The sequence below is a fragment of the Aquarana catesbeiana genome, linkage group LG07 (assembly GCF_042186555.1).
Source record: "Aquarana catesbeiana isolate 2022-GZ linkage group LG07, ASM4218655v1, whole genome shotgun sequence".
Taxonomy (NCBI): domain Eukaryota; kingdom Metazoa; phylum Chordata; class Amphibia; order Anura; family Ranidae; genus Aquarana; species Aquarana catesbeiana.
Window position 1 is genome coordinate 336,194,354 of NC_133330.1, and position 57,772 is coordinate 336,252,125.

A 57,772-nucleotide genomic window follows, 5' to 3' on the forward strand; every position below is an offset into this window, starting at 1 on the left:
TGTCATTTCTTCAGTGTTGTCACATGAAAAGATAGAAGAAAATATTTACAAAAATGTGACTGAGGGGTGTACTTACTTATGTGAGATACTATATATACACTCACCGGCCACTTTATTAGGTACACCTTGCTAGTACCGGTTTTGGCTCCCTTTTGCCTTCATTCTTCGTGACATAGATTGAGCAAGGTTTTGGAAACATTCCTCAGAGATTTTGGTCCAGTTGCTGCAGATTTGTCGGCTGCACATCCATGATGTCAATCTCCCGTTCCACCACATCCCAAAGGTGCTCTATTGGATGAGATGTGTTGAGTGTGGAGGCCATTGGAGGACAGGGACCTCATTGTCCAGTGGTGAGATGATCGGAGCTTTGTGACATGGTGAATTATCCTGCTGGAAGGAGACATCAGAAGATGGGGACACTGTAGTCATAAAGGGATGGACATGGTCAGCAACAATACTCAGGTAGGACGTGGTGTATAAACCATGATCAATTGGTACTAAGGGGTCCAAAGTGTGCCAAGAAAATATCCCCCTCACCATTACACCCCCACCACCAGCCTGAACCGGTGATACCCCATCCCCCACACCATTACACCCCCACCACCAGCCTGAACCGGTGATACCCCATCCCCCACAATTCCACCCCCACCACCAGCCTGAACCGGTGATACAAGGCGGGATGGATCCATGCGCCAAATTCTGACCCCACCATCTGAATGTCGGAGCTGAAATCCAGACTCATCAGACCAGGCAACGTTTTTCCAATATTCTATTGTACAATTCTGATGTTCTGTGCAAATTGTAGCCTCAGTTTCCTGTTCTTAGCTGGCAGGAGTGGCACCCGGTGTGGTCTTCTGCTGCTGTAGCCCATCTGCTTCAAGGTTGGATGTGTTGTGCGTTCAGCGATGATATTCTGCATACCTTGGGTGTAACGAGTGGTTATTTGAGTTACTGTTGTCTTTCTATCATCTGGAACCAGTCTGTCCATTCTCCTCTGACATCAACAAGGCGTTTCCCTCCATGCAACTGCCGCTTACTGGGTATTTTCTCTTTTTCCCACCATTCTCTGTAAACCCCGAGAGATGGTTGTGTGTGAAACTCCCAGAAATACTCAGAGCAGCCCGTCTGCCACCAACAACCATGGCACCTTCAAAGTCACTTCAATCCCCTTTCTTCCCCATTTGAACTTCAGCAAGTTGTCTTCACCACATCTAGATGCCTAAATGCATTGAGTTGCTGCCATGTAATTGGCTGATTAGCAATTTGTGTTGCCAAACAATTGAACAGGTGTACCTAATAAAGTTGCCTTTGAGTGTATATACACAGAATATTACTTTAACTGCTTGCTGCCCGCCCACCGCCTCTTGTTCTGGGATGATGACATATGACGTCACCACAGAATGGCCGCTCTCGCGCAGCGTGGCGATTGCGGCCGCGCCATGTTACTAGGAAACGGCGCAACCCCGATCTCTGTAATCACAGCCGGTCACATGTAAACAGGGAAATGCCGGTGTTTGGCTCTCATCGCCTCACACTGACAGTGTCAGAGTCAGCGGCATCTCCTCCCAGGGGACATGGAGACATGTAATAAGGGCACGGATCATCAGTGCCCAAATTACTATAAAACGCCACCAGTGCCAACAATGAGTGCCCACCAGTGCCAGCAATCAGTGCCCATTAGTGATGCCAGTCAGTGCATGCTATCAGTGCTGCCCATTATTGCTGCCCATCAATGCCCATAAGTGCCGCCTATCAGTGCCCATCAGTGCCACATATCAGCCACCTCATCAGTGCCGCCTCATCACCGCACATCAGTGAAGGAGAAAAATGACTTATTTACAAAATTTACTGACAGAAACCAAGAAAAACTTCTTTTTTTTTTTTTTTCTTTAGTAAAAAATAAAAAAACCCAGCAGTGATTAAATGCCACGAAAAGAAATCTCTATTTGTGTGAAGAAAATGATAAAAAATTCACATGTGTACAGTGTTACATGACCGCGCAATTGTCATTCAAAGTGTGACAGCGCTGAAAGGTGAAAATTGGCCTGGGCAGGAAGGGGGTTGAAAGTGCCCGGTAGGCAAGTGGTTAACACACTTATTAACACATTAACTCACACGGACAGATCTATGTGCTTTGCTAATTCACATTCCCTTTAAATATGTGTTCACGTGTGAAGTCCAATTTCTGGCAGGCCTGGAGCTCCCCTTTAACATTTCCCCATAGCGGTTATACATATCTCAGTCTGTGCCCCCCCCAGTGGGGAATGCCGGGATTACGTCATTTCATTTGCACACATTAGGCTCCGGGCTCTTGGCACGGCTCCGTAGTCTCTGCATTGTTCTCATGTATGACGGCCTACAATATGTCATTGTGTGCTGTATATACAGTGTATTGTCCATACTGACCCCCGACACATGGAAACCTCATTCCGGGGCCCAGATAGTCATCAGATCATGGGAGCCGCGATTCCGTCATTTTCTTAAGGTGGTCAATAATTCATCGACATTGTGCTTTGTGCGCCTTAAAGAAGAACTCTGGATCTGACTTTTCTAGTAAAGTGTATCTAAACCAGAGAACAAAAGCCGCCATGTATTGTGGCTTACCAGTCCTTAGAAGGGGTGGCTACATTCGTTTTCTTCCTTTCTTTTTTTTCAGCCTTCTCTCCTAGTAATGCCTGTAACACACTTTGAACGCCCACCCCTCTCCTCAATTTCATGTAATTGGAGGAGGTGTTTCGTAGTCTATAGGTTTAAACTGTGTAAGACTGAAAATCAGTGGCGGCTGGTGCTCAAAATTTTTGGGGGGGCGCAAACAAAGTGAAAAATTCTGAAAAAAAAAACATCAATCGCAGCCACCGTGCCCAGCAATTGCCACCACTGTGAACATCAATTGCCGCCACTGTACCATCAAACGCAGCCACTGTGCCATATAAAATGCTCCCACTGTACCATATAAAATGCTGCCACTGTGCCATATAAAATGCTCCCACTGTGCCATATAAAATGCCCCCACTGTGCCATATAAAATGCTCCCACTGTGCCATATAAAATGCTCCCACTGTGCCATCAAATGCTGCCACTGTGCCATATAAAATGCCCCCACTGTGCCATATAAAATGCTCCCACTGTGCCATATAAAATGCTCCCACTGTGCCATCAAATGCTGCCACTGTGCCATATAAAATGCTCCCACTGTGCCATATAAAATGCTGCCACTGTGCCATCAAATGCTGCCACTGTGCCATATAAAATGCCCCCACTGTGCCATATAAAATGCTCCCACTGTGCCATATAAAATGCTCCCACTGTGCCATCAAATGCTGCCACTGTGCCATATAAAATGCCCCCACTGTGCCATATAAAATGCTCCCACTGTGCCATATAAAATGCCCCCACTGTGCCATATAAAATGCTCCCACTGTGCCATATAAAATGCTCCCACTGTGCCATATAAAATGCTCCCACTGTGCCATATAAAATGCTCCCACTGTGCCATATAAAATGCTCCCACTGTGCCATATAAAATGCTCCCACTGTGCCATCAAATGCTGCCACTGTGCCATATAAAATGCTCCCACTATGCCATATAAAATGCTCCCACTGTGCCATCAAATGCTGCCACTGTGCCATCAAATGCTGCCACTGTGCCATATAAAATGCCCCCACTGTGCCATATAAAATGCCCCCACTGTGCCATATAAAATGCTCCCACTGTGCCATATAAAATGCCCCCACTGTGCCATATAAAATGCTCCCACTGTGCCATATAAAATGCTCCCACTGTGCCATCAAATGCTGCCACTGTGCCATATAAAATGCTCCCACTGTGCCATATAAAATGCTCCCACTGTGCCATCAAATGCTGCCACTGTGCCATATAAAATGCTCCCACTGTGCCATATAAAATGCTCCCACTGTGCCATATAAAATGCTCCCACTATGCCATCAAATGCTGCCACTGTGCCCCATCAAATAAAGCTACTGTACCCATCTTATGCAGCCACTTTTTTTTTAAAGGGGCCTTTTTAAAAAAAAAAATGTTTGTTACTTGGGGGGATTCTCCGGCACCCGTGCGCCCCCTATGGACGGGCCGCCACTGCTGAAAATTCTGTTAACCCTTTCCTGCCCATCCTGGCATCCCTTTAACCACTTGGCATCCGGGCCAATTCTGGCATTTCTCTCCTACATGTAAAAATCATAATTGTTTTGCTAAAAGTTATATATATTTTTTTTAACAAAGACCCCCTAGAGCACAGGTGTCAAACTGGCGGCCATCTAGCTGTTGCGAAACTACAAGTCCCATGAGGCATTGCAAGGCTGACAGTTACAAGCATGACTCCCTCAGGTGGAGGCATGATGGGACTTGTAGTTCCACAACAGCTGGAGGGCCGCCAGTTTGACTTAGAGAATAAAATGGCGGTCATTGCAATTTTTTTATGTCACACGGTAATTGCGCAGCAAGTTTTTTGGGAAGAAATACACTTGAATTAATTTCAACGCAAAGAAATAAAAAACGCCACAGATAGCCGACCATTTTTTGTAAAATATAAAAAATAAAAATTGCAGGGAAACAAAATCCATCAGGTCCCTGCTGACAGAACGGTGCTCTGCCTTGTTTACATACGCAGGGCTCCGTTCTGTGTCTCTCCTCGCCAATCAGCGGGTGCCGGCGGACATCCATTGGCCAGCACCAGCTTGTCGGCTTCCGCTGTGTCTAAATCACAGCACAGCCACGGCGCCGGCGGCGTACACGCCCCCTACTCAGAAGTGCTGGGGTCACATACTAGATACGTGATCCAGAGCAGGAGAGCCGCCTTTCTGCTGTACATCTAAGTGATGCGGTTGGCAAGCAGTTAATGTTGCTTAGACATGTGCACTGCCCAAAAATTTGTTCGTTTTCGTTTCATTTGTTTATTTTTTTTTCTTTCGTTTTTCGGGTCATTCATGATCGCAATTCGTAAATTCATAAATTCGTACATTCATATATTCGTAAATTCATACATTTGTAAATTAGAAAATTTGGAAATTTGTAAATTCAAAATTTGAAAATCCAAAAACCCGAAAATTCGAAAATCTAAAATAGTAACTAACTATTAAATTATAGGTATTGTAATTTCCTTTCAAATTTGACTTAGTGAACGTAACAAATACGAATTTATCCGAAGTTACGAATTATCTGAAATAACGAATGCCGCATCTAAACAAATGAAACAGAACAAATTAATAATAATAAATAATAATAATAAAAAGTTTTTATTATTATTATTGTTGTTTATTATTATTAATTCATTACATTCCATTCGTTTGGATACGGCATTCGTTATTTCAGATAATTCGTAACTTCGGATAAATTTGTATTTGTTACGTTCACTAACAGTCAAATTTGAAAGGAAATTACAATACCTATAATTTAATAGTTAGTAATAGTTAATAATAAGTTATTATTAGTTAATTATTATTTCAGATTTCCGAATTTACAAACTTACAAATTTACTAATGTACGAATTTACAAATTTTCGAATATTCAGAAAAATTTGTTAAGCGGGTTTTCGTTAATTCGGATATTTCCAAATTAACGAATTTGTTGAAATTCGTTAAAAAACGAATTTGTAACGAAACGAATTGCACATGTCTAATGTTGCTGCATTTACTACATTTTTGGAAACGTTGGACTAAACTTTTTAGGCTTAAGTTTGAATGTGGCCCCTTTCATGTTAATTGGATTTTACTTGCGATGAAATCACTGAGACAACATGACACAACTGGTCTGCCTACTTTCCATAAATCAATTATAGCAATTATGTGTCAGTAGCGGTGTTCAGTGCTAGTAATAGAGAAACACCAGGCCGGGGAGTCTCCTATACACAGACATTCATATACTGTATATACACACAAATAAGATACTGTACATTATATTACCAAAAGTATTGGGACGCCTGCCTTTACACGCACATGAACTTTAATGGCATCCCAGTCTTAGTCTGGAGGGTTCAATATTGAGTTGGCTCCGCCCTTTGCAGCTATAACAGCTTCAACTCTTCTGGGAAGGCCGTCCACAAGGTTTAGGAGGGTGTCTATGGGAATTAAAACAATATACTGAAGCGCTGAAATGGATCATTTGAATGTGACTAAAACCAATGCTGAGACTTCAAAACTATAAAAATGTTCAAGTTACAAAAACTTGTGTGGAAGAAAACCAAAAAATTAAAGATGCAAAACTTGAAAAGTGTTCAGACACCTGTAGTGAATAGTTAAGTGAAGAATATATTGCGCTAAAATTAACCTTCCACTCAATATTAACTCCCGTGTGGGTGCTTAATAAATCAATTCCTCATTGGTGATGGTGAAAATTTAAAAATTACGATGTATAAATTAAATAAGTGAATAAAATTATGGTATGGTCAATAAAATATATATAACCACTTAATCATAATCATATGCTCCACCAATATATACTCCACAGGTTCCCACCTGTAAATATGAATGGCTACTACATGTAACGTCCAATAAATAGTCTATTCAAAGAAACTTCTCTTATAATATTGTTAAAGCTTCATGCGATGTTGTGATGGCCGTTCTTAATTGCAGGAGATTACATGCTGTAATTATATTGGCTGCTGAGTATAAAGAAATCCAATATGTGCCTGTAATAGGTCTGTTCAAAAGGTTCCCTTATACTGCTATCTAAGGTTTAAAGACGTTTGGATGACCGTTCTTTTTTTCCGGGAATTACATGCAATAAATCAGAAAAAGAAAAACATCATTGCGCAATGAACGGAATACGGAGTACTCAAGATAAGAAATCTTCACTGGATACACTCACATGAGCCTGGATGGTTAGTGCATAAATAGAAATAATCGGCTGCTTGGGGCGTGGTGAGTCCTCACACCGCTGCTATCGAGCTGTTGAACAGCCTCGATGCTGTACGTCACTGACTCCTCCTACTCGTTGCGTCATCCACCACGTGACTCTTTCACCTGTCACCTTGAAAAAGTCACGTGGCGGGTGACGCAACGCGTACACAGGATCGGATTTTCCGACGGGAAATGTTCGGTGGGAGCTTGTTGTCGGAAATTCCGACCCGTGTGTAGGCTCCATCGGAGATTTTTCGTCGGAATTTCGGACAAACAAAATTTGAGATCTGGATCTCAAATTTTCCGACAAACAAAATCCGCTGTTGGAAATTCCGATCGTGTGTACACAATTCCGATGCACAAAATTCCACGCATGCTCAGAATCAAGCAGAAGAGCCGCACTGGCTATTGGACTTCATTTTTCTCAGCTCGTCGTACGTCTTGTACATCACCGTGTTCTGGACGTTTGGAATTTATGATAAGATTTGTGTGACCGTGTGTATGCAGGACAAGTTTGAGCCAACATCCTTCGAGAAAAAAAACGTGGATTTTGTTGTCGGAATGTGCGATCGTGTGTTTGCGGCATAATTCATCCCAAAGTTGTCCTATTGGGTTGAGGTGCAGGTCAGTCAAGTTCCTCCACCCCAAACTCGCTCATCCATGTCTTTATGGACCTTTCTTTGTGCACTGGTCCCAATCATTTGGTGGAGGGGGGATTATGGAGTGGGGTTGTTTTTCAGGGGTTGGGTTTGGCCCCTTAGTTCCAGTGAAGGGAACTCTTAAGGCGTCAGCATACCAAGACATTTTGGACAATTTCATGCTCCCAACTTTGTGGGGACAGTTTTGGGATGACCCCTTCCTGTTCCAACATGACTGCGCACCAGTACACAAAGCAAGGTCCATAAAGACATGGAGGAGCGAGTTTGGGGTGGAGGAACTTGCCACCTAGTAAGAAGTGATTTCGCTCATCTCTATAAATACAGCCAATGAGGTTATTACATTCTTCTCAGGCACCTGCTTCCATGTCAGCTGAGGATGTCAATAAAAGTATGGGTGTGGACCAATAAACACTAATCGTCCTTTGTTACATGATAATTATATGGAAATGAAGTGAGTGACTGTGATTCCTAATGTGTGAATCTCTGTGCGCAACAGGATTGGCCGGTATGAGCTGTAAATAAACCACAGTTAAATCTGACCTCCATCCATCCACAGTTGTAGCGGCTCCTCTTCTGGACTGAAATGGCTTCCTTTGATTTCACTGCACACTGCGAGCTTCTCACAATGTGCATTAGAAGCTGCAGCAAGTCACATAGAGCCCCACCTCATTTCCTGGCTGGAGGACTTCCACCATCATTGGATTTCAGTTCTTTTTCTGCCGAATAAACAATAAATTGAAAGGTTAATGTGTTTCCCGTCCGAACTGTCTGCACTAGGCATATGTATATGTAAAAAAACTAACAAAAAAATGCATTCATTTATGTCCATTGAGCGATTTATCGGTCATTATATGATGGCACTATCGTTTGCGCTCACGGCCGAATGTTCGTTTTTCGAAAATAGGTTTGGCCGATTTTTCGTATAGTGTATAGCCAGCATTAGGCAGTGGCTTCTGGTGAATTCTTTTTTTGGGGGGGGGGCGGCAAACAACCCCCCCCAGTTGGTTGGTCGGCGGCACGCCTCCCCCCCTGCACTTACCCCATCCAGGTTGCGGAAGGCGGGCAGGTTGTGGGCTCCTATGGGCGGCGGCTCCTGTGTCTTTTCCTGCTATTCGACATCACGGCCGCTTCCATCATGCGGCTCCTCCTAGGCGTCCAATGGGGTCACCTGTCCTTTCAGCCAATCGGGTGATGGGTCTCAAAACCGGGAGGAGGATCAGTGTGGCGATAGCGAAATATTAATTTGCTATTGTCACACAACTGGGTGGGATCGGGGTGCTCTGAGCCACGAGCCCACCCTTTTTTTGAAGCCTATTAGAGCCTCTGGCCACATGCTTAAGAAACCTCCCCGCATGTAGATCAGGGGGCCGGATACGTGGATGGGGGGGGGGAGCAGCGCCTGTGCGCCCCTAATGGACAGGCCGCCGCTGGTCTTAGGCCGCATTCACACCTGAGTGTCGAGTTTGGGAGCTTTTTTTTTTTTTTTTTTTTAGCATTTTGTTTGTGTGTTTTTGAGTGTTTTTGCATGTTTTTGTACAGCTTTTTTAAAGTGTTTTTGAGCTTTGGCTTTTTTTAATTAGCCAATAGAGTTTCATCATTTGTTGCAATGTTTTCCATATTTTTTCATCTGTTTTTATCTATTAATTATTTTTTTATTTTTGTTAGGGGTTATTTGTTATTATTATTTTTTACTTATGATTATTTATTAATTATTTAACCACTTAACCTCCAGAAGATTTACCCTACTTCATGGCCAGGCCATTTTTTGTGATATGGCACTGCGTTACTTTAACTGACAATTGTGAGGCCGTGTGATACTGTACGCAAATAAAACGTATGTCCTTTTTTCCCCACAAACAGAGCTTTCTTTTGTTGGTATTTGATTACCTCTGCGGTTTTGAAAAAAAGAAACAACAATATTTTTTACTCTCTGCTATAAAACATAGTCAGTAAAAAAAATCTAATTTCTTCATACATTTAGGTCAATATGTATTCTGCTAAATATTTTTGTAAAAAAAATCCCAATATGCGTAAACTGATTGGTTTGCGCAAAAGTTATATCATCTACCATCTATAGAGGATGCATAGTAGCACCTAAGAGATACTGTATATCAGAGCTTATAAGAGGATACATTGTATTTGGAGGAGAATAAATGTTATTGTTGTGTGTGCATAGAAATAGAGATCAGATATACAATATGATTGTATAGAAAAGGGAAGGGGGCATTCTCAGCACTGTAATGGTATATTGTATATGACCCTATAGAATATACTGTACAAAGAAACACAGATCAGATCTTCTACTGTATATAACTGCACAGGGGGGGCATTCTCTGCACTGTACAGGTATCATATAAAAGGAGTATATAGTGTACATATAGAAGTACAGGGGGGGGGGGGCATTCTCAGTACTGTACAGATATATTATAAAGGAGTATATAGTGTATACATAGATGTATAGATGAGGGAGGGGGCATTCTCTATACTGTACAGGTATCATATAAAAGGAGTATATAGTGTATATATATAGAAGTACAGAGGGGGGGGGGGGCATTCTCAGTACTGTACAGGTATATTATAAAGGAGTATATAGTGTATATATAGAAGTACAGAGGAGGAGGGAGGGGGCCATTCTCAGTACTGTACATGTATATTATAAAGGAGTATATAATTTATATATAGAAGTACAGAGGAGGGAGGGGGGCATTCTCTGCACTGTACAGGTATCATATAAAAGGAGTATATAGTGTATATATAGAAGTACAGAGGGGGGGGGGCATTCTCAGTACTGTACAGGTATATTATAAAGGAGTACAGTAAAACCTTGGATTGTGAGCATAATTTGTTCCAGAAACATGCTTGTAATACAAAGCACTTGTATATCAAAGCAAATTTCCCCATAAGAAACAATGGAAACTCAAATGATTCGTTCCACAACCATTTATTCATAAGTCCTTCAGTTTATAGTCCATATAAAAAGATTATAGCGATGTGATCGGTTGTGTAACCATAAAATGTCCATCCACAAATGGAAGCCTCCACAAGGGGATTAGAAGCAAAATCCATCAGGAGCTCCAGAGTACAAAAGAGAAGAGAGGCGCCTCTAAGTGTAGCAATATGTTGCTAAATGTTGTACCTTCATTAAATGTAACCGTATTGCCACACTTAGAGGCGCCTCTCTTCTCTTTTATACCCAGTTGTGAAATGACACTACTTGTATATCAAGTCAAAATTGATAAAAAAAATTTTGCTTGTCTTGCAAAACACTCTCAAACCAAGTTACTCTCAAACCAAGGTTTTACTGTATATAGTTTATACATAGTAGTACAGAGGGAGGGGGCCATTCTCTGCACTGTACAGGCATATTATAAAGGAGTATATAGTGTATATATAGAAGTACAGAGGAGGAGGGAGGGGCCATTCTCTGCACTGTACATGTATATTATAAAGGAGTATATAGTGTATATATAGAAGTACAGAGGAGGGAGGGGCCATTCTCTGCACTGTACAGGTATATTATAAAGGAGTATATAGTGTATATATAGAAGTACAGAGGAGGGAGGGGCCATTCTCTGCACTGTACATGTATATTATAAAGGAGTATATAGTGTACATATAGAAGTACAGAGGAGGAGGGAGGGGCCATTCTCTGCACTGTACAGGTATATTATAAAGGAGTATATAGTGTACATATAGAAGTACAGAGGAGGAGGGAGGGGCCATTCTCTGCACTGTACATGTATATTATAAAGGAGTATATAGTTTATATATAGAAGTACAGAGGAGGGAGGGGGCCATTCTCTGCACTGTACATGTATATTATAAAGGAGTATATAGTGTACATATAGAAGTACAGAGGAGGAGGGAGGGGCCATTCTCTGCACTGTACAGGTATATTATAAAGGAGTATATAGTGTACATATAGAAGTACAGAGGAGGAGGGAGGGGCCATTCTCTGCACTGTACATGTATATTATAAAGGAGTATATAGTTTATATATAGAAGTACAGAGGAGGGAGGGGGCCATTCTCTGCACTGTACAGGTATATTATAAAGGAGTATATAGTGTACATATAGAAGTACAGAGGAGGAGGGAGGGGCCATTCTCTGCACTGTGCAGGTTACAGATCAGCAGGTGCGCAGACAGATCACCTTGCATGGAATGTTCCGGCCCTTCTCTTGTCATCGCAGGCATCAGCCAATCAGTGCAAGCACTCCGCTGAAGAGGAAGAGATAGAATTTCTACCTGTTGTGAACAATAAACAAGTGCGGAGAATCTTAGGGAACTGAGAAGGAGGAAGGCGACATTTAAAGAGGGAGAGACCCTAACACATGTCCTGAGCCCCACTTCCTCTGCTGATCCCTATGGTGCTGTGTCCAGGGCTGGACAGGACTCTGCTGGCTCCAGGTGAGGAGGTGAGTCTTCACTTCTCTGGGATCCTCTCCATACAGGGCACGTCAAGTCTTTCTGGGTCAGCCTGTAAAAGCCATATATTATGAAACTACAAGCATAACTCCCAACTGTCCCTGATTTCCAGGGACTGTCCCTGATTTGGAATGTCCCTCTGTCCCTCATTCCTCCTCATTTGTCCCTCATTTTGGTCTGATCTATATAGTTGTATATAAAAATCACTTTTTTTCTTTTAAAAAGTGTTCCCCAGCGCTAAATCATTCATCCAATCTCTAAATTGCTACATTTGTACATTTCAAAAGCCAATATAAAGGTATAGTAGTGGTAAAAAACGCCTTGTGGATTTAATTAACCTTTTTTTTGGGGTTATTTCTCCTTTAAGGGGGTGTCCTATGCCTACATACATTTGCTAGTAGGTGTCCCTCATTCCTATCTCAAGATGTTGGGAGGTGTGCTACAAGTCCCAGGATGGGGGCATTTACCTGCACAACAGCCAGAGAGTAAGGGGTTACCCCGGGATATTCTGGGGACTAGAGGACTCAGGAAGCCTTTAGAGGGCCCCCTGTTTACCTCCCAGGCTCAGACATGGACCTCTCCACAATAGATGGACCACCCACTGGCTTTTCTGGCCATACATGACAGTGATGTCTTGCTCCTCTTGTAGCACTCCCTGTAATTTATGACAAATCCAACCCTTAGTGACCTCTTTATATCTGCCGTGGCAGGTGAGCAGAACTGAGAACTCTGTAATCTCACTACTTGGGGTCATCTAATAAAAAACTTGAGGATTCAACTCTTCTTCATCCGTCCTACTGACACCATCTACTGCTCCACTGACACCGTCCTCTGCCCTACTGACACCGTCCTCTGCTCTACTGACACCGTCCTCTGCCCTACTGACACCGTCCTCTGCTCTACTGACACCGTCCTCTGCCCTACTGATACCGTCTACTGCCCTACTGACACCGTCCACTGCTCTACTGACACCGTCCTCTGCCCTACTGACACCGTCTACTGCCCTACTGACACCGTCCTCTGCTCTACTGACACCGTCCACTGCCCTACTTACACCGTCTACTGCTCTACTTACACCGTCCACTGCCCTACTGACACCATCCACTGCCCTACTGACACCGTCTACTGCTTTACTGACACCGTCTACTGCTTTACTGACACTGTCCACTGCCCTACTGACACCGTCCTCTGCCCTACTGACACCTTCCACTGCACCACTAACACTGTCCACTGCTCTACTGACACTGTCTACTGCTCTACTGACACCGTCCACTGCCCTACTGACACCGTCCACTGCCCTACTGACACTGTCTACTGCTCTACAGACACCATCTACTGCTCTACTGACACATCCACTGCCCTACTGACACCGTCCACTGCACTACTGACACCATCTACTGCTCTACTGACACCGTCCACTGCCCTACTGACCCCGTCCTCTGCCCTACTGACACCGTCTACTGCTCTACTGACACCATCCACTGCCCTACTGACACCGTCCTCTGCCCTACTGACACCGTCTACTGCTCTACTGACACCATTCACTGCACTACTGACACCGTCCTCTGCCCTACTGACACCGTCTACTGCTCTACTGACACCATCCACTGCTCTACTGACACTGTCCACTGCACTACTGACACGTCCACTGCTCCACTGACACCGTCCATTTCTCCACTGACATCGTCCACTTCTCCACTGACACCGTCCACTGCTCTACTGACAATGTCCACTGCACTACTGACACCGTCCACTGCTCTACTGACATCATCTTCTGCTCTACTGACACCGTTCACTGCCCTACTGACACCGTCCACTGCTCTACTGACACTGTCTTCTGCTCTACTGACACCATTCACTGCCCTACTGACACTGTCTACTGCTCTACTGACACCATCTACTGCTCTACTGACACCATCTACTGCTCTACTGACACCGTCCACTGCCCTACTGACACCGTCCTCTGCCCTACTGACACCGTCTACTGCCCTACTGACACCGTCCTCTGCCCTACTGACACCGTCCACTGCTCTACTGACACTGTCTTCTGCTCTACTGACACCATTCACTGCCCTACTGACACCGTCCACTGCTCTACTGACTACGTCCACTGCCCTACTGACACCGTCCACTGCCCTACTGACACCGTCTACTGCTCTACTGACACCATCTACTGCTCTACTGACACCGTCCACTGCTCTACTGACACCGTCCACTGCCCTACTGACACTGTCTACTGCTCTACTGACTACGTCCACTGCCCTACTGACACCGTCCACTGCCCTACTGACACCGTCTACTGCTCTACTGACACCATCTACTGCTCTACTGACACCGTCCACTGCTCTACTGACACCGTCCACTGCTCTACTGACACCGTCCACTGCTCTACTGGCACCGTCTACTGCTCTACTGACACTGTCCACTGCTCTACTGACACCGTCCATTTCTCCACTGACACCGTCCACTTCTCCACTGACACCGTCCACTGCACTACTGACACCGTCCACTGCCCTACTGACACCATCCACTGCCCTACTGACACCGTCCACTGCACTACTGACACCATCTACTGCTCTACTGACACCGTCCACTGCTCTACTGACACCGTCCACTGCTCTACTGACACCGTCCACTGCTCTACTGACACCGTCCACTGCTCTACTGACACCGTCCACTGCTCTACTGACACTGTCCACTGCACTACTGACACTGTCCACTGCTCCACTGACACCGTCCACTGCTCCACTGACACCGTCCACTTCTCCACTGACACCGTCCACTGCTCTACTGACATCGTCCACTGCTCTACTGACACCATCCACTGCCCTACTGACACGTCCACTGCTCCACTGACACCGTCCACTTCTCCACTGACACGTCCACTTCTCCACTGACACCGTCCACTGCTCTACTGACAATGTCCACTGCACTACTGACACCGTTCACTGCTCTACTGACAATGTCCACTGCACTACTGACACCGTTCACTGCTCTACTGACACCATCTTCTGCTCTACTGACACCGTCCACTGCTCTACTGACACCATCCACTGCACTACTGATGCCATCCTCTACTGACACCATCAACTGCCATACTGATAAAATCCTCTGCCCTACTGACACCATCCACTGCCCTACTGACACCATCCACTGCACTACTGACATCGTCTACTGCTTTACTGACACCATCCACTGCCCTACTAACACCATCCACTGCACTACTGACACCGTCCACTGCACTGCTGACACCGTCTACTGCTCTACTGACACCGTCCACTGCTCTACTGACACCATCAACTGCCATACTGATAAAATCCTCTGCCCTACTGACACCATCCACTGCCCTACTGACACCATCCACTGCACTACTGACACCATCTACTGCTTTACTGACACCATCCACTGCCCTACTAACACCATCCACTGCACTACTGACACCGTCTACTGCTCTACTGACACCGTCCACTGCTCTACTGACACCATCCACTGCACTACTGACACGTCTACTGCTCTACTGACACCATCCTCTGCCCTACTGACACCATCCACTGCACTGCTGACACCGTCTACTGCTCTACTGACACCGTCCACTGCCCTACTGACACCATCCTCTGCCCTACTGACACCATCCACTGCACTACTGACACCATCTACTGCCCTACTGACACCGTCCACTGCCCTACTGACACCATCCACTTCTCCACTGACACCATCCACTGCTCTATTGGCAATGTCCTCTGCTCTACTGACACCATCCACTGCCCTACTGACACCATCCACTGCACTACTGACACCATCTACTGCTCTACTGACACCGTCTACTGCCCTACTGACACCATCCACTGCCCTACTAACACCATCCACTGCCCTACTGACACCATCCATTTCTCCACTGACACCGTCCTCTGCTCTACTGACACCGTCCTCTGCTCTACTGACACCGTCCTCTGCCCTACTGACACCATCCTCTGCCCTACTGACACCATCCACTGCACTGCTGACACCGTCTACTGCTCTACTGACACCATCCACTGCACTGCTGACACCGTCTACTGCTCTACTGACACCATCCACTGCACTGCTGACACCGTCTACTGCTCTACTGACACCATCCACTGCACTGCTGACACCGTCTACTGCCCTACTGACACCATCCACTTCTCCACTGACACCAACCACTGCTCTATTGGCAATGTCCTCTGCTCTACTGACATCGTCCACTGCCCTACTAACACCATCCACTGCCCTACTGACACCGTCCTCTGCCCTACTGACACCATCCACTGCACTACTGACACCGTCTACTTCTCTACTGACACCGTCTACTGCCCTATTGACACCATCCACTGCCCTACTGACACCGTCCACTGCCCTACTGACACCATCCACTTCTCCACTGACACCATCCACTGCTCTATTGGCAATGTCCTCTGCTCTACTGACATCATCCACTGCCCTACTAACACCATCCACTGCCCTACTGACACCGTCCTCTGCCCTACTGACACCATCCACTGCACTACTGACACCGTCTACTTCTCTACTGACACCGTCTACTTCTCTACTGACACCGTCTACTGCCCTATTGACACCATCCACTGCCCTACTGACACCATCCTCTGCCCTACTGACACCATCCACTGCCCTACTGACACCGTCCACTGCCCTACTGACACCATCCACTTCTCCACTGACACCATCCACTGCTCTATTGGCAATGTCCTCTGCTCTACTGACATCGTCCACTGCTCTACTGACACCGTCCACTGCTACTGACACCATCCACTGCTCTACTGACACCGTCCACTGCTCTACTGACACTGTCCACTGCCCTACTGACACCGTCCTCTTCCCTACTGACACCGTCCACTGCCCTACTGACACCGTCCACTGCTCTACTGACACTGTCCACTGCCCTACTGACACCATCCATTTCTCCACTGACACCGTCCACTGCCTTACTGACACCGGCAATATATATACACATGCACACATATTTGTGTGTGAGCTTTGTGGTGCACACCCTAATACAATAGGCTGTGCACACCTATGACTGTATGTATGGTGGAGCGGTGTTGTCACCCTTGACTGCTCCCTCCTGATAAGACTATGGAACATGTCCCTCTTTCCTTATCTTCATAGCATTGGAAGGTTTTTAATAGTCCTGTGAATTGGGTAGGGCTAATTACACTGCTTGAAATTGAGTGCAGCCTAGTTAGTTACAAACTCACTGGATTTCTGGCAGGATCAAATTTGTGTGGCACTTATTCAACTTATATATATATAAAAAATGTAATAGTAAATTTAATAGACCAAAAGGGAGCCACTAAGAGAATTTCATTGTCAGAGTTTATGTACACTTTAGGCATTTGCACTGATGTGTGCATATTATTAGTTTTATAGGTATGCAGTATTAGTCTTTTGGGTGTGTGTTGGCATTGAATTTGTTGATTTTAAAAATCAACTGTGCCAGTTTTATTACACCAAAAATGAACGCAGTGCCCAACTGCTTGAAATTACCAGATCAGAGGAAATTTAAACAAGGTATGGAGACTGCAATTGCTGACCGGCTTCATTCATACTGATCCAGAATTTTCATCTTTAACCACTTGACCTCTGAAAGATTTACCCCTCTTCACGACCAGGCCATTTTTTGCGATACGGCAATGCGTCGCTTTATCTGACAATTGTGCGGTCGTGCGACGTTTTACCCAAACAAAACTGACAACCTTTTTTTCCCACAAATAGAGCTTTCTTTTGGTGGTATTTGTTCACCTCTATGGTTTTTATTTTATGTGCCTAAACAAAAAAAGAGAGACGTTTTTTTAAAAAACCTATATTTTATACCTTTTGCTATAATAAATATCCAAAAAAAATGTAAAAAAAGAAATTTCTTCATCGGTTTAGACCAATATATATTCTTCTACAGATTTTTGGTAAAAAAAATGGCAATAAGCTTATATTGATTGGTTTGCACAAAAGTTATAGTGTCTACAAAATAGGGGATCGATTTATGGCATTTTTTATATTATTATTTTTTTTACTAGTAATGGCGGTGATCTGCGATTTTTCCTGCGACATTACGGTGGACAGATCGGACACTTTTGACACATTTTTGGGATTATTGACATTTACACAGCGATCAGTGCTATAAAAATGCACTGATTACTGTGTAAATGTCACTGGTAGGGAAGGGGTTAACACTAGGGGGCGATCAAGGTGTTAAATGTGTTCCCTCGTGTGTTCAGAACAGGGATTTGTGTGTTTCATCCCCGTTCTGGCTCTTGTGCCCGCGAACGCACGTGGCCAAGGGGACATCGCGTCCGACGCGCACGCGCATCCATTCCCCCTCCGCGTGCGCCTGCTATAGCTGTTTAAACGGATGATGTATGGCAGTATAATGACGGCGGCTGGTCGGCTACTGGTTAATAAACGCACACTCACCTGTACTACGGTCCAGCGATGTGGCCGCCTGAAGCCCCCTCTCCTCTCCGCAGCGTCGGCATCACTACTGTGGGCACCCCCTGGCTGTGACAGCTTGCGGCTTCACAGCCAGGTGAGTGCTGCGCATGCGCGAGTTGCTCTGCGCATGCGTGAATCGCGATGCGCGTCTTGAGTGGCCGGGCAATCCTCTGGGACCTGTGACGTGTCCCCAGAAGATTGCAGGGAGGGAGGGGCTTCCTAGGCGGTCCGAGCGGAAGTGGGAGCCGGGTACCGGTCAAAACTAGGTACCCGCTCCCCCCCCCCCCCCAAAAAAAAATGACATGTCAAATGTGGCATGTCGGGGGGGGGGGGAGAGGTACTTAAAGCGGAAGTTCCACTTCTGGGTGGCACCCTGCTTTAATGGCACCCCCCCCCAAATGTGCCAAGCAAAACGTGTGCAAAAATGCGTGCTAATAAAAGTGCTGGAAAAGTTCTGCAACTTTTTTTCTGCAACTTGTGAAAACTGCACATATGTGTGACGCCCGACATCGCTCTGCACCAGGGACCGGGGCCTTAGTCCAGGATTCTGGATGAAGGGTTTTCTGAGATTGGAAGGAATTCTCTTGTCTCTCTTCTTATGTACAGTACAAGCCGTCTCTACAAACATGAACTTTACTGACAGTGAAACTTCGAACTTCAGCCTTGGAATGGAAAGTGACGTCAGTAAAAGTTCCTTTGGGGTTGTTGCAGATAATAAGACAAGTTCCTGAGCCCATAATCAGGGCTGTTTGTTGATACAGAAAGGCGTAGCTCACTATATTACCAAGTGCAATGTCCGCTGTACTGGCTGATTGGAGTTCAGATCTTATCAGGGCTCATAGAGGGGGAAGTTGCACATTCTTCACATCCATTACAAATGGGGGCTCACTTTACAATTGTATTAAACCCTCAGCGATTTTTTACAGTAACTTAACACATTGAGCACAATAAAGTAAACATTCCCCAGTAAACTGGTAAAATTCTTACCCCAGGACTTGCAGTGTACAACTCAATGCTGCTGATTCCTGTTTTCTCAGTGCTGCTTCTCTGAACCTTTGGTCCTCACAGTGGTCAGTGTAGTGCCCCTTTACATTGGAGGCCAGTGTAGTGCCCCCTTACATTGGTGGTCAGTGTAGTGCCCCCTTACATTGGTTGTCAGTGTAGTGTCCCTTTACATTTGAGGTCAGTGTAGTGTCCCTTTACATTGGTGGTCAGTGTAGTGTCCTTTACATTGGTGGTCAGTGTAGTGTCCCCTTACATTGGAGGTCAGTGTAGTGTCCTTTACATTGGTGGTCAGTGTAGTGTCCCTTTACATTGGTGGTCAGTGTAGTGTCCTTTACATTGGAGGTCAGTGTAGTGTCCCCTTACATTGGAGGTCAGTGTAGTGTCCCCTTACATTGGAGGTCAGTGTAGTGTCCTTTACATTGGTGGTCAGTGTAGTGTCCCCTTACATTGGAGGTCAGTGTAGTGTCCCCTTACATTGGAGGTCAGTGTAGTGTCCCTTTACATTTGAGGTCAGTGTAGTGTCCCTTTACATTGGAGGTCAGTGTAGTGTCCCTTTACATTTGAGGTCAGTGTAGTGTCCCCTTACATTGGTGGTCAGTGTAGTCACTTGTAACAAACCGGCGTCATGTCATGATGCCGGTTTCTCTCTCCCCCCTGCCAAAACTCTGCAATGCCCTGACAACACTCTGCAATACTCTGCAATGCCCTGCCAATACTCTGCAATACTCTGCCATACCCTGCCAATACCCTGCCAATACTCTGCCAATACTCTGCCAATACCCTGCCAATATACCCGCCAATACCCTGCAATACCCTGCTAATATATTATTACAGTGGGGGAGATTTTTTTTTTGTTGATCCGAAAATGATCCGAACCGTGACTTCTGATCCGAGGAACGATACAAACCGTGAGTTTTTTGATCCGTTGCACCCCTAGTGATCAGTGTAGTGTCCCTTTACATTGGAGGTCAGTGTAGTGTCCCTTTACATTGGAGGTCAGTGCAGTGCCCCTTACATTGGAGGTCAGTGCAGTACCCCCTTACATTGGTGGTCAGTGTAGTGTCCCCTTACATTGGTGGTCAGTGTAGTGGCTCCTTACATTGGAGGTCAGTGTAGTGCCCCTTACATTGGAGGTCAGTGCAGTACCCCCTTACATTGGTGGTCAGTGTAGTGCCCCCTTACATTGGTGGTCAGTGTAGTGCCCCCTTACATTGGTGGTCAGTGTAGTGGCTCCTTACATTGGTAGTCAGTGTAGGGCCCCCTTTTATTGGTGGTCAGTGTAGGGCCCCCTTTTATTGGTGGTCAGTGTAGTGCCCCCTTTTATTGGTGGTCAGTGTGATGATGACTATTCACTGGCTTCTGAGAGACATCCGCTGGTGGACACTGTAAGTACACCATTCAAATCTCTGGACCACAGTGCCACCAGCAGTTGTTCCAGCTGTACTACATGCCCTTGACAGTACTGTAATTGTCAGATACAATTGTATTATTAAAATGTATTATTTTCACATTTCTTTTCATTTGGCAAAATGAATAAAACTGTGTAAAATATTTACAGATCTGTGACAGGTATGCAGGCTTGAGAACTCCAGCAGAGAGATCTTGGTGCCGGGGTTGCCAAGAAATAGAAAAAAAAACAGTAGATGGTTAAAAGTAACCATGAGCGGTTCAAATTTGATGAGAATATCGAGAAACGGAGGATTCTCACTGAAAACCGTGTGTTAGAATGTTATTTAGGAGGATTGTACACCTCCCAACTTTTTGAGATAGTAAAGAGGGACACCTATTAGCAAAGGTATGTAGGCATAGGACACACCCCCTGCCACGCCCCCTTAAAGGAGAATTATAAAAAAATGATTAGTTAAACCCACAAGTGCTTTTTTTATCACTACTACTCCTTTATATTGGCTTTTGAAATTTACAAAATGCAGCAATTTAGAAATTGGATGAAAGGTTTAGTGCTGGGAAACACTTTTTGAAAAAAAAAGTACATTTTTTTTAAACAACTTTATAGCAGTGGCGGCCCGTCCCCCCCAATCCATACGTTCTCCCCTAATCTACATGCGGGGTGCCTGACGCATGGATTTCAAGGGGTTTTTTTTTTTAAGCACATGATTAGAGCCGGAGGCTTTATTGGCTTAAAAAAAGGGTGGGCTTAGGGCGCAGAGCACGGCGCCCTGAACCCACCCAGTTGTGTGACAGTAGTGAATTAACATTCGCTATTGTCTTCCTGATTCTCCTCCCGGCCAATCAGGAAGCAGGTCCTGAGACCCGATTGGCCATGGAGTCTTAGGACTCCCAGCCAATCAGGTCTCAGAACCCACTTCCTGTTTGGCTGGAAGGAGAAGCAACTGCCCCGGAGAGGGGAGTAGCTGGAGCGAGGAGCAGCAGCTCTACCCCGATCCTCGTCATCTGCCTCCTAAGGTCTCCTGCCTTCCCGTTGGTCTCCCGCGGGGGGGGGGGGGGAGTGATCGCTACCTTCCCGTCTGTCTCCCTTGGGTGGGGAGGGGGAATTGATCGGGTTGGTTTGATCGTTGGTTTTCCGCCCCCCAAAATATTGAGCGCCAGCCGCCACTACTTTATAGATCAGACCAAAATGAGGGACAAATGAGGAGGAAAGCGGGACAGAAGGACTTTGTTCCAAATCAGGGATGGTCCCTCCAAATCCGGGACAGTTGGGAGGTATAGGATTGTGTGTAGTGCTGAAGGCCTTAAAGCGTTTGTTACCCCAACACTTCATATTCCTGATACAGTATATGCCTGCTGTCAGGGCTGTCAGAGAAAAGGTATAGGAACTCCCCCATTCCAAGTGATCCCTTGTCTCCACCCCCATGAATCTCCGAGCACCGTCCCTTGTTTCCACCCCCTACCCACCTCCCAGTACTGCCACTTTTAGAGAATACAGAACCAATTATCATTTTTTGAATTTGCTAATGAAAGGCAGTAAAATAGGTCCCCTGCAGCCAGCAACAATAGACCCCATCAGCAACAATAGATCTTCCCAGCAACAATAGATCCACCTAAGCAACAAAATACCCCCCCCCCCCCGGCAACAGTAGATGCACCCCAGCAATAATAGATCCCCACCAGCAACACTAGATCTCCCAGTAGCCAGCATTAATAGGCTCACCAGCAGCCAGCAACAACAGGCCCTTCCCTCAATAGTAAGACTCTCCCATGAACAATATATCCCACCAGCAACAATCTATCCCCCTTAGCAACAATAGATCCCCCAGCAGCCAGCATCGATAGACCTTCCGGCGCACCCCTTGCCATTACATACATTCAGTGCTCGAGGTGCTGGAACTGCGTTCCCCCACCTTCCCACTGACAAAAAGCCCTGCCAGCTGTACCATGTACTTGTATGAGGACGTCTCCTGTTCTCTTTGTATTGCTTCCTTTGTGTGAAATCCCCGGTGTTCCTGCCAGCCCCTCTGCTTTCCTATTAAAAACTGACCACACTAAGCAGGAGGGCACTCCATGGTCAGTTCTCTAGCTGTGCTGGAAACTCAGTGTACTCTCCTCCAATGATCAGACCTGTCCTGACACGCCCCTGCTGCACAGCCATTTACTGGCAAGCTCAGTGTACTGCTGCTTCTCCTCCCCCCAGCTCTTATGCAGCTGAGAACAGAGGGAATGTAATCACTTATAAAAAAGGGTATTTATATTGTTTGTTTTTTTTTTATATCTGTACAAAAATGTTTTGCCCCCCAAATTCCCCCACCCAATACAAATACCCCTCCCCCAAGCTCTTTGTGGTGCCCCCGCACCTCACATAGTTACATAGTAGGCGAGGTTCAAAAAAAGACACAAGTCCATCAAGTCCAACCTATGTGTGTGATTATGTGTCAGTATTACATTGTATATCCCTGTATGTTGCGGTCATTCAGGTGATTATCTAATAGTTTCTTGAAACTATCGATGCTCCCCGCTGAGACCACCACCCGTGGAAGGGAATTCCACATCCTTGCCGCTCTTACAGTAAAGAACCCTCTACGTAGTTTAAGGTTAAACCTCTTTTCTTCTAATTGTAATGAGTGGCCACGAGTCTTATTAAACTCCATTCCACGGAAAAGTTTTATCCCTATTGTGGGGTCACCAGTACGGTATTTGTAAATTTAAATCATATCCCCTCTCAAGCGTCTCTTCTCCAGAGAGAAAAAAAAGAAGTCAACAAAGCTAATAAAGGATCTGGAGGATCTTAGTTATGAGGAAAGGTTGCGAGCACTGAACTTATTCTCTCTGGAGAAGAGACGCTTGAGAGGGGATATGATTTCAATTTACAAATACTGTACTGGTGACCCCACAATAGGGATAAAACTTTTTCGCAGAAGAGAGTTTAATAAGACTCGTGGCCACTCATTACAATTAGAAGAAAAGAGGTTTAACCTTAAACTACGTAGAGGGTTCTTTACTGTAAGAGCGGCAAGGATGTGGAATTCCCTTCCACAGGCGGTGGTCTCAGCGGGGAGCATTGATAGCTTCACGAAACTATTAGATAATCACCTGAATGACCACAACATACAGGGATATACAATATAATACTGACACATAATCACACACATAGGTTGGACTAGATGGACTTATGTCTTTTTTCAACCTCACCTACTATGTAACTATATATGTAACTATGTAATAAGTTCAGAGCTCACAACCTTTCCTCATAACTAAGATCCTCCAGACCCTTTATTAGTTTTGTTGCCCTTCTTTGTACTCGCTCCATTTCCAGTACATCCCTCCTGAGGACTGGTGCCCAGAACTGGACAGCATACTCCAGGTGCGGCCGGACCAGAGTCTTGTAGAGCGGGAGAATTATCGTTTTATCTCTGGCGTTAATCCGTTTTTCAATGCCAATATTCTGTTTGCTTTGTTAGCAGCAGCTTGGTATTGCATGCCATTGCTGAGCCTATCATCTACTAGGACCCCCAGGTCCTTCTCCATCCTAGATTCCCCCAGAGGTTCTCCCCCCAGTGTATAGATTGCATTCATAATTTTGACGCCCAAATGCATTATTTTAAGTTTTTCCACATTGAACCTCATTTGCCATGTAGTTGCCCACCCCATTAATTTGTTCAGATCTTCTTGCAAGGTTTCCACATCCTGCGGAGAAGTTATTGCCCTGCTTAGCTTAGTATTGTCCGCAAATACAGAGATTGAACTGTTTACCACATTGGTCCGAGCACAGAACCCTGGGGAACCCCACAACCCACCTCTGACCATTCCGAGTATTCCCCCATTTGTCACCACCCTCTGAACTCGCCCTTGTAGCCAGTTTTCAATCCATGTACTCACCCTATGGTCCATGCCAATGGACCTTATTTTGTACAGTAACGTTTATGGGGAACTGTGTCAAATGCTTCTGCAAAATCCAGATACACCACGTCTACGGGCCTTCCTTTATCTAGATGGCAGCTCACCTCCTCATAGAAGGTTAATAGATTGGTTTGGCAAGAACGATTCTTCATGAATCCATGCTGATTACTGCTAATGATACTGTTTTCATTACTAAAATCTTGTATATAGTCCCTTATCATCCCCTCCAAGAGTTTACATACTATTGATGTTAGGCTAAGTGGTCTGTAATTTCCAGGGATGTATTTTGGGCCCTTTTTAAAATATTGGTGCTACATTGGCTTTTCTCCAATCAGCTGGTACCATTCCAGTCAGTAGACTGTCAGTAAAAATTAGGAACATTAGTCTGGCAATTACTTGACTGAGTTCCCTAAGTACCCTCGGGTGCAAGCCATCTGGTCCCGGTGACTTATTAATGTTAAGTTTCCCAAGTCTATTTCTAATTCTGTCCTCTGTTAACCATGGAGGTGCTTCCTGTGATGTGTCATGAGGATAAACACTGCAGTTTTGGTTACTGAAGCCCCCCGATTCCCTTGTGAAGACCGAGGAGAAGAATAAATTCAATACCTTCGCCATCTCCCCATCCTTTGTAACCAGATGTCCTTCCTCATTCTTTATGGGGCCAATATGGTCTGTCCTCCCTTTTTTACTGTTTATATACCGTATATACTCGAGTATAAGTCGTTCCGAGTATAAGTCGAGGCCCTAATTTACCACAAAAAAATGGGAAAAACTTATTGACCCGAGTATAAGACGAGGGTGAGAAATGCGCAGCTACTGTAAGTGGAAAAGAGGGTCAACAATGCCCATTTGCAGCCTCACTGTGCCCATTTGCAGCCATAGGTCCCCCGAACTTCAAACTCGGTAGTTAAGGGTTCCTAGATGCCCCCTAGCTGCAGCCAAAATTTGGGGTCTCTGAACCCAAAGGGTCCCAAAATTACATTGCTGCAGATGGACACAGTTGACTGAATTTGGGGCCCCGTATCTTGGGGCCAATTAGTGCTAAGAACCAAATTTGGTATGCAAACCCAGTGGAACTAGCCCCACAAAATATCCAAAGCTGGGGTTTCTAGCACCAAGTGGCCCCGAGATACAGGGCCCCAAAAATCGGTTCAGAAAATGTAAAGCACTTTTCTGTTGCAGAGAATGACATTTTCCGAACTGGTTTGGGGCCCCGTATCTCGGGGCCACTTGGTGCTAGGAACTCCATCTTTGGATATGTTATGGTACCAGTTCCACTGGGTTTGCACACCAAATTTGGGGTTCCTATCACTAAGTGGCCCTGAGATACGGGGCCCCAAAGTCGGTTCAGAAAATGTCAAGCACTTTTCTACAGCAGAGAATGACATTTTCCGAACCGATTTTGGAGCCCCGTATCTCGGGGCCACTTAGTGCTAGGAACTCCATCTTAGGATATGTTGTGGTACCAGTTCCAATGGGTTTGCACACCAAATTTGGGGTTCCTAGCACCCTGAGATACGGGGCCCCAAAGTCGGTTCGGAAAATGAAATTTTTTGCTGCAGAAAAGTGCTTGACTCGAGCATAAGTCGAGGGGGGTACTTTCAGCACAAAAAATGTGCTGAAAAACTCGACTTATACTCGAGTATATAGGGTACTTAAAGAATTTCTTGGGATTTTTTTTGCTCTCCTCTGCTATGTGCCTTTCATGTTCTATCTTAGCCGCCCTAATTGCACCCTTACATTTCTTGTTGCATTCTTTGTAAAGTGTAAACCAAAAAGAATTACCGCGCTATCAAAAAAAAAAAAAAAATTGCAAAAAAGGAAAAGCTGCAGCTCAAAAATCTCCCAGCAGTGAAATAAAGTCCAATTATAAAATCCCAGTGATGTTCAGTAAAGGTGCACTGAAGCTAACGATTCACCAAATGACACAGTGTGAAAAAATCCACCACCAAATATATTGCACGCTTACCAAAGGCAAGCTTTATGACAGCTTGTGAATCAACCAGATGCCCAATCAGTGATACTGTTACAGCATGACTTCCCCATATGAAGAGGGACAAACAGGATGGCTCCGTCCGGTAGGCAAATAGGCAGTCAGCAGAGAGGACCTTGATCAGTTATGAAGCAATAGCTTCTGCTTTCTCCATGTCCTTTCCACTCTGAATCCTGATTGTCCCTCTCCATATGGGGAAGTCGTGCTGTAACGGTATCACTGATTGGGCATCTGGTTGATACACAAGCTGTCATAAAGCTTGCCTTATTAGGAACAATAGTCTGGCAATTACTTGACTGAGTTCCCTAAGTACCCTCGGATGCAAGCCATCTGGTGCCGGTGACTTATTAATGTTAAGTTTCCCAAGTCTATTTCTAATTCTGTCCTCTGTTAACCATGGAGGTGCTTCCTGTGATGTGTCATGAGGACAAACATAAAGCTTGCCTTTGGTAAGCGTGCAATATATTTGGTGGTGGATTTTTTCACACTGTGTCATTTGGTGAATCGTTAGCTTTACTGAACATTACTGGGATTTTATAATTGGACTTTATTTCACTGCTGGGACTCTTCATTGATGTATCTCTTTTTCATAATCACTTAGGTTGTTCCAGTATTTTTGACACACATGTGGGTCCATCAGGGATCTGTTTATACACAATTTACACTTGTTTATAGCGCAGTTCATGTTTTTTTATTGCATTCTTTGTAAAGTCTGAATGCTGATGATGATCCCTCAGCCTTGTATTTTTTGAAGGCCTTCTCCTTTGCTTTTATATGCATTTTTACATTGGAGTTCAGGACTTTTGTTCGCTCTTTTAAATGTATTACTCAATGGGATGCACTGGCTAATGCCCTTATTTAATATGCTCTTAAAGCGAACCCATCTCCCCTCCGTGTTCTTTGTTTCTAAGACTTTATCCCAATTTATGCCTTCTAGCAAGGTTCGTAGTTTGGGGAAGTTGGCTCTTTTGAAATTCAATGTCTTTGTATTCCCTTTATGTTTCCTGTTTGTGTGATTAATACTGAAGCCAATTGACCTGTGATCGCTGTTTCCTAAATTGCCCCGTATTTGTACATCCGTGATCAGGTCTGTCTGTATTGTTCATAATCAGTAGGTCTAGTAACACTTTGTTTCTAGTTGGTGCGTCTACCATCTGACCCATGAAATTGTCCTGCAAGACAATTGGCGAGCCTAAGATGAATGCGCGGTTTGTTCCGCCCAGTCTATGTCTGGATAATTGAAATCCCCCATTATGATGACACTTCCCATTCTTGCTGATAATCCATCTTGTAATAGGAGATCTGTCTCCCCCTCCTCCCTCAGGTCAGGGGGCCTATAGCATACTCCCAGTATTATTTTCCTCTTAGCTTTGGAGCTCTACCCATAAGGATTCTACCTCCTCCCTAGCTCCCCTAGTGATGTCATCTCTCACATTCACTTGCATATTATTTGATGTTGTTTTACAAGGTGATCGTTTACAATCACTTTAAGGCCCCACCCACACCTTAGGGATTTGAAGTGTTATTTGAAGCTTCACCAGAAGCGTATTCATGTTTGACAATAGGGGGTCCCTTTATTTAATATTCGCTGTCCAAACATGACAAACATTCACAGAGCCACAATGAAAAATTGCCATGTGATTATTTCCTATGATCGCAAGCGCCATCTAGTGGCCATAATATGGTGTTTTCCCCGACTGAGGTATCTCAGGAAAAATACCACATTATGGTCAATGGATGGCACTTATGATCTTAGGAAATAACCAAAGGTGCTCAGATCAATGGGGGCCCATACCCTCCGCTAAGTTCTGTATGAGTGCTGGCTGTGTGATTTCGCTGCTTGGAGTGATTTATACACTGTGGTTGTAGAAGATGCACACAGAAGATACACATTATACAATGAGAGTCTTTTATTTGGAATTTTTTGATGCATTGTATCCTTTTTTTTAATACTTTGTGTATTATTTTTGTTCACACTGTTCATTGCTGATCCTTTGTTACAACCTATATTTTTTCTTTATGGCTTGATTATTTCTATTTGATCTTTGGACCTGCTGCGGCTGCTGATCATTCTGACTTGCGCTTTTCAATGGAGGACACTCCTCCTTGTGTATTTTTCATAACAGGTTCTGCATGAACTGCCCGGGTTTTTATGACAAGTTTACTCTAAAGTCATGTTACACTCTCGGGGGCGGGCCCTCGGCGCGGGGCGGCCGCATATTTTGCGTCCCACTCAATTACGGCAGTCACAGGATCAAAAAACCCCATCGTAAACAATGATGAGGTTTTATTTATTTATGGAAAAAACTTTATTCCAAAAGGAACAAAAAGCTGTTTGCTGTAACTGCACTTTTAGCTGGAGCTTGGCTTTGGTTCGTTAGTGTATTCAAATCTGCTAGTACATCTAACACTCCCCCTCCTCCCCAGTGTGTTTTTGGTTCAATAGACTTCATTGGAGAAAAGCATGTAGAGTGCGTTTTTGATGCGTTTTGCATTTTTTTAATATGCCCAACAACAACAAAAAAAGCATAAAAAAAGCAAAATGCATCAAAAAATGCAGAAATGGATCAAAAGCAAACTGCTTAGGTGTGAACAAGGCGGAATACAGGAGGTGTGTTACTGGCCAGATCACCAGGTCAAAACAGAGGGATAAAAACCAAAAAAAAAAAAAAGAAAACTAATGCAGCCACCACATCTAATGATTGGTAGGCAGTGGCGGCTGGTGTTTTTTTCTTTTGGGGGGGGGGGGGCGGCAAACAACCCCCCACCGGTCGGTTGGTCGGTCAGCAGCAACCCCCTCCCCAGTCTGGACATCAAAGCCCCACACTTACCCCATTTCTAGGAAGCGGGCAGGTGGGCAGCGTGTCTGGCGGGCGGCAGCTTTCTTCCTTCCTCCTCCGCCGTGCATCTCCCTCCTCCTAGGCGTCCAATAGGAACGCCTGTCCTTTTCAGTCAATCGGGAAATGGGTATCAGACCACGCTTCCTGATTGGCGGAGAGGCGATTCAGTGTTAGAATAGCGAATATTCATTCGCTATTCTAACACACCTGGGTGGGCTCTGAGCGCAATGCTCTGCATCTGGAGTCCACCCTATTTTGAAACCTATGAGAGCCTCTGGCTCTAATCAGGCGTTTCAAAAAAAAAACCCCGCCGCTGTAATTCATGCATCCGGCGTCCTGAAAGGGGCTGGACGCATGAATAGGGGGTGGCGGCGGCAATGGAAAGGGGAGGCGGCGCCCGTGCACCCTTAATGGACGGGCTGCCCCTGTTGGTAAGCTTCAATATATGGCATTTTGGTTTTAGGTTTACCGGTAATACTGCTTTAAAGTGATTGTAAAGGCAGAAGGTGCATTCTATTCATTAGGATAAAAAAACCTTCCGTGTGCAGCAGCCCCCCTAATTACTTACCTGAGCCACATCTTGATCCAGCGATGTGCACGAGTGCCTCGGCTTGTCCAGGACTCTCTCTCCTGATTGGCTGAGACACAGCAGCGACGCCATTGGCTCCCGCTGCTGTCAATCAAAGTCAGTTGGGCAAGGAGGAGAGAAAAGGGGTGGGGCCAGGCTGTGGCTCCGTGTCTGAATGGACACACGGAGCTGTGACTCGGCTCGGGTGCCCCCATAGCAAACTGTGGGGGCACTAGACAAGAGGGAGGAGCCAGGAGAGCCGGAGGGAGTGGGGAGTGATGGGCTGCACTGATAGGCACAGATAAGGCGACACTGATAGGTACAGATAAGGTGACACTGATAGGCACTGATAAGATGGCACTGATGGGTGGCACCGATGAGTGGCACTGATGGGTGGCACTGATAGATGTCACTGATGGGCACTAATAAGTGGCACTGATGGGCACTGATAAGATGGCACTGATGGGCACTGATGGGTGGCACTGATGAGTGGCACTGATGGGTGGCACTGATAGATGGCAATGATGGGCACTGATAAGTGGCACTGATGGGCTGCACTGATAGGCACAGATAAGGCGACACTGATAGGTACAGATAAGGCGACACTGATAGGCACTGATAAGATGGCACTGATGGGTGGCACTGATGGGTGGCACTGATGAGTGGCACTGATGGGTGGCACTGATAGATGGCACTGATGGCCACTCTTAGGTGGCGATGATGGGCACTGGTAGGTTGCACTGATGGGCACTGGTAGGTGGTTTTGATAGACAGCACTAGTGATGAGGCACTGATTGATGACATTTATAGGTGGTACTGTGGACACTGGTAGGTGGCACTGGTGGGCATTGGTAGGTGGCACAGAAGCCTCTGCAGAGACTCTCCACGATCAGGACTGATGTTCCTCTCACAGCGGCACAGATATGCCACACTTGAAGTCGCACAGATGTGAATGGTACTCATTGGGACTCATGGGGTACGACTTGTCATGTGACTTTGTAGTCCCAAGTCGCAGGACAAGTCGCACAAGTGTGAAAGGGGCCTTATCTGTGAAAATCAGAAGTTTTCTGATTTTAACAAATAGTTTACAGGGGAATGTTTATTTTATTGGAAAGCTAAACACCTCTGAGGGTTCAATGATACTTTACCTCTCCGGATTCTCTCAAACCCTGAAATATCGTTTGTAGGCGGAAGGAAATATTGGAAAGCCACCAAATTAAACATGTAGAATCTGATGCGGCGTGATTGCGTACTTCTACTTTCTGCCTGTGTTCAATCAGGAAATCCGTAACTCAAAAGGTTTCTATAATTAGCGCAGAGTGGTGCGAAAACACGAACGGGGGAGATAAAGGAGCCGGCCTGAAGTTTTAACTCATAAAATCCCCTGAAATAGACGCTGAGGAACCAAAGAATCTCCATTATTGGCGATGTGGTGAGTTAACGCCTAACCGGGCTGTAGGACCTCTACGGATTAGGTCGGCACATTTCGGCCGTCTCCATCCTGAGCACAGAAGATGAAAGCTAAGGCAGGAAGTTGTGTGGAGTGCAGAACAAAACACGTCTTTTTCACAGAGACGACAACAACCCTCCGCCATGTATAATCTGGGCCGTCTTTTCGCATTGGGCACTGCCCAGGGGCCCCCAGGTGCATTGGGGGGACCCTGCAGATTTCCCCCTCTCCCAGCATGGGGAATTGCATGTGGATAGAGCAGGTGGGGGAAAAAACTGGAACCAATCTTTTGTGGCTCACCCTGCAGCAGCTGAAAGCCGGCCACAAAAGATCGGTTCCAGTTACAGTACTACTTAATTCGTTCCAGGAGAATTCTTGTAATCCAAAGCACTTGTATATCAAAGCGAGTTTCCCCATAGGAGTCAATGGAAACTCAGATAATTTGGTACACAGTGACTGCTATTGTATGCAGTACCGCATGTAGCCAGAGGTGCTGGGGTGGCGGAGACACTCGGAAACACTCGGAGACACTCGGGAACAGAGTTTACGAGTGACTCAGAGTGACTCAGAGTGTCTCTGAGAGTCTCCAAGTGTCTCAGAGCGTCACCGGCGCCCCCCGCACCTCTGCCCAAATGCAGCACTGCACACCCCAGCAGCTTGAATCCTGCTTGTCTTGTGAGACAACGCTCGCTAAGTGAGTCAGGATTTAAAAAAAATAAAAATAGCTTGCATTGCGAAACGCTCGTAACCTGCGTTACTTGCAATCCAAGGTTCCACTGTGTTTCCCTTACCTGCCACCAGGGCTGGAAAAGGGGGTGGGCAGGAGGGGTGGCTGCTCTGGGCACTGTGGTATCATGGCATGCAATGCCAAGCTGCTGCTAACAAAGCAAACAGAATATTGGCATTAAAAGGGGGATCAACTCCAGAGATAAAACGATAATTCTCCCGCTCTACAAGACTCTGGTCCGGCCGCACCTGGAGTATGCTGTCCAGTTCTGGGCACCAGTCCTCAGGAAGGATGTACTGGAAATGGAGCGAGTACAAAGAAGGGCAACAAAGCTAATAAAGGGTCTGGAGGATCTTAGTTATGAGGAAAGGTTGCGAGCGCTGAACGTATTCTCTCTGGAGAAGAGACGCTTGAGAGGGGATATGATTTCAATTTACAAATACCGGACTGGTGACCCCACAATAGGGATAAAACTTTTTCGCAGAAGAGAGTTTAACAAGACTCGTGACCACTCATTAAAATTAGAAGAAAAGAGGTTTAACCTTAAACTACGTAGAGGGTTCTTTACTGTAAGAGCGACAAGGATGTGGAATTCCCTTCCACAGGCAGTGGTCTCAGTGGGGAGCATTGATAGCTTCAAGAAACTATTAGATAATCACCTGAATGACCACAACATACAGGGATATACAATGTAATACTGACACATAATCGCACACATAGGTTGGACTTGATGGACTTGTGTCTTTTTTTGAACCTCGCCTACTATGTAACTATGTGAGGTGCGGGGGCACCACAAAGAGCTTGGGGGAGGGGTATTTGTATTGGGTGGGGGAATTTGGGGGGCAACAGGGAATTGTTCTAAGAGGGGAAATTTGGGGGGTGCTAGGAAAGATGATTTGTGGGGATTTGTGTTGGGAGGGGGGTTGGGGGAAGAGGATTTGTGCTAGGGAAGGTGATATAGTAGAGGGGGAGAGGGGATTTGTGCTAGAAGGGGGAAACTTTGTTTTTGGAGGGGAGGGGGGGTGCTAGTAGGGATAATTGGAGGGTATTTGTGCTAGAAGGGGGGTATTTGGGGAAAAACAGGACTGTTGGCGCTTTATCTTGTATAATAACAATAGTAATTTGAGCTGGGAGGGGGGATGGGGGCAAAGATGTGTGCTGGGAGGGGGGATTTCAGCAGCAGGGCGGACTTGTGCTGGGAGGAGGAGGGATTTATGCTTAGGAGCAAGCACATTGCTTTTTTTTGGGGGGGGGGGGGGGGGCGATTGTTGCTGACACATAATGCTCCTACATCTTGGGGGGGGGGGGGTTGCACAGTTTGGCATGTTCACCTCTCGGTGACCTTGTCCCGGCACTGCCTGCCACACTGATCACTGTCGGATTTCCCCTGCTGCCTGAGATATCAGGGGTCTGTTTCTGTTTAGACCCCTAATATCTCATCAAAGACCCCCAACAGCGTTGTGGAATTAAAAAAAATAAATAAATAAATAAAATTAAAGTTAATTATAAAAAATAAAAATTGTAACAAATTAGACAAAAATGTATAGTCTAACTAAAAAAAGCCACACCCAATATGTAGCATAATTTAGCCACACCCACTGGGTACCACAGGTGACCATCCCCCCGGTAGGGGCCCCAGTGCATTACTTTGCCCCGGGGGCCCATGATGCTGTCAAGGTGGCACTGTGTAGAACTGGGGTCTTTGTTGGCCTCTGTGGTTACCAGTTTTGGGTGGAGGCGGCAGGTTGAATCTACACCCCGGGTCCATTGTATCTCTTAAAGATGAATTCCAGGTTCGGGTTTTATAGCATAATTGCATTGTTTCAGCTTGGACCAATGTAAGTATGCATATCCAATACCAATGGGATCCCTGTAGAAGCTGAAAATCACTGTAGTAGTCACAGCTACTACTGTGATCACCGCTGTCTTCTAGGTCCTGTGCCAAGCGGCTGCACTTCTGCAAAGTAACCACAGGGGGGGGGCACAGGCATCATTCATAGAACGCCTTGTCTATTTTTCAATGACTGCAAGACATTTTCTGATTGGACATGGTGGAGAGGCAGGGCAGCTTTCATTCTGCATAATAACCATATAGGGAGTTGCTTCCTTAGCACAGGCACCATTCATAATATGCCTTGTATATTTCTCAATGACTGCATGACATTCTCTGATTGCACAAGGTTGAGATTCGGGGAGGCTGTCCTTTTGCATAGTAACCACGGGGGGGGGGGGGGGGGGGGGGGGGGGGCACAGACACTACCCTGTTTCCCTGAAAATAAGACCTAGCGTGATTGTCGGTGATGGCTGCAATATAAGCCCTACCCCCCAAATAAGCCCTACCCTGTGTCCCCGAAAATAAGCCCTACCCTGAAAATAAGACCTACAAGGACTTTAACTAGGGCTTATTTGGGGGGTAGGTCTTATATTGCAGCCATCACCGACAATCACGCTAGGTCTTATTTTTGGGGAAACAGGGTATTAATATAATGCCTTGTAATATTTCTAAATGACTGCTAGACATTCTCTGATTGGATGAGGTGGAGAGGCAGGGTGGTGATATCACAATATCCACCTCGTCTAATCAGAAAATGCCTTGCATTCATTAAACGTAAGACAGGGCCATATATGAATGGTGCCCATGCCAAGCAAGTGACCCCCCCCCCCCCCCTGTTCACTATGTAGAAGGGCAGCCACTTGGCACAGGCACCCAAAAAACAGCAGCAATCACTGTAGTAGCTGTGACAACTACAGTGCTTCTCTGCTCCCACTGGGATCCCACAGGCATGGAATATGCATATTTATATTGTTCCAAGCTGGACCAATGTAACTATGCAAAAAAATCCCATACCTTGAGTTCAGCTATAAGGACTTGTTAGGGACAACCCTTCACGTATGTTCCCAACTCCGCCCACTTACATGGAGCATTATTAGGGGGGGAGTCTATATCTCTTCAACGGATTCTGAAAGAGGTTTGATTCATGGCAATTGCAGCAATAGGAGAGAGACTTCCTTACATGGAGTGAGCAGAAAGCAGTGTCAGTACCTTGTCTACCTTCTGTATTTCTCCCTCATATCCTAATAGATTTAATGCCTTTCCTCCGTTTCCCTTATATCCTAATAGATTGCAAGCTCTTCCTCCATCTATATCTTCTCTTATATCCTAATAGATTGTAAACTCTTCTACCTTCTGTATCCTCCCTTATATACAAATAAACCGTAAGCTCTTCTACCGCTTGTGTCCCTTCCTTATATCCTAATAGATTGCAAGCTCTTCCTCCATCTATATCTTCTCTTATATCCTAATAGATTGTAAACTCTTCTACCTTCTGTATCCTCCCTTATATACAAATAAACCGTAAGCTCTTCTACCGCTTGTGTCCCTTCCTTATATCCTAATAGATTGTAAGCTCTTCCTCCATCTGTATCCTCCCTTATACCCTAATAGGCTGTAAGATCTTCTACAATCTATATTCTCCTTATGTTATAAAAGTTTATAAGCTCTTCTACCTTCTGTCATCTCCTTATACTATAATAGATTGTAAGCTCCTCTACCTTCTGTATCCTACCTTATATCCTAATAGATTGTAAGCTCTTCTACCTTCTGTGTCCCTTCCTTATACCATAATAGATTGTAAGCTCCTTTGTATCCTCCCTTATATCCTAATAAGCTATAAACTCTTCTACTGTTTGTATCCCTTCCTTATACCCTAATATATTGTAAGCTCTTCCGTAGACCTCCTTTATACCATATTAGATTGTAAGTTCTTCTACCGTGTGTGTCCCTTCCTTATACCCTAATAGATTGTAAGTTATTCCACCTTTTTTTTCCCTCCCTTATATCCTAATAGATTGTAAGCTCTTCTACCTTCTTTATCCACCCACAATATCCTAATAAATTGTACTAAAATGTAATAAATTGTAATAAAGAACAACAACAAAAAAGAGAAGAAAAAAAGGTTACAATGAAAACATAATATTAATATTAAAAAAAAACAACAATAAAGTGATAAAATAAAAAGAAAGGACAGAATATATTTACATCATAATAATAACAAAAACAATAAAGATACAAAAGAAAGTTAGAAATAAAACATAATGATAATAATATTAATAACCAGACAGATACAATTATAGGAGAGAAGGAAGAAAGGACAGGATGTTTTTATTTTCAGCATCTGCACCCCTTCCTTCCCCAACCCCACCATGGTGGAGTAATCAGTTTTGTGTTACCAGCTCCCTGTATTTGGGTTCCCAGTCACTGTTTTGGATCCGATGTCACTGTACATGGAATGTAAAGAGTTACAGGAGACTCCTCCCCGCCATTGTCAGTGTGCAGTCAGAGTAACTTGGTGACAGGGAGAGCAGCTGGTGACAAGAGTCACACTCAGTGACAGCAATGAAAGGAAACCGGCTTCTTCTTCTAGGTCTCTGCATTACCCCACTACTCCTGGGACCCCTCCACTACTCTGCTTCCCTATTCCTGGGACCCCTCCACTACTCTGCTTCCCTATTCCTGGGACCCCTCCACTACTCTGCTTCCCTATTCCTGGGACCCCTCCACTACTCTGCTTCCCTATTCCTAGGACCCCTCCACTACTCTGCTTCCCTACTCCTGGGTCCCCTCCACTACTCTGCTTCTCTATTCCTGGGACCCCTCCACTACTCTGCTTCCCTATTCCTAGGACCCCTCCACTACTCTGCTTCCCTATTCCTGGGACCCCTCCACTACTCTGCTTCCCTATTCCTGGGACCCCTCCACTACTCTGCTTCCCTATTCCTGGGACCCCTCCACTACTCTGCTTCCCTATTCCTGGGACCCCTCCACTACTCTGCTTCCCTATTCCTGGGACCCCTCCACTACTTTGCTTCCATATTGCCGGCTCCCATCCACTACTCTGCCTCCATACTACTGGGACCACTCCACTACTCTGCCTCACTACTATTGGGACCCCTCCGCTGCTCTGCTTCCCAACTTCTTGGACCCTTCCGCTGCTCATCTTCTCTATTCTTGGCACCCCCCCTCCTCCCTGACTCTGCCCCACTATTCCTAGAACCCCTCCGCTGCCCTGACCCTCTCTCTGTTGCACCCGTCCCAGATCGTTCGCACCTATCCTTGGCACCCCTCTGCATGGCACAGCGCTCAGGCACCATGCCACTCACACAGGACTCTGCTGGACGCAGGTAGGTACTTCAGGTGTTCCAGGAATGGTCAGAGCCTCAAATCCGGTGTACATTTACTACTATCAAATATTCATAGCACCAATCTAGACTGCAGCATACATCTCTAGGGATGGCAGGATTACGCAGAACACTGCTAAGATGCTACTCGGAAAATAATGAGAGAGTATAAATATGTAGGGGGCATTAATAGGAAGGTAGGAGCATGCACCTTGTAACAAGTCAAACCTACTGCTGGACTAGAATGTCATTTAATATTGATGGTACCAGAGGGAGTGAAGATAAAGAATAGAGAAGAATAGAAGAGAAGAATATTAGTGGTTTAGGGTTTATTCAGTATGTATAAAGAGTGGTACCCCCTACCAACCAATCAGAATTCATCTTTACCGAATCTGGTTTAAATAAACTGAAATGTAATTGGCTCTGATGAATGAGTTATTGTACCCCTTATATCAGTGTTTTTTTAACCAGGGTTCCTCCGGAGATTGCTAGGGGTTCCTTGAATAAGCAGTTTGCCTTTCAGATGAGTAACCACCGACACCAATGATCTTTGTATCTATCTGTAAGGGGGGGGGGATTCTTCTCAATGATTACAAGTGTAAGGAGCATTCTTCATACTTACCGTCACACTAATGTACTGTGAGCTGGAAATATAATAAATATTAGCAGGGGTTCCCTGAAGCCAAAACGTTATTTCAAGGGTTCCTCCATGTTAAAAAAAAGGTTGAGAAAGGCTGCCTTATATCATGAGTGATCTTCAAGTTCCAATGCTGTTATTGGATACGACAAAAGTTCTAAACTGTTGCTGTATTCAGGTGATGTTCCTACCCTCTGGCACCCCCCGACCTCAGAATGATATTATGTATGGTGGACTTTGCCAATTGTGATTTTTCTTCCCCTCCTTAGATCACAAGTAGTTTTCATATTCTGCTAGAGCATCTTTTTGTTCCTGAGGTCGTCCCTTTTGATTTGCTCTCAGCATCAGTCATGAATAAACCGGGAGGCTCCTCGTCCCCTTAGATCCATACACTCCCAGTAAGTTTTTTTCAATATTCATCTTGGTCCTCCAGGCAGCAGTTTATCCCCTCAGGTCTGCCTGACTGTTAAAATGAGGGGGGGGGGGATAGCAATTACCTTTACTGGCTTGTTTTGGGTCCCTATGACACCATGCCTATATCTCATGCTCAGTGCTATATATCTTATCTCCTCCTGATGAAGCTGGTTGAGAAACTGTCGAAATGCGTTGAGGGTAAAGTTCATCTAATTTCTCCAATACTGGTTCTTTGATGTTTTTGTATTGCAAGATTATCATTGCATAAATAAGTTTGATATATCTCTTTATGATATATGGGGTACATAATATGTAAGCTGGAAATGCATAACCTGGAATACTGTTACCTTTTGCACATTGGAAATATACTGTGTTGCATATTTTATGATGTAAATCACTGGTCTCCAAACTGCGGCCCTTGGGACACTATTCCTGCCATTCATACAAGGCATTATTCCTTCTACTGACACAAACAATGAGACATCATTCCTTCCATGTACACCAACGGTGGGGCATATATATCCTCTCACTGACACCAACAGTGGGGTTTTTTTTTTCTTCCACAGACACCAATGGGGGGGGGAATACTTCCTACCACCGATATAAACTTTGGAACACTATTCCTCATGCTAATACCAATAATGGGGCGCTATTCCTTCTCCTATTGACCACAGACACTAAATAATTATTTTTTTTTTTACTTTCGCTGACCACAAAGCCCCAAGCATTCTCTACTTCCATTGACCACAGTCCGGCCCTCCTTTAGTCCGAAGGACGATAAACTGGCCCTTTGTTTAGAAAGTTTGGAGACCCCTGATGTAAATAAAGGTAAACTTACAGGGGTTGATTTACTAAAGGCAAATTGACTGTGCAGTTGCACTCCGCAAGAGCAGTTGCTCAAGAGCTTAGTGAATGAGCAGAAGCTCTGCTGACTTCCATCATCCAATCATGTGCAAGCAAAAATGCTGTTTTCTTTTTTTTTGTTTTTTTTTTCCTTGCATGTGATTGGGTATTCTTTGCAAAGTGAAGCTTCATCTCATTTACTAAGCTCTGGAGTAATTGCACTTGCAGAGTGCAACAGTCTAATTGCCTTTAGTAAATCAGCCCCACAGTATTTAATGCATGTTGAATAACTCTAAGTGGCGTCTGAGAAGTCCCCATTTACTCCACATTTGTTCCATTGATTGCTAACGTTTAGAGCTGCGTTTGCATAGAGATTTTCTGAGCCAGTTTTACATAATACAAGGACTTCTAGAACCTGATAATAGGTCACTTTCTGAGTGATTTTTTTTTGAAGGGCAGATGTTTGTATTGCAGACAACTGACCCATTGTACTCTGTATTTCCATAACATCCGGAATGCTTGACATACTCCCCCCTCAATCCTTTGTTCTTTTTCAGGTGACACCAAGCACCTCAGAAGATTAAAGGGATATGCCGTTAAGTAGTCATCGGAAAGGAAGAAGCTGTCGCGGATCAACAGGAAGAAGCTCAGAGGATATTGTGACCCTCTTGACGTGGAATTGTTGACGTCTTCTTGTGACACTTGTCTCTGCTCCGCATCTTCCTGTTTTTGTGTCCATGGATGGCCTGCTGCGTCCTGTGGGCCCCTTCTGAAAACCTATACTTCCACTTGTAAATGATTATTGCCAGCATACAGCTCAGGATTTTTTTGCTGTTTATGTGATTATGACCACCAAAAAATGGATGACTCTGCTGACAAGTTTGCTCCAGAATTTACTGTGTGATTTCTAAAACTCCAAGTGGTGCAATGACGCATTTTCTTTGAGGTTTCTTCCTAACTCGAACACTGTTGTTTTGCCAAAATGGCAGATGTTGATGCTTTACGTCCTCCGAGGGCCCCACCCGACCAGGACCGGATGCAGACCGAGGCCTTAGAGGAGCATACAGAACTCTGGTGGTCTAGACAGCCGGTTAAATCAATCTTGTGCTACTGCTTGGCTGTCCTCCTTATCCTAGCTTGTGGCATTGGTGGCATCGTCCTATTATCCACCACCACCAGCCGGTCAGGAGAATGGAGACTCGGCGTGGGGGCGACCTTGTGTATTCTTTCTCTACTTATTTTGTTGAAACAACTTTTGAGCTCAGCGATCCAAGACATGCAGTGTGTAACCAGAAGGCGCCACATCGATATGCTGAAGAGCGGTGGTCTATCAGACTTTATAGTGTTCCTTGTAAGTGCCATCATCATCTTAGTGTGTGGCGTGGTTCTTCTCGTTCTTTCCTTTTCTGGAGAAACCCCGGGATTCCCTCCATTTCTGGTCACCATGCACACAGTAGGGGTCACACTAGTTGTCATAGGGGCCCTTCTCCTTGTTGCTGTTGTGACATTTGAACTTGTGGTGTTGTGTAGGTCTTGTGCTCCCAATCGCTTCCACCCCAGGAACATGAACATCTTCTCTGTCTCCGGGCAGCTCACTCAGCGGCAGAACACAACCTCAAGTTTGGCCAACCTCATCTAAGCCATCTCAGAATTGACCAATTTATCTTCATGTGTCTTCACAATGTTTGTAGATCTGAGCCAAATTGACACAATGCTGCTTTTTTCAGGAAAGCTGGATGAACCCTGACCCAAATTTTCCACTAACAGTTTTTGTAGCATCCTGAAACACAATCTCTCACAGTCATTAAGTTGAATGAAGTAAAGTAGTGAACGTTAAATTCCATTTTGGAAGAGCGATCCTCCTGTGAAAAAAGGCAAGCAGACCAATCTTGGTCATAGCTAGGCTTAGGGTTCGTAAAGGTTTATAGCCAACATGTTTCAGGGCAGTTACAGTGTACTCTTCCTCCTGAGTTTTTTATCTGGAACCTAAAGTATGTTCTTGAGGTGTAACCTAGACAATTGGCCTTTCTTCTTACAATGTAGAAAATGTATAAGATGGGTTATATCTCACCTTAGGAATATAGATTCCAGATAAACAGCCCTGACAAAGGGGACACTGCGCCGAAACATGTTGGATCTACATCTCTACCAACAATAAATCTATCTACAAGACTGATCTGCCTGTATTATGTCATTGGGGTTCGCTCTTCTAACATTGAGTTGAGCACTGACTATACTGAGATTTAATTCAGTTTTGTCTCACTTATTGTATGGTTTATATACTGCCTGGTTCCTTCCCACTACATGATGAACCTTTGTTGCGCTGAATGATATCTGTACATCTACTTATTTGATTGAACTGGACATGATAACTTCATTGAAGTTTGAATTTAAAGGACCACTAGAATTAAACCAGACAGTTTATGTTAAAAGAATTAATAATAACTTCTATCAAGAGGTACGGAAAGGTGCCCGCCAATGCAGATATCTGTCCTTTGTAGGACTTCTCCATGCATTCACTTTTCTATGTTAGTTACCATTTTAGTGACAGCTGGCAACATGAACGTATGTGATTGTTATAAAAAACTCTTTTACATTATTTCAGCTTATGTTTAGTGGCCCTTTAAATCATTATATGCTGGAGTCCCCTTTATATTTTCCCTTACACCCGATGATGTCCCTGCACTCACCTCCTGTCCCCTTTGTATTATTTCTTAGCCCTAATAATGTCCCTGGCCTCACCTCCCTATACCCTTTATATTATCCCTCACCCCTGGTGATGTCCCTGGACTCACCACCTGTCCCACTTATATTATCCCTTACCCCTGATAATGTCCATGCACTCACCTCCTAAACCCTTTATATTATCCCTTACCCTTGATGATGCCCCTGGACCCACCTACTACCCCTTTATATTATCCCTTACCCCTGATGATGTCCCTGGACTCCCCTCCTACCCCTTTATATTATCCCTTACCCCTGATGATGTCTCTAGACTCACCTCCTGTACCCTTTAAATTATCCCTTACCCCAATGATGTCCCTGGACTCACCTCCCTACCACCTTTATATTATCCCTTACTCTGATAATGCCAACAGACTCACCGCTTACCACCTTTATATTATCCCTTACTCTGATAATGTTCCCAGACTCCCCTCCTGTTTCCATTTTATTATCCCTTATCCCTGATGATGTCCCCAGACTCACCTGCTGTACCCTTTAAATTATCCCTTACCCTGATTATGTCCCTAGACTCACCTCTTACCTCTTTATATTATCCCTTACCCCTGATAACGTCCTTGGACTCAACTCCTATCCCCTTTATATTATCCCTTACCCCTGATAACGTCCTTGGACTCAACTCCTATCCCCTTTATATTATCCCTTACCCCTGATAATGTCCCCGGACTTACCTCCTATCCCCTTTATATTATCCCTTACCCCTGATAATGTCCCCAGACTCACCTCCTATCCTCTTTATATTACCCCTTACCCCTGATAATGTCCCTGGACTTACCTCCTATCCCCTTTATATTATCCATTACCCCTAAAGACATCCCCGGACTTACCGCCTATCCCCTTTATATTATCCCTTACCCCTAAAAATGTCCCCAGACTCCCCTCTTATGCCCATTATGTTATCTCTTACCCCTGATAATGTCCCCGGACTCACCGCCTATCCCCTTTATATTATCCATTATCCTTGATGATGTCTCTGGACTCACCTCCTATCCCCTTTATATTGTCCCTTACCCCTGATGATGTCCCCGGACTCACCGCCTATCCCCTTTATATTATCCATTATCACTGATATTGTCTCCGGACTCACCTTTATCCTCTCTATAAGCCTGATCCTATCATATAACCTTGATAATGTCCTTGGAGTTATGGCTCCTCCCACCCCCACATCAAATTTATAATAATTCATTGATTGCTTTGGCAATGCTAAAATGTATTTGGTTCTGCTGAGAGAGTGAAACAGTATAAAACATACAACAGGAGTGGCCCAAATGGCCCAGTCCAAAATGCTTTTACTGTTTATTACATAAAACAGCCTACGCGTTTTGGGGGCCAAACATTCATCCTTATCAGGGCTCAGTGGACTTTAACAAGGCTTAGATGGGCTCAGTGCAATGAGACACTAGATGCATGGTAAATCACTAAAACAATTGTGCAGCGGATGTTAGTTTAGGCAGAGATAGCAAACCAAAGAGTGAGAAGCATTGGAGAGGACAGAGAGATGTATTACTAAGCACATTGAATCACCTACCTCCAGGGTAGTATACAAATACCGAACACTAAATATGGGCTATAAGTCCCAAGGCAGAAGTCTGAGCGGGGTCGTGTATGTTTGTTCTGAACAGCCATGTATTTCCAGGCTTCCCAGAAGGTGTCCGATCTCAATGACATGCCTTGTATAATGTGCAGGGAAAAAAACAGGATTCTCTGTGTCCAACACTGCTGTGCATGAGCCCTTTGTATCATTTCTTTATTGCGGGTGATTTACTAAACCTATAGAGTGCAAAATCTGGAGCAGCTGTACATAGTAGCGAATCAGCGTCTGACTTCAGCTTGTTCAATTAAGCTTTCACAATAAAACCTGGAAGCTGATTGGTTCCTATGCAAAGCTGCACCAGATTTTGCACTCTCCAGTTTTAGTAAATCAACCCCTTTATATTGAGCTCACCAAGAATACAAGGTTTTTTTTTTTTTAACTATACCTCCGTTGATTATAGAAAGAGAAACATAAAACAGCGAATAACGTTCATTGGTCATTTATTTTGCAAGTAAACATAGGAGTCTATAGCTAATATTGTATTTGTCCAGCAAATCTGCATGTACGTTCATTCTATGCGAATTGAGCAAAAAAGAATGTTGTTTAATCTATTTTCCATTCTGAACAAATGTTCTTTTGCCCTGTTTCCCCGAAAATAAGACCTAACGTGATTGTCGGTGATGGCTGCAATATAAGCCCTACCCCCCAAATAAGCCCTAGTTAAAGTCCTTGTAGGTCTTATTTTCAGGGTAGAGCTTATTTTCGGGGTAACAGGGTAGGGCTTATTTGGGGGGGGTAGGGCTTATATTGCAGCCATCACCGACAATCACGCTAGGTCCTATTTTCGGGGAAACAGGGTATTATGGGAAGTTGTAAAGTACCTCATTATGGCCACTAGATGGAACCGAGGCGCATAGAAAAATGAATGTCTTTATATGTCTCTGTAACAGGAACTAATAATTCTGGAAAACGCTGGAGGGAATTGGCAAATTAGGGCTTATTTAGACTTGCGGTTGGGGGGGGTGTTAACTACATTAACTACATGAGCCATGTTTTTAGCACCTCCAACTGTCCCCCCCTTAAAGCGGAGTTCCGTCTGCAAAAAAAGAAATAAAAGTCAGCAGCTACAAATACTGCAGCTGCTGACTTTTAATATAAGGACACTTACCTGTCCCTCAGCTCCAGGTGGAGGCGCCGGTGTTCTGTTGAGAAGTGCCCCCCCCCCCCCCATCGAATAGTGCCAGCGCATGCGCAGGACGGAGTCGCACTTCAGCTGATTTGCCGATCAGCTGGAGTGACGTGACCAGGGTGCAAGCGCACATCGTAGGAGGCATCTCTCGATGGGAGATACCATTTCACGGCCACAATTGAAACCTATACAAACAGCGGGGGGGAGACCGTAGTTCTCACATTGTGCCTTGCGGCTTTACAGTGTGCTGATGGTCCGGTTTTGCCTGTGTTGCGGGGCGGGTTTGCTGTGTTGAATGGCCGGTTTTGCCTGTGTTGCAGGGCAGGTTTGCTGTGTTGAACGGCCGGTTTTGCCTGTGTAAAAGGGCGGGTTGCAACACAGACAAAAGCAGCTCCTCAACATAGCCGATAGTTGCCCTCCAGCAGCAGCGATGCACAATCTGAGAACTACTCTCTCCCCCGCTGTTTATATAGGTTTAAATTGTGCCTGTGAAATGGTATCCCCTATCGAGAGATACCTCCTACGTTGTGCGCATGCGCCCTGGTTATGTCAGGTCAGCTGATCGGCAAATCAGCTGTTGTGCTGTTCCGTACGGCGCATGTGCAGTACATACCGGGCACTTCTCGACAGAACACCGGCATCTTAAGTAAGGGAATCGGGAAGTGAAGTCTTGTTTCCCTACTGCACATGCGTGAGTTGCGCTGCGCGTTCTGACTGGTCCCTGCTGTGTTCTGGGACCTGTTTGTCTCCCAGAAGACAGCGGGGGGAATGGAGGAGGCGCCGGACATGGCATAGATCGCTGCGAATACTGCGGAGATCTTTTGCCGGAAGTGGGAGCAAATACCTGTATTAGACAGCTATCTGCTCTCCCCTAAAGAAGGTGCCAAATGTGACACCGGAGGGGGGGAGGAACCGGATCAGCGGAAGTTCCAATTCTGGGTGGAACTTCCTCCGCTTTAAGATGCAAAGGCAGTGGATGGGGTGTTCACTCTCATGGCAAAAATGTTTCCCCTGTCATGTTCAGTGGGCAGTAATGCCCACTGAACATTGGGCATTGAAGCAAACGGGGATGTGCGGCAAATGCCTTGCACCCACATGCAGGGCCGTGGATAAGGGGGTACCAGCAGTCCCCCTGGATGGGGCCCGGGCCAGCAGGGGGGGCCCAAGCAAAGGGGTGAATTGGCAGTGGGCAGGGAGTGTGATCAGTGCCGCAGGGGGGGGGGCAATTACTGGAACCAATCCACTGTATGGCTCTCTCTGCAGCAGCTGCAAGCTGGCTCCTTTTCCTCTCCCTCCCACTGGCTTTTAGCTGCTGCAGAGAGAGCCATACAAAGGATCAGTTCCAGTAATTACCCCCCTCACCTCATGATCACCCTCCCTGTGCACTATACATTTCCCCCTGCTGCCCAAGCCCCTGTGTACCCCCCGCAGTGCTGCCGGCTTCCCTCCTCTGCTTCCTGCAGGCAACTGTAAGCACACAATAGGATCAATCCAGATCGAGAGTGGGGGAAGGGTCTGGTAAATAGGTCATGTTTACCAGCTCCTGAATGAACACAATGAATGATCGGTACGGATCGTCACTGTGTTAATTCATAATTGAAGCATTGGCTGTACGGGGCCCCGTGTCAAGTTGTCAGTATGGGGCCCTGTGTCAAGTTGTCAGTATGGGGACCCTTGGATTCTAACAGCGGCCCTGCCCACATGCAATGCAGCTCATTGTTGCAACATTTACAGCATAGTTGGCGGGGAGGCATTATGACTCTCAAACCGCTCTAAAAAGCGATATAAACACAGATTTAGCCTCATATCTAAATTTAGCCTAAATGTACCCAGTGGTTATAATAAATTGCTAACTCCCTCTAGCAATTTCTAGAAATGTTACATTGTATCTCTTGATACAAAGACATACTGTATGTCTTTCCTATGCTCCTCATCTCCATCTAGTGGTCACAATGCAGTATTTTTACTACTGCAAATAATAAAAGAACATTCATTTTTACCCAATCCGTACAGAACAATGTACATACAGATTTGCAGGATAAATGACAATCCAAATTTATTTTATAAATAGACCCCCCCCCCCTTACGGTGTACCCGGGGCTCTGGATTCATTGGCACTACATTGCGCACGGCGCGTTTTCCACAAATTCTCTCCCTGTGACGTTGGATGATGCGCAAGGAAGAAGGAGTCGGTCTTTAGATGTAAGTCATGTATGACGTTATTGTGATGCATTTGAGATGCTAATATTTTAATATGAAGACATGGTACAAAATATATTTTTACATTACAAATGAACAATGATTATTTAATGAAAAGCTAATATATTAGATACTACAGATGACATTTTAATAAAAACAAACTCGTGATTTACCTGTTTTCCGTTTGCTTAATTTTACTTGCATTGTACAGATATTCATACCATATATGAAAGGAAGGAATTGGGAACTGTAAAATTGACATTTTTTGCTTGTTTTACCACTTCAGCCCCAGACAGTGGGGGATGTTGCTCAAAATGTTTTGGGGGGCGCTAACAAACTGAAAAATTCTGAAAAAAACCCATCAATTGCAGCCACTGTGCCCATCAATTGCAGCCACTGTGCCCATCAAATGCAGCCACTGTGCCCATCAAATGCAGCCACTGTGCCCATCAATTGCAGCCACTGTGCCCATCATATGCAGCCACTGTGCCCATCGTATGCAGCCACTGTGCCCATCATATGCAGCCACTGTGCCCATCATATGCAGCCACTGTGCCCCATCATATGCAGCCACTGTGCCCCATCATATGCAGCCACTGTGCCCCATCATATGCAGCCACTGTGCCCATATAAAGCCACTGTGCCCATTAATTGCAGCCACTGTGCCCATGAAATGCAGCCACTGTGCCCATCATATGCAGTCAGTGTGCCCCATCATATGCAGCCACTGTGCCCATCATATGCAGCCACTGTTCCCATCAAATGCAGCCACTGTGCCCATCATATGCAGTCATTGTGCCCCATCATATGCAGCCACTGTGCCCATCATATGCAGCCACTGTGCCCATATGCAGCCACTATGCGTGCCCCATCATATGCAGCCACTATGTGTGCCCATCATATGCAGCCACTATGTGTGCCCATCATATGCAGCCACTGTGTGCCCCATCATATGCAGCCACTGTGCCCCATCATATGCAGCCACTGTGTGCCCCATCATATGCAGCCACTGTGCCCCATCATATGCAGCCACTGTGCCCATCAATTGCAGCCATTGTTACCATCAATTGCAGCCACTCTGCCCAATCATATGCAGCCACTGTGCCCCATCATATGCAGCCATTGTGCCCCATCATATGCAGCCACTATATGTGCCCATCATATGCAGCCACTGTGTGTGCCCATCATATGCAGCCTCACTGTGACCCCCCCTGCTCGCTGTCTGATTGGCGCTTACCCCATCTTGGTGGCGGGTCAGGCAGCGGGTGACGGCGGTGAGCTGTGGGACAGGCAGCAGGTCAGGCGATGGCTCCTGTGTCCTCTGTGTGTCTCTTTTCCCTTCTGCAAGGTGTCCAATATGATCGCCTGTGCATTCGGCCAATCAGGTGATGGAAATTAGACCCGCGCTTCCTGACTGGCGGAGAGGCGGTTCAGTGTTAGAAAAGCAAATATTAGTTTGCTTTTCTAACACACCTGAGTGGGCTCTGAGTGCGATGCTCTGTGCTCCGAGTCCACCCTATTTTGAAGCCTATTAGAGCCTCTGACTCTAATCAGGTGCTTAAAAAAAACACCCCCCGCCGCTGTAATTCATGCGCCCGTCATCCTGAAAGGGGCCAGATGCCTGAACAGGGGGTGGCCGTGGCAGGCGTGGATAGATCAATTCTATGCATGAATCATTCCATTCTACATATAGGGGGGTGGCCTGGACAATGGGGTGGCGCCTGTACACCCTTATTGGACGCACCGCCACTGGCTTTGGGAGGTTTTACCCCCTTCATGGCCAGACCATTTTGCTATTCAGCATAGCTCCCAACTGTCCCTGATTTCGAGGGACTGTCCCTCATTTTGAACAAAGTCCCTCTGTCCCTCTTTCCTCCTCATTTTTCCTTCATTTTGGAATGATCTATATAGTTGTATATGAAATGTACTATTTATCTATCAAAAAGTGTTTCCCAGCGCTAAACCTTTCATCCAATTTCTAAATTGCTGCATTTGCAAATTTTAAAAGACAGTATAAGGAAATAATAGTGGTAAGAAAACGCACTTGAGGGGTTAACACATCATTTTTTTGTATAATTCTCCTTTAAAAGAGGCGTGGCAGGGGGTGTGTCTTATGGCTACATACTTTTGCTAATAGGTGCCCCTCATTTCCATCTCAGAAAGTTGGGAGGTTTAATTCAGCACGGCGCTACTTTAACCCCCAGGAGCCCGTGCAATACCCGAAAGAGGGCTACAGCACAGGCTTAAAATGCTGGCAGGGCGTCCATGTACATCCTCCCATTCTCACGCTGCCGGCGTGTTTTGTGATCGCAGAGTCCTTGGGAATTGGCCGATCACTGATTGAAGTAAAGGGACAATCACAGCGGGCCCTTTACCATGTGATCAGCTCTCAGCCAATGACAGGAATCACGGAAGTAAACAGAAGGCGGCTATCGGCTTTTTTTTTTCTTCACTCTGTCAGCGTGAGGAAAAGAATAAAGCCATTAACCGGCTTCTGTTAGAGGGACATCGGTCCCCTTAGTGCCCACCAGTGCTGCCAATCAGTGCCCATCACTGCATTATCATCAGTGCTGCCAATCAGTGCCCATCACTGCCTTATCATCAGTGCTGTCAATCAATGCCCATTACTGCCTTATCATCAGTGCTGCCTATCAGTGCCCATCAGTGCCACCTATCAGAGACCATCAATGCAGCCTCATCAGCACCTCCTGATCAGTGCCCACCAGTGCCGCCTTTCAGTGCCCATCAGTGTCACCTATCAGTGCCCATCACTGCAGCCTCATCAGTTCATCCTGATCAGTGCCCATCAGTGCCTCCTGATCAGTGCCCATTAGTGCCACCTCATCAGTGCCTCCTGATCAGTGCCCACCAGTGCCACCTCATCAGTGACACCTATCAGCGCCCATCAGTGCCACCTATCAGCGCCCATCAGAGCATTCTCATCAGTGCCCATCAGTGCAGCTTCATCGGTCCATCCTGATCAGTGCCCATCAGTGCCTCCTGATCAGTTCTCATCAGTGCCCATCAGTGCATTCTCATCAGTGCAGCCTCATCGGTCCATCCTGATCAGTGCCCATCAGTACCTCCTGATCAGTGCCCATCAGTGCCACCTCATTAGTGCCCATTAATGCAGGCTATCGGTTCCCATCAGTGCCACCTATCAGTGCCCATCAGTGTAGCCTCATAAGTGCCTCCTGATCAGTGCCCATCAGTGCCCATCAATGCAGGCTATCAGTGCCCATCATTACCACCTATCAGTGCCCATCAGTGTAGCCTCATCAGTGACTCCTGATCAGTGCCCACCAGTGCAGCCTCATCAGTGCCCATCAGTGCAGCCTATCAGCGCCCATCAGTGAAAAATGTTTTTTTTTTTGTTTTTGTTTTTTTTACTTTTCGCTCTTTTTTTGTTTGTTTAGCAAAAAATAAAACCCCAGTGGTGATTAAATACCACCAAAAGAAATCTCTATATGTGTGAAAAAAATGATAAAAATGTCATTTGGGTACAGTGTAGCATGACTGCGTAATTTTCATTCAAAATGTGACAGCGCTGAAAGCTGAACATTGGCCTGGGCAAGAAGGGGGTGAAAGTGCAAGAAGTGGTTAACTGGTAATTGTACGGTCATGCAACACTGTATACAAATGAAATTGATTAAAAGAAATTCAAACAAACAGCTTTCTTTTGCTGGTATTTGATCACCACTAGATTTTTTTATTTGTTGTGCTATAAATGAAAAAAGACAGAAAACTGAAAAAAACAAAACAATATTTTTTACTTTCTGCTATAAAACATATCAATAAAAAAATAAAAAAATAAATAAAATGTCATAAATTTTGACCAAAATATAAATGAAACGCAAATGATTTTTTTTTACACAAATAGAACTTTCTTTTGGTGGTATTTGATCACCTCTGCGTTTTTTTTTATTTTTTATTATATACAATATCTCACAAAAGTAAGTACACCCCTCGCATTTCTGTAAATCTTTTCTTCTATCTTTTCATGTGACAACACTGAAGAAATGACACTTGTCTACAATGTAAAGTAGTGAGTGTACAGCTTGTATAACAGTGTAAATTTGCTGTCCCCTCAAAATAACTCAACACACAGCCATTAATGTCTAAACCGCTGGCAACAAAAGTAAGTACACCCCTAAGTGAAAATGTCCAAATTAGGCCCAATTAGCCATTTTCCCTCCCCGGTGTCATGTGACTCGTTGGTGTTACAAGGTCTCAGGTGTGAATGGGGAGCAGGTGTGGTAAATTTGGTGTTATCGCTCTCACTCTCTCATACTGGTCACTGGAAGTTCAACATGGCACCTCATGGCAAAGAATTCTCTGAGGATCTGAAAAAAAGAATTGTTGCATTACATAAAGATGGCCTAGGCTATAAGAAGATTGCCAAGACCCTGAAACTGAGCTGCAGCACGATGGCCAAGACCATACAGCGGTATAACAGGACAGGTTCCACTCAGAACAGGCCTCACCATGGTCCACCAAAGAAGTTGAGGTCACGTGCTCAGCATCATATCCAGAGGTTATCTTTGGGAAATAGATGTATGAGTGCTGCCAGCATTGCTGCAGAGATTGAAGGGGTAGGGGGTCAGCCTGTCAGTGCTCAGACCATACGCCATGAAAAGATATATAAAAAGATTTACAAAAATGTGAAGGGTGTACTCACTTTTGTCAGATACTGTATATATAGATATATACGTAATCCTGCACTTCCTGGTAATGGGCGCGAATGCATGCCCCCGGCGGCTCGTTCCCACTGTGATTATTCACACCGGGGGCCGATGGGTGGGTACCGCAGACTCGATGTTCGCCGGCACCCGCCGATCATTCAGTACAGAGGCAGAACGCAAGTCTATGTAAACAAGGCAGATCGCCGTTCTGTCAGTAAGGAAGGCATGGATCCCGTGTTCTTGCAAAGTAGGGACATGGATCCATACCTTCCCCTTGTAAAAGCACCTCCCCCTTTGTAAGAAAACACCAGCTAGGCACACAGTTAACCCTTTGATCGCCCCTGATGTTAACCCCTTCCCAGCCAGTGTCATTACTACAGTGACAGTGGATATTTTTAGCACTGATCACTGTACTAGTGTCTCTGGTTCCCACAAAGTGTCAAAATTGTCAGTTAGTGTCCAATTGTCGGCCGCAACATCACAGTCCCGCTATAAGTCATTGATCGCCGCCATTGCTAGTAAAAAAAATAATAAAAATAATAAATAAAAATATCCCATAGCTTGTAGATGCTATAACATTTGCGCAAACCAATCACTATACACTTACTGGGATTTTTTCTTTACCAAAAATATGTAGCAGAATACATATTGGCCTTAATTTATGAAGAAATTTGATTTTTTTTTTCACTTTTTTTATTGGGTGTGTTTTATAGCAGAGGTGATCAAATACCACCAAAACAATGCTCTATTTGTGGGGAAAAAAGGACATCAATTTTATTTGGGTACAGCGTTGCACGACCGCGCAATTGTCAGTTAAAGTAACGCAGTGTCGTATCGTGAAAAAATGGCCTGGTCATGAAAGGGGGTAAACCTTCCTGAGTTGAAGTGGTTAAATCTATTGGTCATGTGGTTTTTTTTAAATTTAAGTGAGCTTTGTGTATTACTTCCAGATCTGTACAGTAATCCAGTGTGAGACTTCCTGTAATAAAGACTGATCACTGCTGCTCTCTCTCCTTGTGCAGGAGGACTGGTCTTGTCTCCGCCCCCCTCCTGTTATTCTCTGCAGGCAACTTGTAGTGGGTGGGGTCTGCTGGGCCCCTCCCACAGCTCTGCTCTCTCTCCTTGTGCAGGGTGACTGGTTTTGTCTCTGCCCCCTTCCTGTAGTTTTTCTGCAGGCAGCCTGTAGTGGGTGGAGCCTTCTGGGTCCCTCCCACAGCTCTGCTTTCTGCACAGACTATGTATAGAACTGTGATGATGTCACTGCTACTTTTTCAAGATAATATCTGGGTTTTGCAAAGGCATTTGGTGCACATAAAGTGGATTTTGTATTTGGAGTTCAGCTTTAAGGTCCATGTCCTGCCAAACCTTTTTTGTAGACTCGGGACATATTTTAACCTCTGTCAGGGAGATTTGCCCTCACTTCCTGCCCTGTGACACCCAATAGGAAGGTAAAAGAAGCGAAGGGTGATTTTTCCCAGTGGAGGAAAGGAAAGCTATAGAAACCTGACAGAGGATAAAACAATTCCCTAATCTATCCAGGGTAATAAAAAATAAAGGTTTCGGCTGGAGGTAGGTATTAAAAACACAATATAATATAACGGTAAAGGAGAGTGTAAATGCAAAAAGTAAATATTTCCTCCTGCTCAGTGGTGATATTATATATAATCACAAGATCAAAGAACATTTACTCCCTGCGCGGACTTGAGGGTTAGAAAAATGTAAACCTTCAGCTCATTTTTCTCCACTGGAAAAGCTGAGGGCTGCATAAGCTCCCTTATCTGAAATCAGCCCTATGTCCAAAAATAGGGTGAGTGGGAGGTAAGTGTATCTGCAATAACACTTGTCTATGTTTTTGCCAGCAGCATTAGAGATCGCTGTGGTTATTTGCCCACGTTTAATGGATGTCATGTGACTTAAAGAGGAACTAACATATGTCTGCTAACATAATTTGTAATAAAAAACATCTTTGCCATTCTGAAGCTTCCCTCCAAACACCTAAGACACACTTGTCAACACAAGACTGAGAGAGAGAGCTGTGTATGATGTCATAATCCTAGGCTAATGACCAGACAATAAACAGGAAGTGGGCTGTATAAGGGATTCACTGGCAGAAAAAAAAATGTTTTACTATCCAAAGTTAAAACAACAACAACAAGGGCAGAAGATGAAAAAATGGCTGAAGGTCTGCTGTATTCACACCTCTGCTTTTTAAATTGCAGGGAGACTTGTTGTGATTCTGCCTGCGATTTCAAAACGCCCAGGTGTGAATCACAAATCGCAGAACGCACATTTGTGATGCCATTCTTTTGAATGGCACGTAAAATCGCGCTGCAATCGCAGCAAACCGCATCGCGTGAAGCTTGTCGCCCCAAAAAAGTTCAGGAGCTTCTTTTGGGTGATATGCTTCACACGGTGCAGTTTGCCGTGATTGCAGCGCGTTTTATCGCGCAACAATCACAGCAGAACCGCACCACAATTTTAGATGCCATTCAAATGAATGCCAATCAATGAGCCATCCCACTCCACCTCCCTCTATGAGCCTTCCCTCCCCACCTCCATCAATGAGCCTTCCCTCCCCACCTCCATCAATGAGCCTTCCTTCCCCACCTCCATCAATGAGCCTCCCCCCCCACCTCCATCAATGAGCCTCCCCCCCCCACCTCCATCAGCCTTCCCTCCCCCTTTCCTTCAATGAGCCTTCCCCCTCCACCTCCCTCTATGAGCCTTCACTACCCACCTCCATCAATGAGCCTTCCTTCCCCACCTCCATCAATGAGCCTTCCCTCCTCACCTCCATCAATGAGCCTTCCCTCCCCACCTCCATCAATGAGCCTTCCCTCCCCACCTCCATCAATGAGCCTTCCTTCCCCACCTCCATCAATTAGCCTTCCTTCCCCACCTCCATCAATGAGCCTTCCCTCCCCACCTCCATCAATGAGCCTTCCTTCCCCACCTCCATCAATTAGCCTTCCTTCCCCACCTCCATCAATGAGCCTTCCCTCCTCACCTCCATCAATGAGCCTTCCCTCCTCACCTCCATCAATGAGCCTTCCCTCCCCACCTCCATCAATGAGCCTTCCCTCCCCACCTCCATCAATGAGGCATCACCCTCCACCTCTATCTATGAGCCTCCCCTCCCCATGTACATCAATGAGCCTTCCCTCCCCACCTTCATCAATGAGCCTTCCCTCCCCACGTACACCAATGAGCCTTCACTCTCCACCTCCATCAACGAGCCTTCCCCCCACCTCCATCAAAGAGACTTCCCCCTCCACCCCCCCATCAAGGAGCCTTACCTCCCCACCTCCATCAACAAGCCTTCCCTCCCTATGTACATCAAGTCTTTCCTCCCCACCTCCATCAATGAGCCTTCTCTCCCCACCTCCATCAATGAGCCTCCCCCCCACCTCTATCAATGAGCCTTCCCTCCCCACCTCCATCAATGAGCCTTCCCTCCTCACCTCCATCAACGAGCCTTCCCCCCACCTCCATCAAAGAGACTTCCCCCTCCACCCCCCCATCAAGGAGCCTTACCTCCCCACCTCCATCAACAAGCCTTCCCTCCCTATGTACATCAAGTCTTTCCTCCCCACCTCCATCAATGAGCCTTCTCTCCCCACCTCCATCAATGAGCCTCCCCCCACCTCTATCAATGAGCCTTCCCTCCCCACCTCCATCAATGAGCCTTCCCTCCCCACCTCCATCAATGAGCCTTCCTTCCCCACCTCCATCAATGAGCCTCCCCCCCCACCTCCATCAATGAGCCTCCCCCCCCCACCTCCATCAGCCTTCCCTCCCCCTTTCCTTCAATGAGCCTTCCCCCTCCACCTCCCTCTATGAGCCTTCACTACCCACCTCCATCAATGAGCCTTCCTTCCCCACCTCCATCAATGAGCCTTCCCTCCTCACCTCCATCAATGAGCCTTCCCTCCCCACCTCCATCAATGAGCCTTCCCTCCCCACCTCCATCAATGAGCCTTCCTTCCCCACCTCCATCAATTAGCCTTCCTTCCCCACCTCCATCAATGAGCCTTCCCTCCCCACCTCCATCAATGAGCCTTCCTTCCCCACCTCCATCAATTAGCCTTCCTTCCCCACCTCCATCAATGAGCCTTCCCTCCTCACCTCCATCAATGAGCCTTCCCTCCCCACCTCCATCAATGAGGCATCACCCTCCACCTCTATCTATGAGCCTCCCCTCCCCATGTACATCAATGAGCCTTCCCTCCCCACCTTCATCAATGAGCCTTCCCTCCCCACGTACACCAATGAGCCTTCACTCTCCACCTCCATCAACGAGCCTTCCCCCCACCTCCATCAAAGAGACTTCCCCCTCCACCCCCCCATCAAGGAGCCTTACCTCCCCACCTCCATCAACAAGCCTTCCCTCCCTATGTACATCAAGTCTTTCCTCCCCACCTCCATCAATGAGCCTTCTCTCCCCACCTCCATCAATGAGCCTCCCCCCCACCTCTATCAATGAGCCTTCCCTCCCCACCTCCATCAATGAGCCTTCCCTCCTCACCTCCATCAACGAGCCTTCCCCCCACCTCCATCAAAGAGACTTCCCCCTCCACCCCCCCATCAAGGAGCCTTACCTCCCCACCTCCATCAACAAGCCTTCCCTCCCTATGTACATCAAGTCTTTCCTCCCCACCTCCATCAATGAGCCTTCTCTCCCCACCTCCATCAATGAGCCTCCCCCCACCTCTATCAATGAGCCTTCCCTCCCCACCTCCATCAATGAGCCTTCCCTCCTCACCTCCATCAATGAGCCTTCCCTCCTCACCTTCATCAATGAGCCTTCCCTCCACACCTCCATCAATGAGCCTTCCCTCCCCACCTCCATCAATGAGCCTTACCCTCCCCTCCCCTCCCCCCCACCTCCATCATTGAGCCTTCCCTCCCCACCTCCATCATTGCGCCTTGGCAACCCATGACCATGTGCCTGCTTGCCGGTTTTTCTTCCTTGGACATTTTTGGTTTGTGCTGACCACCGGGAACATCAGTTTTGGAGTTGCTCTGACCCAGTTGTCTTGCCATTACAATTTGGTCATTGTCAAAGTCCCTCAAATCCCTACGCTTGTCCATTATTTTTCTGCTTTCAACACAACTTCAGGGACAACATGTTTACTTGTTGCTTAATATATATCCCACCCACTTTCAGATGCCATTGTCATGGGATAATCAATGGTATTCACTTTACCCGTCATTGGTCAGAATGTTATGGCTGATTGGTGTATATGACGATCAGTAAAATAGTTCCTTATTGTTCAGCGCGCAGTGTGGCCAGCCACGCCTTTAATAACTGACATATCTTAGTTACACAATATCTGTTATTACTTTGTTTTAGCCGATGTCTTACCAGCACACGATCAGCCGCGGAGCCCGTGTACGGCCCTAAACACACAGACGCTGTTTGATTTTGGCCTGTAATTGCTTTGTTGTATCTGAACTGCAGAAAAACACACAGATAAAATACAAACACGGGAGCCGCTTCACCTGCCAGAGAATTTGTATTTCTGTCTATCCATACCTGAGATTTATACAGACCTGCCAAACAGCACAGGTAGGCCAGGGACCTCATTATTCTCCACTGCAGATAGTGTTTATCAGGAGTGCCGATCTACCTTGAAAAAGTATTCACACCCCTTGAATTTTTCCACATTTTGTCATGTTTTGTCAGGTTACAACCAAAATCATAAATGTATTTTATTGGGATTTTATGTGATAGACCAACACAAAGTGGCACATAATTGTGAAGTGGAAGGAAAATGAGAAATGGTTTTCAAAATTTGTTACAAAAAAACATGTGAAAAGTGTGGGGGGGGCATTTGTATTCAGCCCCCTTTACTCTGATACCCCTAACTAAAATCTAGTGGAACCAATTGCCTTCAGAAGTCACCTAATTAGTAAATAGAGTCCACCTGTGTGTAATTTATTCTAAGTATAAATACAGCTGTTCTGTGAAGCCCTCAGAGGTTTTTTAGAGAACTTTAGTGAATAAACAGCATCATGAAGGCCAAGTAACACACCAGACAGGTCAGGGATAA

General features: G+C 45.6%; 1 protein-coding gene across 3 annotated transcripts; it reads left to right on the forward strand.

The window, feature by feature from the left end:
- Window positions 1–11,694: 11,694 nt before the first annotated feature.
- TMEM125 (transmembrane protein 125) lies at window positions 11,695–42,179 on the forward strand. 3 transcript variants are annotated; one of them, XM_073593898.1, is made up of 2 exons: window positions 11,695–11,930; window positions 39,931–42,179. In XM_073593898.1, the coding sequence occupies exon 2, from the start codon at window positions 40,356–40,358 to the stop codon at window positions 41,010–41,012; it is 657 nt and encodes a 218-aa protein (XP_073449999.1). In that variant the 5' UTR covers window positions 11,695–11,930; window positions 39,931–40,355; the 3' UTR covers window positions 41,013–42,179. The 3 variants fall into 3 exon arrangements, with proteins under 3 accessions (XP_073449999.1, XP_073450001.1, XP_073450002.1); XM_073593900.1 differs by having other exon boundaries at window positions 11,695–11,922; XM_073593901.1 differs by lacking the exon at window positions 11,695–11,930 and adding an exon at window positions 31,458–31,556.
- The last annotated feature ends 15,593 nt before the right edge of the window (window positions 42,180–57,772 follow it).

Excerpts from the sequence above, each read along its gene's own strand:
- TMEM125 (XM_073593898.1), top strand. The coding sequence starts at position 40,356 with ATGGCAGATGTTGATGCTTTACGTCCTCCGAGGGCCCCACCCGACCAG.